Raw genomic sequence first — 72,089 nt, 5'->3', positions numbered from 1 at the left:
CACAAGTGTCGAGTTAAAATGGCCCTCGCCCGGGGTTTTCAGAGTTAATGGGGCAACTGGGCCACCTTTGGGGGATGGGGGGACGTGTCCACAGTCTGCCCCAGGCTGCCCAGGGTTCCTGGAACCTCGGGGGCCACAGGCGCCCCCAGCAGGACGTCGGGCGCTCCCAGGCACGAGGAAATGAGCTCAGAGTCCCCATAAACCGAATTCATTTCACGGGGCCTCGGGTGGCAGTAAATCTGCGCCTCTGCAGAGATGTAAGGGTGTGGAGAAGAGTTAACACAAGCAGAGCCGCTGTGGGGAATCCTGGTGGAAAAGGGTGTCAGGGAGCGGAGCCAGAACCCCTCAGGAGCAGGGCTGCGCTCAGAGCGCCTCGGAGACCCGGGAGCTCAGCCCACCGCCAGGGCTGAGGCATTTGGCCAGGCCGCCTGTAAAGCAGCCCGGAGCACAGCGCCCCCCCTGGAGGAGGTAGAGGCAGCCTCGCTGCGGCTGAACGCGTCCCAAGGTCCCGCCACTCAGGCCCATCCTCCTCCCGCAGAGCCGGCATCAGAAGGTTCTCCGGGGCAGCCAGCTGAGGCAGGTGCTGGGGGGAGGGCCCAGGGCCAACGGCCCTAGAGCCCTCGTCACACTTTCTAGTTTACAAAGTGCATCTTCCACAGACACAATTGTTTTCACTTGCTTTTCATGAGAACCTTCAAATACCAGAGAGACAAGCTAGTCCATGACGTATGTGACCTGCACGGGGTACTCAGCTAATGGGGGCAGCATGACCGAGTCCCAGGCTGCCCCTCTCTCTTCCTTGCCCGGCACATCCCCAGCCCAGCATCCGCTCTGGGAGCAGCCCCCTGGCTGGAAGCCCTTCCCCCAGGGTCCCTTGTCCACAGCAGGAGCTGTGTGGTTGGGCCCCATCGGCTCCTGAGAATTATTCCTTCCCTCAGAGTATGATGGCAAGCTGGCCCCAAGGGCAATGCCCCTCAGACCACCCGGGCCCTCAGAAGAGCCGGCTTTTGACCTTTAATCTCATGACTCCCGAATCCCTACAGCCCCAGAATGGATAAAAGCCCAGCAAGTCCAACCTGTGTCCACGCTGAGATAGTGTATGTTCCTTGAACTCCCCCGCCCTGGGCCTGGATGACCAGATCTCTGCCCTAGCTGATTGCCACAGAGCAGATGTCTGTGCCTTTCTAGAACCATCACTCTGATGAACTCTCTGCAGATCCACTGACTTATCTGGAAGCAGAACCCTTGCCATCTGGACCTCAGCATCCTATAGCCCTCCATCTGCACATCCCAGTCCGGCCCACTCATTTCACTCAAGTCAGCAGAGATCTATAGACCCGCACGGCATACAAGCCACCGTCAGGATCTGTGCTGGGCTCAGGCCAGGAGACCAGCGGTGTGGGCTCTTGATCAGCCTGTCCGGGCCGGTGGGATTCTCGCTTGCTGGGTTTACTGCCAGGATGGGCAGACGTTTCCCAGCCACTCTAGCCAGAGTGAGTATTTCCTTTGGCAAGATGTTCTCACCACGGCTGCGTCAGACAGGCAGCCTCGTTTTCAGGAAGAACAAGAATCACCTGTCAAGCGTGATCCCATCTCACCCTTTTTTAACTCAAAGTGCCAACATGTTTTGGGTTAAAATGACTCATTCTCCTTTTCGAGCAAAAGATCTAGGTGTGGGGAGGTGAGGTCAGAGGCTGCCTGGATCGCTTCGTCCCTGAGTTTCACACATGGCCGCTGCCCCAGAAATGCATATTTCATGCCATGGGACCCTGCCCGTCCTTGACAGTCCAGGCCAGGTGCCCCTGTGGTACCCACTGGCGGAGGTACAGCTTTCCAGGGCCACGGGGGCTCAGCCCCAATCCAAGAACACAGGCTGTCAAAGGGAGCCCACAGTTCATTCCCAGTTAAGTGGGTATTTTTTACCACATGGAAACGCAGATTTTCCGCCCATTTTAACTGCTCCGCAGTCACTACAGGACAAAGAATTGACAGCACTTTTTGCAAGAGAGCTCATACTAGGTATTGTATCAAAGAAATAGCACTGTTGCAAATAAAATGATACATAACTAATTTATACTGTTGGGATGGAGGTCAGTTTCCTCCATGTGAGCTGAGCTGGGATTCCGCGTGAGTTAGTTCTTTGGATGAGGTCTTCCCCAAACCCAAGCTGTTTATTGCTCTCCCAGATTTCGTGTTGCTCACATAGTTAACACGGTCCAGTGCTGGCAGAATCGCCATCTGATGGCGGGGAGGTCCTGTCCAGGCCGAGCACCGTGATAAGCTCTGTGTTTGACCTTGTGACCCCCAGCCCAACCTCCCAGTGGCTGACCAGCGTTCAAGGTGACCCCGTGTCCCAGGACCCACCCCCGGCCTCGCCCTGCCCCTCCCACCACTGCTAGCTGTGGGGTATGTGGTTTCGTGGAGGAATTATTAGAAACCACTGATTTTAAATTGTTTTAGAAAAACCTGAAAATAGGGAAGACTTCTCCGGTCCGTCTCACCTCCTACAAAGTATGAAGTGTGCACAGCAAGCTTCTTTTCACATCAAGTACTCTTTAGATTACATTCTCACTCCCAGCATTCAGTACTTGGTGATGAAAAAGGTACTTCCGATTATGGAATAAAGGAAGTCAAACAAAATCAGGTCTCCCGCTTCCTCAACCCCGCGTTGCACTGATCCCCAGACGCTACATGCTACCCATGGAATGTGTGTTCCGCGCAGCCCGAGTGTCCCCTGCCCGCTGCAACCGGCCGACCGGCTGGTCCTCCTTTACCTTCCACCGCCCTTTACCTGGAGAAGTAACCCGCTGCTCGCTGCCAAAGCTGCTTCACTGCTGGACACCGCCCTGGCCGACAGCAGGGTTAGACACCTGGCCACCCCTCCGCTGCCCGCTGGCCTCCAGCTCCCTCCCGGCTCCTCCAACACAGCACACCCACCAAGGTGTCACCCTGTCCCCTCTGTGCCTTTAAAATCCTAGTCTAACCTCGGGAGGCCCGTCAGGGTCCTGCCCATGCCTCTTGCTCTGAGCTACCACCCAGGGGCCACGTTTCTCTAGACCACCAACTAAGTCCTTCCACTTGTTCTGGCATCATAAGCGAACGTACCCGGTTTAGTGGGAAAGCAATGAATTTTGGAGCCTAGCACACCTGCATTCAAACCCCAGCATGTCAGGCCGACACAGCTGGCCTGTCGGCCACAGGAAGCAGGACTCCCTCTTGGTCACAAGTCCATACTCAGCTGACGGCGCAGTTATCCATCTTTCACTCTTTGCCTCTCACGGTTCTAGGCACTTTCCAGGAATTTTCTATCCAGTGTGCAGAGCGGCCATCGTAGCAGTAGCCAAACACCCTGCCTTTGTTTTATTCTGTTTTTGCACTTTTCCAGCTCATCACCTGTGCCCGTGATCCAGTCCTTCCCCCGCCCCAGCCCACCTCCTGGAAACCACTCCATGTGTTTGGTTTCCGTCTTTGAATAAGTTTTGTGCATGAAGAATTGTCTGGTCGGGCGGCTCCGGATGGCTGTCCCCCTGCCCTCTGGACACCCCGACTGAGCAGTGCCTGCTTCACCTACACCCTACGCACGTGACTGACATTCCTGCGTCCTTGTCCCGGGCCCCAGCTGGTGACGGTTCTTACCAAAGGGCTGGTGAAGGGCGTGCCCCTCTGCTGGTTTCCCTGGTAACCGATGAGCCCACCGGACGTCCATTCCCCTGTAACTGATCGTCTCCCCTGCCCCCGGGAGCGAAGGCTGCCGCCACGTCCTGCCCACCGTCCTCTGCGCACAGTGGGGCGTCACTCCAGGACCCTGCTGCAGACGTGTAAGCCCCCATCCTTTAAACCACTGATGTCTCTGTCGCTGACTCCGGACTCTCTCTTCAGTCTTGAAGCTGGGCAGGCACAGGTGGGCACAGCCCAGAAAGAATATAGAGTAGAACCTGCCTATTTATGTTTCAATTGACCGGCTGGCATTGGGCTGGGCACTCGCTCTGCTTCCTACGTACTTCACTCTAAGTGTTCTGTGACGGGTCTAGTCCACGGCTGATGCCCAGGGTCCCTCCTGCGTCTCCACCGCGTTTACCCCCCGCCAAGCCATGCAGACTTCGCCACCACACATTCTGTTTTCGCTGCACTGGACACTGTTTAAACGTCACTAGGTGCGTCCAGACTGCTGTCAAAGCAGGTATCCAGGCCCACTCTCACCCCATCACCTGTGCACATGGATTTCCTTTCCTATCCATCCTTTACCAGTAATTGGCTTGATGTTGAAAGTCCAATGGGTACACAATGAAGGAGCGATGCAGTTCAATCTGGCATTTCTCTGATTCCATGAGTGTTGTGTTTCTTCATCACCCGCCCTCCCCAGCATTCAGCTTCCTCTCTTCTGAACCGTAGACTCATTTTCTTGGCACATTTTTCTTGAGTTTCCTCCTTTTTTCCTTCTTAATTTTAAGAAGTATCCCACCTACTCTAGTTGGCCAGCCCTTGTCAGTTTTAGATGTTGACGGTGTCTTCTAATCCATCACCCATCCCCTCACCATGCAGTATCTTCCATTGAACAGAAATACAACATTGTAAATCATCAGATCCGTCCCTTTTCCTGATGGGTTGTACTTTTGAAGTACAGTTTAAGAATTCCCTCCCCACCCAAGATTATAAAGACACTCCCACATTTTCCTCAGCTGCCTTTACAGCTGTATCTGTCCCATCTGGGTCTTCAGTCCTTCCAGAGATGACCTTTGTTCGGCCTGAGGCTGCTGTCCAAGGATACTTTTCTCCATAGACTATGTCACCTCTGTGCCATTACCAGATCACTCATCCTCTCCTCACTCGTCCATGCTGTCACACGCTGGGCTCCCAAATTTCTAAACACGTTTCTGAAATCTATTTTCTATCTCTTTTGTCTATAAGTCAGTTCTCCCTCCAGATGCAGAATTTTCCTTACTACCTCTTTCTAGTGTGTCTTAATATCTGACAGTTTAATTCCCCCCTCTTTTTTCTTTTTCAAAATGTCTTGTTTATTCTGGACTTTTATTGTTCCATGAATTTAAAATGGTTTGATTTTTTTAAACAATCATACTAGAATTTTTATTGGAAGAACGTTACAAGGGTAGATTTATTGGGGGGGGGGACAGACTTCACAATGCCAAGTTGCTTCATCCATGAATATGGTATATATCTTGCCTTTGTTCGTATCTGATGTCATGTCCTTTAATAGATTTTTAAAACTTATTTCATAAGTTTCTTAGTCATTTAGTGTAAATTCTTTGATCATTTGTAGCTATGGCTGCTGTTGTGAATGAATTTTCACTTTCCACTTTATTTCTTAGTTGATTGTTGCTGGTTGAAATTTTTTATAGAGTTTGCACAAGTAGAGAAGCTTCTCATGAGACATAACTGAATAGAAAACTCCTCAGCTTTCTTGGGTCACAGGATTGAGCTTTTAACCACGCAGACTAGTGGCGAGCACAGCTTGCCCTGGGAGCAGACCTGACCCAATGCACGAACACGGTGAGCAAGCTGATGACCCTGCAGCCGACAGCATCGCCCCATTGTCACAAACCTGGACTTTGTCCTCAGGGCTGCCTGAGCTACTCCACCTATTCCTGTGTCCTGTTGAGAAAGCGTCTTACCCTCCTGAGCAGTTTCCTCCTCTGTAAATGGGAACACGACTATAACAGGCCCCAGGACGCTGATTTGATGATTAAAGAACATGGTGCACATATAGCGCTCAAGAGTGCCCAGCCTACAGTCAGTTCTCAGTACGGACTAACTTTACTATCACTAGCTGTGAGACCACAGGAAAATTATTCAATCTGTTCGGGCTTCACTTTCTTCATCAAAAAATAAAAATAAAAACCTTGAGTTGCCTTTTCCCACCTACCTCAGAGTCCTGTCACAAACACGAAATAGGAAAATGGAAAAATCACTTTATACACTGTAAAGTGCTATGCCCACCTAAGGTTATGATAGCCGTTGACACCCCTGTTCGCTCCCTTTCCATTTTCTCTTCAGAACCACTTTGTCCATCTTGCTTTTGCGTACATCTGTCCATTGTCAGCAAATAATGATTCAAACACACTGTCTGGGTGTCTGCTATCTGCCCTGCAAGGTGCTAAGTGATTCCAAATTTACAAATGCCCCCTTCCTGCTCATCCTAACAACCCCATGAAGTGTCACAGAGCATGTTTCACATGGACTCTCAGATGACCAGTGGACCAGGACCCAGCCCACTTGATTTTCTTAATAGTCACGAAGAAAATGACTCACCCAGGAACATAGATTTTCCTCCTGAAAACAAAACACAACCAAAAAGCCTTGCCTGAGGAGTTTTGATCCTGTGGCTAAAAGTTCTCAGGACTGACGTCAAACATCTGCTGGAGATCAGACTTGTTGAGAAAATGTATGATTCAAAGGAAGAAGAGGACATTGGGCAGGGAAGAAACGTTGATCATCTCTGCGTGTCAGTGTGGTGGCAGTGACACTATTTACGGTATCTTCTTTAACGATACCTACAACCCTACGCACACGCGCGCGCACACACACACACAAATGTTGTCCATCTGTAACCTCATTTTACAGAAGAAACTCAGAGTCAGACATACTCAGTCATTTTCCTTGAGTCACAGAGCCAGAAATGTATGGTGTGATTTTGCTGCAAAGCCTATAGGACTCCCCAGGTTATACAGTCGTACATGGGAATAGGAGAATTTAACTAAATGGCTTGTATTAGTTTAGAAACCTTCAGAGGCCACTCCAGATAGTTCACCCAGAGAGAGGTCTAACAGAGGGAGTTGTCTGCAGGCATTTTTGAAGAACTGAAAGAACAAGGTGGTGGTACCCAGGCCAGGAAGCCCCTGCTCCCCCTGGGATGGAGTCCATGTCCTGGAAGTGCTGATCTGCCCCTGCTGCCCGCACACTCACCAGCTGGTACGTAACTTCCCTGTCATTGCGTTCCAAGGGGAGAACAGAACCAGAACCCCATGAGCAGACCAATGTGGGGCTCTCGTTTTCAGGCTTCCAGCTCCCACCCTACAGAGGAGACCACAGAAGGACAAGCACGGAGCTGAGCTGCAACAGGACATGCTGGGCACAGTGAATGGTTTATTGAGAGCGCTGTTGCAATCAGAAATTTACTTGGAAAATTCATGAAACTTTGCTCAGGAACAAAGAAAGCAGGGCTTTGAGTTGCATGTGAGTGTGTGTGCGAAGAGACCCAGGTCAGCGTCGTGTTTATCTCTCCCACTGCCTTAGGGAGCATTAAGCACAACTAATGTGATCACTTAGGGCCGGTTGAGCCGAATTCAATGGTAGGAACCCTAACTTTCCATGAAGCTACAAGATAAAAGGATGAATTAAAGTGGGCATTAAATCACCGACTTCTGATATTTCACAGGGTGGAGGAAAAGCTCAGAACCACAGAACCCAGTAAGACACGGCTGTGCCCCTGGAGCAGAGGCCATCGCACAGCTCTGGAGGCCAGAGCCGGAAATGCAGCTCCAGCAGGCCTGGTCCCCTCCATCTCAGCCCTGAAGGAGCATCTGCTCCCAGTGTGTTTCCAGCTCCTGGCCAAGGCCAGGAAGCCCTGGTATCAGCTCTGGTATCAGCTTTGGTATCGGTCCTGGTATCAGCCCTGGTATCGGTTCTGGTATCGGCTCTGGTATCGGCTCCCTGGTACCATCCTTGGTATCAGCCCTGGTATCGGCTCTGATATCGGCCCTGGTACCAGCTCTGGTATCGGCCTTGCTATCAGCTCTGGTATTGGCTCTGGTATCAGCTCCCTGGTATCAGCCTTGGTATTGGCTCTGGTATCAGCTCCCTGGTATCAGCCCTGGTATCAGCTCTGGTATCGGATCTGGTATCGGCTCTGGTATTGGCTCCCTGGTACCATCCCTGATATCAGCTCCCTGGTTTGGGTTCATCACGCCAGGCTCTGCCTCTGTCATCACAGGGCCTTCTCCCTGTGTCCTCACGTGGTCCTCCCTATGTGCGTGTCTGTGTCCAAACCTCCCTCTTTTTCTAAGGACACCAGTGGTATCAGACTAGGGGCCACCCTCCCCCGGTATGACCCAACAGCTCTATTTCCAAATAAGTTTCCACTCTCAATACTGAGGCTTAGAACTTCAACACAGCTTTGGGGGACACAGTTCAACTCCCGGCTCTCAGGAAGCATATGAGACACCATGTGAAAGTTCCTCCGTGGGTACAACATCAGTAAGTCATCCAGGTAATTAGGATGCTCTTTCTGGGGGACTAGCTCCCAATTTCCCAGACATTCTGGGAACATCTAAAATAGATAAGTTTTATGTAACTATAAAATTAAAATTTGTTTATTAATGGAAAACATTGCATAAAGTAACTTCTAGTTTTCTAATGCCTACTTTCTCCAGAAATCACATGGGATGCTTCACATATGTTATTTCATCTTCACCATCACAACTGTCCTCCAAAGAGCTACTAGCACCCCCCTTTCAGAGCAGAAGAAACTGGGGCCCAGGTAGCTGATGAAGGTGACAGGTTAGTAAGCTGAAGAGCTACAGTTCAAGGCCAGGTCTGCCTGACTCTTGAGACAGAGCCTCTCCCTGCCATGTCCACCAGGTCCACTAAGAGCTCCTGTGGCCTCTGCCTGTCATTCCCTTCCTCCCTGCCCACCAGCAGAGGCCCCTAAGTTCCAGGTTGCCCTGCCCCGGGTCCTGAAAGCCTCATGCCTCTCTGTCCAGCCTCCCAGCACCCAGTCTCAGAATCAGGCAGGAATTGTCGCCCCTGCCTTAGTTGATCCACAGATGCCAGGAGCCATACTGCCTGCCTGGCCCCCCCGGTTGCTTGGACACCCTCCCCCAGCAGCACCTTTTGGAAAAGCCACAGGCGACACGGGGGCACAGATCATTAAAATTGTTTTGGATGTTGCCAAACGGAAGAGAACTTAAATATCGTTTGCTGTGGTCAACATCATGGCCCAAGATGTGAGACGGGGGCTAGTAAGAGCCCCCTCTGCCCCCTGAGAGTTTTGTGCCCACTCTTTCTGGCAACCAGAGGCTCTCAAGCCCGTATGTCATGGTGGCGCAGTGTGAAAGTAGCACACGGGTGAGTGGGGAGAGACATGGCTGCCATCGTTAGCGCTACCCCTAAACCCCAATGACCTTCAACATGGAGGGCGTATTTGCCTCCCGAAAGCTTACACATGCACCAGACGAGCTGCTGAGGCCCAGCGACGCCCTTCTGTTTTTCATGCAAAGACTCCAAATATTGGATGACTTTATGGATAACATTTGGAGGTGTTACATTTCTTGGATGAGAACAGGGCAAGAAAACCAACCGATTTCACTTTCTGTTTTTGTTTAAGGAGTTGTCGAAAGATCTACCCCCTTTCCAAGATGCCCTGGCCCTAGATTCAGAAAGTCTCCTTTGTCCTCCTCTCCTGATGAGCGAGGGGTGTGGGAGGTCTTTATGAAATGGCACATGTAAGAGAAGCAAAGAGGAAAGCATCCCAAATGGTGTTTTTAGGCATACCTATGTTAATTTCATAGTTTAGACCGGTAATGATAGAAGTCATTTTTGCAAATTAAAGGTCAGGTAAAGTAAAAATTATGAAAGTACGTTCACAGCATAAACAAGTGAAAGACGCCAAAGACTCCATCGGGGCGGTGGGGGGAAGCTGAGTGTCCTGTGATGGGCACAAGGTGCTTTGACTTGTGAACCTGAGACACGTCAGTCCCCTGCCCGAGAGGCAAACAGAGAATTGCCTTTTTCAGCCTTTGAAATCCAGTGTGAAAGTTGCAAATGTACCCACCTTTCATTTTATTTCAGTAACCTACTCTATTATTGACAGACACCTGGACCATGTGGTGTTTTCTCCCGTGCATAGAATCTAAGATAAAAAGGAAAGTTTGCAATGCGAAGTTTCCTTACCAAATGGTCCCCGTGGGAAAGGGAAAGCCAGGTGTTAGCATCCTGAGGTCTGTTCAGTTGGAAGGAATAGTGGAGAGAGGAGATTGAAAACAGCATCACAAGAAACGTGACCCACCGAGCCCACTGCCCGGTCCTTGCAGCGCCTACTGACAAACTGGTCACTCACCCAGTACCTCTCTCCGCTCTCTAGCAACCTTGGGAACCGGGGTTACAGAGAAGCCAGCATTCAAACCCGTGTCTCCGGCACCCACTCAGGAGACTCCACCTCTATAGCTTTGTGTCCCGATTCTTTATCTGGACATCTGTCACCATCCATCTCCAGGGGCCTTGTCTTCACTCACAAACCATCTGACCAGGCTGCATTTTGAAAAAGCAAAACAAAGCTCAATCCAAAAGATAGAATTCAGGTTTTTAAATTGGGTGTATGTTGCCTGTGTGCAGCCATACGACCAGCTTCTGTTGAGGCCCCTCCTGAAGCCTGGGTTTGGGACTGTGCAGAGAGCCCAGGGGCCGGAGCTCAGAAAGGAGAGCATGCGCAAGGCCAAGGAGGCGGGAGCAGGCCTGGGGGGCGAGGTGTCCCTCTGCCGCCATTGCCTGCAATGCTAGATGCGCAGGCTGGCAGAAAATGCTTATCAAAGAGAACTTCCCCCAATCTGATCATAATTGATGCAATGTTCTGTGTCAAATCACTTCCTGTTTCCTGATTGCAGCTAAGAAAAATGTGATTTAATCAGAGCGTTTGCCACAGTTCAGAGCCCCTGCAGCTGAAACCAGGTGCAGCCCCCCACCCCGCTTCACGGAAACACCAGGGCGGCCCAGGATGCAAGACTCCTCGCTCACAACTTCAGCCACAGCCACGGGAGGAAAAACTGCAGACGCTGCGGGAAGAAATTGAGGACGACTCCACAGGAGACACTCAGCCTTGTCAGAAGTCAGCTCATCAAACCACCAGCTCCTAAGAGACTTTGAGATGCGTTTTCTCTGGATGAAGACGACACAGGGCTGAGCTACGATTCCCACCCAGGGACCTTCTGCTCTGCCCCAGGGTGACCCCCCCACCAGGTCCCACCCATCTCACCATCCTCTCTCAGGAATGTTGACCACAACCCACACTCATTCGGGGGAAGCTGCTTCTTTCACACACACGCTTTTATCCCCATTTCACACCTGAACAAACCAAGAATCAGAGAGAAGGGACCTGCACAAAGTCACGTAGCCTGAAGTCTCGGGGTCCAGCCCCTCCAGCAGTGTCATCGGGGAAAAGGCCCTTCAACCTACAAGCTCCTTCCTAAACCTCGAGTGTCTTCCATTCCTTCTGAAATGTCCCTTGAATACTTCATACGTCTGAGGCATTGTTACAAGTGCTAAAGATACAGAAGTTTTAAAAGATGAGCAAGCTCTCTGCGCTTATGCCACTTATACTGTAATGAATAGAAGTCAATAATAAAACAATACTAGCTGAGGCACATAGGATGGGAAAATAGCGACAGAGGAAACGTGGGAAGTGACGGAGAGCTCTGGGTGCGGAGGACCACCCTCAGAATAGGGGCCCAGTGAAGGCCCCCCACGAGGAGGGACCTGCGAGGATGCCTGGAGGAGGGGCATCTGGAACAAGAGACATGAGCCCACACCAGCCCCCTGAGCGAGAGTGTGCACGGCCAGCAAAGGCCAGGGGGCTGGGCCGTGTGAGGGAGGGCAGCGCGGCGGGCGGTGGCCCAACCTCGGGCATCGGGGACCATGTACTGGGGGGGGGTGCAGGCTTCTCCCTAAGAGGAGTGGGAGCCACTGGAAGGTTTTGAGCGGGAGGTGACAGTACCTGGCTGAGCCCACAGCAGGCCTGTCTACGTACTAAAAGTGCAAGGGCAGCAGGGGGACCCCTGGGGAGGCCGTGGCCACAACCCAGGGGAGAGATGCTGATGGCTGGACCAGGAGGTGAGAGGCAAATTCTGGATGTATCCGAAGGTAGAGTCTGCAGGATTTGCTGATGGACTGGGTATGGGAGTGAGGGGGACAGTCAAGGGTGACACCAGGATTTCTGACTTAAGTGACAGGAAGCATGGGGTGGCCAGGAAGTAAGATGAGGAAGGCGTTAGGAAAACCTCTTCTTCTGCAGACGATACATGGATTTCATCGTCCCTCCATCACATCTGTGCACACTCACAGGACTCACACCAAACTCCTCACCGTTATGTACAAAATAGGAACACCCTTCAAAAGGTCCACATTCTCATTCCCTCAGAAACGATGAAAAGGTGTCTTTTGGCTGAAAAATGACCCATAGTTATTTAATGTTTATATGGTGAACTCATTCCAATGGAAACCACCACGTAATACCAGGAAAACAAACTCTACACGTGGAAAACATCTTGTTTGTCAACCATACACTCTTTTCTCAGTATAATCTAGAAATACAAATTCTTCATTTCTACCAATAGTCATAAATTCTACTGCTTTTTATTCCTGGGTAAACATAAAGAGGGCTGAAAGCCAGCAGTGTGGGTGGAGACGACCAAGTCCCTAAGATCAAAATGTAAGCCTCTCAGTAGACATGGGAAGGCTGGCAGAGCCAGCCGTCACCTTAAAAGTTGCCGTCACCTTTCTCTCCGCTCGTAATCCCGGTCTCATGGGCTGTTTCTCATCAGGACCACGCAGTCACCTTAGAAGTCTGTGGGCCCAAGTCTCTTGTTCTCCCCATTTAGATCCAGCCTGATGCTGCCCCACATGTGTCTTTTTAAAATGCAAACTTGGTAACTACACTCGTCAATCCCTTCCCATTGCCTACGAACCAGAGTCCTGATTTCTGAATGGAGTACAAGTCCTACCGGCTCTCTCCGCACGTGGCTTCGCCTCATTTTCTCTTGCAGACGCTAAGCTGAGCCTCAGTAGACTCTGTCCTCTTTCCTGAACACGACCCAGCAGCTGGTGAACCTCCATGCCCTCCAATTCCTGAAGCACCGTCCCCTGTACTGCTACCCCTTCCCCATCCTTCAAGACCACGTCCTACGATACAATCCTGAGATGCCTCCCAGATTCCCCTTGCGAAGCTGGGTGCCTCACACAGATGTGCTTCCATCACCACCCTTAGCATCATCTCCATCACCTCTGTCTTTGGCCCTGACTCACCTGGAAGCCCCACCTCCTCCAGGCTCCAGCCCGATGCACCTGCAGCCTTTCCATAGAGCAGGTTTCCTGCCCAGAAGCGCAGGACACTTGAATGTCTCTAACTTGTGGTATCAGTAAAATTCAAAGAGCTTGTTACCCTCAGACCTGGAGCCATGATCCAGAATCAGGAAAAAATACATAAAATGTATAAAACAGGCATCTCAAATTAAAGGCTGCAATATAGGCAGGAAGGGGCAGATTGAAATCTTCAGAAAATTAACCAACGAATTAGAACCACGAAGGAGAGCAAAATAAGCAGATGTGAATTATGAGATGAAACCTAAGAGCAGGCGAGCCTCAGAGCCACAGCTTAGAATTCCAGAAGTAAGCAGACTGCACCTGCTCGAGGTTGAGCACATCCTGCTCCGAGGGGGAGACTCAAATCTCAAGCTTAAGGTGGGTCATTAAATATCATGGAAAAGTTATTAAGAACCTTGGAGTTATGTTGACTTCATATATATATATATATATATAAACTATGTCACATTAGCAAGGAGGTCATAGATTCCCTACAAATGAAAAAAATCAGGTCACCATTAACTATGATACAAATAATTTTAAAACTTCAAAGAATATTACTTACAAAAGGTTATATTCAAACTCAAGGCTGACAAAAAGACCTGGCCAGAAAAGCAAAGAAATTATAGGAGTTATGAAAGAAATTTTTTTGAAAACAATCCACTCAGAATAGAATTTAAAACTACAAGTATGAGGTGAACCGAGTATCAAAAAGTGAGAGTAAACAGTGTAACAAGTAAAGCACAAGATTGGCCTAGTCCTTAAAAAGTAGTAGAAACAATACAACCATTAATTAAGGACATATTGACCAACAGCTCTGTCAATGGCCAGGGTCTGAAATGACAGTGTCGTCACTGACTGAAGGATTTATTAGAAAGAAAGTACTAAACATCTCATCTTAGGGACAGGCACAAAGACATTCCTGATGTCGACTGCTCTGAAGAAACACATTATCTCTCCAAGATAAAAGTGCATCGTATATATCAAAATGTAAAAAGAAAACGCTCAAACACTCATTAAAACATACATAAAACCAGAAAGCACAAGTACGACAAAGACGTTTAGAGTGAAAAAGTAACCACACACGAGGGCAGTGCCGAAGAGATACATCTAAACGAAAATGACGAGGGCACGGTTCAAAATTAAGAAATCTGCAAAGAAATATCAAGTAAATATAAACAACAATGTAGGAGAATTAAGACTAGGAGTGATAAACAATAAAGATATGAGAAAATTGCATTGAAAGCAATCCAGAGGATCATTATAATTTCGTAATAGGAGCAACACGCAGTGAAGTTATGTGTTATACAGGCTACAATCTCTACCTCAATGCAACAAAGCTAAAAGACTTTTTGAATGAACCAAAAAAAGGTGAATTTGGAAAGAATTCTAAATAATTTTTAAGTTAAGGAAATAAAGCAAAAATACCACTGCAAACAACTTAGAAATTAATGATGATAAGACTACAGATGAAAATTCATGATCTGTAGCCAGAAGAGATTCAAAGCCTTCCATGCCTGCATTATTGTTCAAAACTGAAATTTAAAAAATGCAATTCAGAACAATAGTATAATACTTTCGTCCTAAAATGGGCCAAAATTATTTTAATAATAATCAAGTTGGGTAAACTGTAAGGAAGTGGTCAGTCTCATATCATACGAGTGGAAATGGACATGAGTGAAACGTTGCAGAAGAGAAATTTGCCAATAAGTAGCCAAAAGCCCTTAACCTGTAAGCTCCCTTTGTGACCCAGCAATTTCACTTTTAAGAATTTACCCGAAGAAGATAAATTATCACGGAAGTATAAAAAGATTTATCTCCAAGAATTTTCATCACAGCATTGTTTATAATAGAAAAATACCGAAATGTACTGGAACAAGCCATAGGAGGAGTCCAGTGGCACGCTCTATCCAGGGAAGGCACACGTCTCCTCACAGCAATGGCGTGCGACACTCCTCACGCTGAGTAGAAGGGACTGGCTGTGTCGTGCAGGTGAGGGGGAAAGGCAGCTGGAAAGCAGGAGGCATGGCGATGCCAGGTTAGTAATAAACAAATTTGCACACAAAAACATATGCCCGTCAAATAATTACCATCCGTTTACTTCCTCAAAACACATATTGCTACAGAGCAGAAGCGAGAGATTTTTCAGTATTTGGATTTCTTTCTTCTAATTTTCTAGCGTGAATATTAGTAATTTGCAATCCTCCTGGTAAAAGTTATTAGACACAAACAGAACATCTTGAGCGAAGGTAGTTACCATTAGTAATCGACATGCACAGTATCCCTCTTCTGTACCCAGCTGAGCTAGTCCCTTTCAGAAACACCCAAGAGACACAATTCTGGGCTGAGAACACACTTGGACAAGTCACTCCTTTAACTGATGAGAAAAGGGGTCTCAGAGAAGGCAAGTGACTCACGAGGCTCACTCGGGTGTTGGAGCAGAACGAGGGTCAGAATCTCCACCGCCGGACTCAGCCCAGTGCCTGGAAAGGGCCCTGCTCTGCGGGAAATGAATTCTATTCTGTGTAACTAAAAAGAAAAAGGGGGAAATTCGGTAGCACTGCTTTTACCAATGTGAAAACCTCTTCTGGTCCTCTCTCCCATTGCCGAATAGGACGCAACGGGAGGAGTGCCGGTATATCACGTCTAACTGGATGCAGCCGTAAAGCCACGGGCGCTGGGCCTGGAGACAAGTGTCTCTGCTGTCCCCAGTTAGCAAGGCGCATTCCATCCTGGCCACACTGTGCAGGCGAGCGGCTATTTCTGTGTTCCAACCCCAGAGGAGCGGGCTACTGAAGCACCGATTACAAATTTGTTTTTAAATCCCACTTGGATGCAAAGGGCAATTTGCTGTCTGGGGTGGGGCTAGCAGTTAGGATGCCTGTCAAGTGGCGGTGGCCCCCCAGCTAGAGGGGAACTGCACTCGCGGCTTGTGGCCGGACATCTCCCACTCGTGGGGTTTTGAAAGTCTTTGTGAAAAGAGAAGGCTTGAAAGGGAAAAGGAAAGACTTCCCGGAACAGCCTTGGTGGGAGCTCCACCAGGACGCGTGTCTCCATGGAGACCAAGGTCAGCTCCGGCGCCAGAGAGGCAGCTGTCTCAGCCTCGTGTTCAGCGGGGACAGGAGCTGCCAGATACCCACACGGAGGACAGAGATGCTGCAAAACCTCCCGTGGGTGTTCTCACTCGCCTGACGCCACAGCGAGGTCTGAGCAAGCTTCATGGAACAGGACGTGACTTAGCTCACGGAGCACAGGTTCCCCAGGTGAGGAGGGAGACGCAGGCCTCTCCTCAGGGAGCCGGGAGGCTCCCGGAAGATCATGGCTACAGAAGCATCTGGCCAAGGGCTGTCGGAGACAGCAAGATCAAAGGCATCCCTGCATTCAACCGTTATTCATCAAATACAGAGATCCAAGGACCAAACTGAGCACTGAGTGGTCTCAACAGGTCACCAGAACCCAAGAGGAGAGTGAGGGGCCTGGACCAGGACTCGGGTTGCCAGAAGCCGAGGGTGACAGGCGGGGGTGACCGGGCACCGCTGCCCGGGGCTGGGCTCTGCCCCCCAGAGGTGAGGGCGTGGGGCGGGACCGGGGCTGGGGCGCGGCCTGGCCTGGGAGGAGAGGTGGCCAAAGGTCCACAGGGAGCCAAAGCGAGCCCCCGACTCCAGGGAGGATGACATGCGGGCGGAGACGCTTCTGGTCCGCGGGGAGCCGCTGGCCACCCAGGCCGCGCTCAGCCCCATCTGTCACGCACATACACGCGCGGGCCTTCATGGATTCATCCGGAAGTCAGCCCCGAGCTCCAGCCCTGCCCCGGCCGCCCGGGCCCGGAGCCGCTGCCGAGAGCCATTCCCTGGCTTCCCGCCCAGCCTCCAGCCACAGCTCCTCACCAGCCCCGCCCAGCCTCCAGCCACAGCTCCTCACCAGCCCAGGGCCTCGGGCTCCATCCGGTCCTCTGCCGTCCGAGCTCCGAAAAGGTTTTGGCTTCGAATATGGCGCGCCCGTGCCTCGTGTAGAGTTTCCATTCCTCAACCTCGTGCCCGCTTCGGGGTCCGCAGGAGCCCCCCTCTCCTCTCGGAGTCTGTCCCTGCTCAGCCCCAGTGCGGCTGGATGCCTCCCTTCCGTGTTCACCGTATCCCTGCACAGACCTCAGCCGTGCGTCTGTCTGCCGCACCCGCTGGGACTTCTCTGCGGGCGGTGTCTGTCTGTGTCCCCAGGCCCTCGCAGGGGCCCCTGCACGACATGCGCGCCCAGCTCACTCTGCAGCCACACCGAGTGCGGTCCAGGCTAAGCCCCACTGCACGGCCACGCGCCACACAGGTAGGCGGGCTCCCCAGGAACGCTTCTGCCCTCAGCGCTCGGCCCCGGGCTGCCTGAACAGCCAGGGCGTGCGGGCTGACCGGGTGAGAAACACACGCCGCAGGGCAGCCACCGCTGCCCGTCCCGCTCCCCTCTCAGCGATTCAGCCGTCAGCTCGGTGCTTCTCACTGGAGGGGCTCAGAAAGGATTCGCTGAGCGAATGAGGAAGGGTGTGTGTGAGTTCCCGGCCTCCGACTAGCGGTCAGACGCACAGGAGGTCAGGAGACGCGGGTCCGGGCTCGGTCCTGCCGCCACAGCCTCTGTGTCCTGAGCTCCGGTCTGACACCTTGGGCCAGTCACTTAGCATTTCCAAGGCTCAGTTTTCTCATCTGGAAGTGGGATAATCACCAACGTACATTTCGTTTTTGTGGTTTTGCATGAATTGTAATATAAGACCACACATGTGAAAAGTCATTATGAGCTCCAGAGCACTTCATTCATTCATTCAACACACGTTTCTTGGGTGCTCATGACGTGGCAGGCACCGATCGAGAAACCGCGGATACAGTAGTTTTCAAAAAGCCCTCCAAACGCCCTTTCCCTCTAAGCTTTTACATAGAGCGAGCCCGGCTCATTGTCCTGTGCTACTTCATGATAAGCACATAAAATGTGCTCATTAAATATTTGCTGAGAAATCAATGTATGCCCGCAACGAATTCCTTTACAATGAATTTATCTTCTCAACAAAAGACTTTCCTTATCTAAAGTCACAAAGAAATCAGTTACTTTATTCACCGAACGTACATTGAGTACCTACTCTTTGTCAAGAACCTCTAGCAGTGGAGGTGAAATGAGAAGCCGGAAGCTTTCCTGCTCCCAGCGACAGCACATCTATTAGGGGAGGTGGACAAGTTGGCAGAAACAACCCCAGGACATAAAATGCTAGAAACACCACAGCAAGGCTGGGGGGGTCAGGGCAGGCTTCCAAGTGGAGATGAGGACCCTTGAGCCAAGTCTCGAAGGATGAATTTGAGTTTTCTTCAGAAATGAGGGCAAGTCAGACCACAGCGCAAGGAAAGGCGCCGAGGAAAGACAACGAGGGCCGTGGCTGAAGATGAGGTCCGGGTATCAGAAATTAGGCTGGAGAAGCCAGCCCTGGGCTGGTACCCACTTTACCCAGGGGGCCATGGGGACACGGGCGGATGCAAGCAAAGGAGGAGCCACGTCAAGTTCATAGATCAGGGAAAACCCCTGCCAACTGTAAGTGGTGTTCTCATTGGTGCGAACGGGGAGACGTGTCTAGAGGCAAAGAGATTAGAAATGAAATACTTTGAAAAGAGCCAGCTGCTTCCATATTGACAAATTCTGAGCTAAACCCAGCTCCTTCCATTTCTTTACCTCTGTGTCCACAAGAAGACATCCTTATTCAGCTCCTCCTCAAGCCTTCAACACGCAACCAACTGTGGACACTGCAAATTATCCTCAGGCCAGAAGACATGACATGGAAAGTGTCTGGGGCTTCCAGAGAGAGGGTGAGGAAAGCGGCGTCCACCCCACACCCTCAGCACTGCCTCCTGTCCCTTGACTCTTGGTCACACCATGGCTGGAACCTGGCTGGGCTCAGCACCCCTCCCCGTGTCCTTGCTGCCGGTTTTTCATGCTCTAAGGTGGTATGAAACAGTGTCTGGTTTAACATAAAATTATAGATCACAGCAATTTTAAAAAGTCCACTGTTTCGGCACAAGCCTTCCCTTGAAGACACTATGACCTCAGTGCTGCACGTCCTGGACAGGTGTGTGACCTCATTCTGAGTGAGAAAACCACAAGACACAGGATAACACGGCGGAACTTCACTCTCACAGCAGGTTTGTTCCAAGAAACTGGATTAGGTGAGTTTCGTGTGACTCCACGTTACTTCCCAAGGTCCACTGGGAGACACGTGGTCCCAGCCTCAGCTCCCGGTCATGCTGCGTGCTGCTGGGGTCCCCTCCCGACAGCTGCGTCCTCCATCCCCTTGGTCTAGGACATGCTCTGTCCCCCTGGTCCGTCCCTCCACACTCAGCACCCAGCCGCCCTGCAGCCTTCCCTGCCACTCCCTCCCACTCCCTACCGTGCTGCTTAGAAGGGCTTCCCCCCAGTGAACTCCCCCCAGTGACCAAGTGTAGGTCTTGGCTTGAATCTGTAGGCCTGCCTGATGTAAAGTCATTTGTAGCACAGGTTCATCCAGTCACCAGTGCCCAGAAAGGAACCACAGAGTTCAAACCTGCAGCTTAGACTCATGTGGAATGGAGACCACGGCCTTGGGCACATTCCTGCAAAGACCTGAGAAACCCCCCATGATTTTCAGGGCTGCTCCGGGGAACCAAATGCTGCAGCCCCTGACCCCTTAATGTGCCCCTGAGAGAGCTCCCGGGTCCATCATCCCCAGGTCATGGTCAGGACACCTGAGACCACACTCTGTTGGGCGATTCCTGAGCTGAATCTCAGGCCTTCCTTCTAGGGCCTGTCAGTGCACTTGAAGGAGACTTCAGAGCCTCTGGGAGATCTGCTGGCCCAGCACCCCCCAGCCAGGCCGGAAGACTGCTCCTGAAACAGCACAAAAGCCAACTCTTAGATTGGTGCAAACAGGGGACGCCATGTACTGAGATTCCCCGAGCAAACCTGAAGGGCCTTCATTTACCATTTGCTCCAAAAGTCTACAGATCAGGAGAATCTGGCTCGGAGAAGTAAAATCCCTGCCCCAAAGCCAAGCACAGATTCAACTGACTTCCACTGCCGGAGAGCTTGGCCGGGTGGGAAGAATTCCCACTCCGCACCGACAGGCCACGAGAGCTTGGGAAGCTCCCCTCTGGCCCTGCTTCACCCTGGAGGAGGTGCGGTGACGGCCTGCTCGTGGCCACAGGAGCAGAGCGCATCGCAGGCTCAAACCTGGACGTGGTACATCACTCCTCCGAGAAGACCAAGCCCACCACACCCATCTGTGTCACCCCTTTCCTGCCCCCCGGGGGTGGCTTCCGTTTGTGGTGGTTGGTTTGGGGCTGCGGCAGGGGTGCCCCCCAGCGAGGACAGGTGCATATATCTGCTTAGCCTGCCTGGTTGAGCAAAGGTACGAAGGAGGCAGGGAGAACCCCAGCGTCCCGGCTCCAGGGCCCCCTGTCACCGGGCACAGGTTCTCACTGAGCCCTGCCCGGTCAGGGCTTTGCCTTCCGCTGTCCAGGGTCCTGAAAGTTAATCCATAGCTGTTCCTCCTGCCTGTGTCTTGTGCATTTCTCTCGTTTCTCCTCATCCATTCCTTCCCCAAACTTGAGTTCACCATAACCACGGCTCCACGTGGGCCTGGCAGCCCAGCGTGACTGAGCCCTCCAATGCGAGGACGGGGATGGACCCAGAGTCAGAAGTGGGGCCAATGCTGCGGGCGGGTGTCTGTCCTTCCCGCCACCTGTGTCCTCCCTGCCCCTCCCTCCAGCGATGAGGCTGGCGGTGAGTGGGATAAACTTGGCAGCGCACTGTGCCTTTCCCAGTGATGACTCTTTTGTTCAAATAACCCCTGCGCAGATAGTTTAACCCCATAGGAAAAGGCTGAAGTTCCCAGAAGGGAGCTCTGTCCTCCGGGATGTGGCTTGGCAGGGCAAATGCTCACTGAGTTTTCATTTTAATTACAGCCCCTCTGCTCCAGCAGAGAGTGGCACAGATGACGGCCACTTATTGGAAAAGCCCCAGCCGGCATCATCGTCCTGCCTTTAATGGCCGGACTCAGGTTTCCTCCACGCAGAGCTCTTTCCAAAACAGGGGCTGGCAATCATGGCAAGATGGGCATCAAACGAGGGACTCGAAAACTAGATCCCACGGTCGCCTGGATTCCCACCCCCTTAACCTCCTTCACTACAGTTCACATATTTTTCTTGAGCACGTCTGTTTGAGAGACGGCGCTCCAAACACTTAGGGGAGGAGGGTAGGCAGGAGGGGAAGGAATAGGCTGCAGGGAGGACCCTGATCTCCAGAAGCTCGTGACCGGGAGGGGAGACGTTGCCCAGAGTAACTGCTGACCACTGACGGGCAGGGCGCTGGACGTGCAGAGGGGACCCCGGCCATCCCTTGGAGCAGAGCTCACTGGACGTCGTCTAAGAGAACGGGTATGGTTTGAAGGGCATCCTGCTGGTCGGAAACCCAGAAAGGTGGGGGCAGGGGAGGGGGCTGGAACCATGACAAGCAAGGATGAGGCAGAGACGGACAAGGTGAGACACGCTCCATGTGTCTGAGGCCGAGGAAAGAGCAGCTGCAGTGGAAGGCACATCTGGAGAGGGCGGAGGCCAGCTTTATTACAAACGGCAGGCTCACCGCTCTGTGTTGAAGGTTCGGGCAGGCGTGTGAAATGAGCAAGACCATTTTAACAAGATTCACCCTCATGGGGAGATTCAGAACAGACTGAGGAACCATCAGGAACCTCACGGGAGACTTCAGGGGCGAAATGCTGAGTCCAGGAGCCAGGGCAATGCTGTGGACACAGCTCGGGAGCCAAGCTGACCGTTCGTGTCCTGGTCACCTACCTGCGAGCGTCACCCCCTAGAGGAGGCACAAAAACAACCACTCAGGTGTCACTGTCAGAGAAGGGCAAAGGGGAAGAGCCTCTGAGAGCAGCTCGCCCAGCAAGGAGAGGCTCACCCAGCAAGCCATCAGTGCAGAAGGCAGAGGAACTGGGCAAAATCGCTCCTCTGCTGAGCTTTCATTGTAGCCTCCTGAAGAATAAACGGAAGGAAAAACCTCACCACGCGAAAAAGGTACCACCGCCTTGTGTATGTTTAAGACGGTGCAAAAACTGGACACTCGTGGCCCTGAAGCTGCACATCTATAAGTTTGTTTTGGGTTTTATTTTTTTACATCTTTATTGGAGTATAATTGCTTTACAATGGTGTCTTAGTGTCTGCTTTATAACAAAGTGAATCAGTTATACATATACATATGTTCCCATATCCCCTCCCTCTTGCATCTCCCTCCCACCCTCCCACCCCACCCCTCTAGGTGGTCACAAAGCACCGACTTGATGTGAGAAAGCACCTGGAGGTTGGAAATGCCGTCTCAGCTGATTTAGTGCCCTCAGCCCCAGGGAAGGCGCCCGGAACCTCTAAGTGCTGAATAAATGGCTGCTGAGGGGATGGGAGTTCACGTTGTGAGTTCCAACTATGATACTAACAGCCACCACTCACCGAGCGTTTACCAGGAGCCAGGCGCGTCATCTGGCTTCCAATCCCTGCAACAACCTAACGGGGCAGATATCATCCCAATCGTACAGACGGGAAAATGAGTCTCCGAGAATTCAATCTCACAGCTGGAAAGGCAGGGGGCTGCCGCTCAGCCCACCTGGTCTGGGCGAAGTCCACGTGCACGACTGTTTACCAGGCAGCTGGCCCAGCACGTTGCTTCACAAAGGGGCCTGGGGCGACGGTGCGGATGACACCATGATGCGGACCTCAGGCCCGGGTCCTCGCCGCGACCGAGCACCGACCCTGTGGCCCTGTTGGCAGCATGGGGAGCCTCGTCCTGACACGGGCCCACGGGTCAGGACCTCGGCTCAGGCCCTTCTCGCCCTACCGTCGGGAGAGGGGTGCCATCCAGGCAGCAGCTCAGGACAAGACCCTGCTTCCTCACTTGCACCCGGCAGACCTGTAACCCTTCCACCTGTGACCCCTCAAATACAATCTCAAGTAAAGGCCTGGGGTTTATCTCCATCCAAAGAGCCCCATGAAATCTTTAACTCCCCTTTCGGAAAGTGACCACGAAGGACTAGCCTGTGGCGTTTGCAGGTGAAGTGCGCTGACCGTGGCACCAAGGGCGGCTGCAGGGCCCCAGAACTCCCCGCACCACCCCCTCCCGCCCTGGGTGTACCTACAGGGAGGCTGCCCTCCCTCCCACCTTGGCTCCAGAGCCCCAGACCCCGCAGGCTGGCCTAGCCCAGGAGGAAGGGCTGCTCCCTCACCTCTGGCTCCCAAAGCCACCAGCGTTCGCAGGGACGGGGGTGCGGAGGAAGGAACACAGGCCCGGGGGCCAGAGCACACTCACCCTCACCCAGCCGGGCTCCACGGGGCACGGGAAGGAGGTGCTGCTGGCCCCCGAGAAGGAGCTGAACCTCTGCCTGTTCCTCAGGTTAGCCTGTGTCTGAGCACGTGATCTCACAGTCCCTCAAAGGCCAGTGGACACGTTCCAGCAGCAACAGGTCCCCTCCAGACACAGGCACAACCTGAACCGCCAGGTCAGGGATGAGCAAACCTCCCAGTCCTTTCCGCGGTACGTGGTCTCGCCTTCCCGCGAGCTCCTCTGGAAGCTCACACACCAGCTCTCCTGCACTGCTCCTTCCCGTCAGCTTCTGGGGGTGGGAAAGCTGGTCCCATGCAAACCAGACATGTCCCCAGGGTCCCACCAACATCTCTCCCCACCCCCGCCTCGCAGGGAGCGAATGCACTGCTCCCCTGAACTTAAAACCTAACTGTGGATGTAAATATGACTAAAATGCAACGCACCCTTCCACTATTTGATGACTCAAGAATGCAGAAACTGTGAAAGATAAGTTATGTCACGTTACTATGGGCCAGAGTATCGCATCACGTGGCGGCAGCCCAATGCCAGGGGCCGTCTGTCACCGCCTGAGGTGTGCACAGATGCTCCCACCATGAAGGCCACAGACCCTTGTGCTGTTGGAATCGGTGGCCGGGCTCCCCTCGCTAGTGGACACCAGGGCTGCCTAGTCTTGGCCCTGGAAGCTGTCCCCACACAGGGCCACAGGGCTCAGCAACTACCAGCTGTTACTCCGCCGGCTCCACGCAGACGGGGACTGCAAGTGGGAGGGTAGAACTGCTGGTCGTGGGTGGACCCGTCCTCAAAGCAGGCCCCGAGCTCTCAGGCCCTGGTGCCCTCATCATTGTGTGTTCATGCAACCCTGCCCACGTGGGTACCTCTGCACACCTATAACAATAGAAGTTCGTATCCTTCTCTAGAGTTGATCCCGAGAGGAGAAATTGGCAAACGTGCACATTCTAAAATACAATATCCTAAATAACGTTTTACCCTCTTATTTTATTGTATATATAGCAAAAGAACTTCCCCTTGGTAATTGATCACAGCCAGACCCTAATGTTCTTAAAGATAAGAGCAATTATAATTATTAGAGAAAATGCAAGTCAAAACTACGGTGAGGTACCACCTCACGCCGGTCAGAATGACCATCTCTAAAACGTCTACAAATAATAAATGCTGCAGAGGGCATGGAGAAAAGGGAGCCCTCCTGCACTGTTGTCCTCAGTAAATTAAAGTGTCCAAATGCTTTGTAACGTGTCGGGATGCTGTGTGTTTTATTTTTTTGTACTGGAAAGTTGTTGTTTACGATGGCAAGATCTATAAAATGAAGCATGTGACCTAAAACAGAAAATCGTCTCAATAAACTTATAAAGGAAGGGATACACAGAAGGCTGATTCTGTATTTGGTCATTGATCTCTTCCCTCAGTTAGGAGGAGATCAGCATGGAGTGGGGTCATGAGCCATGATGACGCAACTGAGAATAGACAGTTACTAAAATACCACATTACAAACCCACCGTGCCCGTGTCCTCTGGGGACATGACGGGGGGAGGGACGGGAGTCAGGGAGGGCCTCTGGGAGCAGCGGGTTCCTGGGCCGAGCACGGGACCCCGCACAGGTGCGCTGGGGGCACGTGCGGAGCACCGGCCCCTTGTCGAGCCCCCCAGTCTAGGGTGGGGTATGAGCTCTGGGGAGTGTGGACACAGAAACCAGGACCCGGGCCACGGGGCCCCCGCACCTGCCCTGGCTGCAGAGGCCCACGGGGCAGAGGCGCAGAGCGGCGCCGAGGACAGAAGAGCAAAATGAAACAGATGCGTCAGGAGGAAAGAACTGTTCGGGCATGAATTTGCCGCGGGGGGCAGGACAGGTTAACAGAAAGCGGCCTCCGGGAGACAAGGGCAGGGATTCCGGCTGCGGGGCAGTGTCAGGGGACGACACAGCAATGAACAATCAAAGGAAAGTCATGGGAGAGGGTCTATATGATAGAGCGTGTAATTAATGTGCAGCCCAATTCCAGTTCTGTGTTATCTCTAGCAGCGTCTAATTTTACCTCCCCTATTAAATTCTAGCTCTTGAGGGCAGGGAATGTGTCTTACCCTGTGTGTGCATTACCATTTCATAGGTCCTGCCTCAGTGATTTACATATGAAAGCTGCTTGATACGTGTTGATGGATTTTATCTGATGACTCAGCAAGGAAACTGAACCAGGGAAGATGGCAGATTCAGAACAGATATAAATAAGGTGTTAGCTGGTGGGAAGGCGTCTACCCTTACCGCTACCTACCTACCTAGCTACCTACGCTACCCTACCGTACAGGGAGATGGCGTCTACCTTATCGCTCACCTGGTGTGTGTCCGCCCTGAATAACACGGAGCAGATGCGGCCCCTGGGCCCGAGGGACCTCCTTCTCCATGGAACGGGGGTTGGAGCTCGTGGACCAGGTCAAGGAGCTGCCAACGAGGGCCTCACGACAGGCGACACCTGGCGAAGACATCATCCCCACAGCACCCAGGGCCCGGGCCCCTTCTGGTCATAAACATCCGTAACCTCAGCTGCCCTGTCTCCTCTGTCCCTGAGAACAACTACGCTGGTCATTCTTATTTCAGTGACGTTTTTGTTGTCATGATGGAGAAAGTGGGAGAGAAAAGAAAAATGAAGCACGTGGTTCACTCATGCATTCACTCATGCATCTGTGCAGACAGGGACTCTGTTTAGCTCACGGCAGATCCAGGTGGTCCACTAAATGGCAGTGTTTGAGGTGCTCTGATCCGGGGCCCCACGAGCCCCCCAACCAAGCCCACACTGGACCTCGTCCCACATTCTGCGTCAGAGCCTTTTTCCTACAGAGACTCTCTGGCGTTCTTTCTCCCAGCCTGGTCCGTAATTAAATATTTTTCTTTTCACTTTCCATTGATTCCCTCTCCTCCTCTACCCCAAAGCTGCAGGTCACAGCAAGGCAGGGAAGAGCCGGGGGCATCCCCGTGTGAGACCCCGACACGCGGCTTCTCGTGGAGCTGGTACTTCACCTGCCTGCGCGGTGCTGACCAGAAGTGCATCCTTTCCCACGCCTTCATTCTGCCTCTTTGGAATACGCTCATTGACAGTTACAGACATGTTCAGGGATTTCTTCACCTTAGCAACCTACACGATTATAAATAAAAGTTAATGATTTCTTCTCTTTCATAAGAAGAAGGTGTACTTTAAAATACTTCTCTGTCATCTATGCTATTAGGATTAAGTTTAATCAGTCAAGAATACACTGACAGGTAACGGGAAGGTAGAGCTGTTCCTTGATATTCTGGGACCTGGGTTTTACATCAGACAACTATTTTTTTCCCTCTTTGTTTACAGGGATAATGATAATATTGATATGCTTTTTTAAGGACATCATCTCTTACTGGTCCATATCAGAAACCACCACATGCAAACTCCCTTCCTTTCTAAGAGCAAACGCAGGACTGGGCACCCAGCAACCTGGGCTGTGGGACTTTGGACAAATAGCTTCCTCTCCCAGGACCCCAATTTTCTCACTTGTAATTTAAAGCAACTGGGCTGGATGGTGTCTATGACTACTTCTAGCACTTTCCACGAGCCTAAGAGCGGTAGGACACCCGGCTGCCCGGTAGCTTACACTCTACCGTGGATGCTAGGATGGCCAGAGTCTCCGTAGGTCAATGTCTTAGAACAGGTGCCAACGAAGATGCAGGAAACACAAAGGTAGGAAACGCTCCCCTTTGTCACCCATTGATACGTTATCACAAAGAGCATATTACAAGGCATCCTGAAGGAGGGCTGGGCTCTTACAGCTCAGGCGGGGGCAGTGGGGGGAGAGAATACCAAACACTGTGAGCCAAACCTCAGAGGTGAGAAGGAAAGAGTCTGTTCAGGAGCCAGCAAGAAGACCCGCCCTTTACTGAGCCCGTCAGGCCAGGAGCTGTAAGCCAGGGACGCACGAATGAAAGAGCCACAGTCATTAGGACGCAAAGGAGAGTTGATACGAGCGACTGGCCGGCCGAGGCGATGCTTGGGTAACCCAGTGACCGCTCGCACATTTCCGAAGCACTCTTCTTTTCTCTCAGTAAACACCAATTCACGACCGGGCAGTGGGTCAGTGCCGGGCCTCCAGAGAGGAGCTAGACAAGGGGATGCAGGTAGACGGGCCCCGGGTCTCGAGAGGACCCTACCGGGGAGGGTCTGAAGTGCCCGAGAGGAAGGCTCCACCTAACTGAGGGACAATGGGGGAGATTTCCAAGCAGAGAGCCACAGGGGCATGCTGTAAAGGCAATTAATCTGAGCTGTGTCGGGGGGCTGGGACGGGTGTCGGGACCCCGGCAGTGACTCCAAAGACGACAGACCCGGTGGAGAAGATGAGAGCAAGGTGGACTGACGCCGGGCTGCAGATGGAAGTAAGCCAGCGGGGCTCGAGAGGTCGAGGCTGTCACCCGGGGTCTGGCAGCTGCTGCGAGGGCGCTGAGGCCCCTCCCCGTCCTCCCTGGTGGCGGTGGGGCGGGCCGTGGGGAGGGTCCTCATTTGACGCATTACCAGATCAAAAGGTGCCGGGGACGCCGACATCGCCCCGACTGACGTCCCTGGACGCGGTGTCTTTTGACGGTGTTAGATTCGACATTGCGAGATTTTTGTCCTTAACGCACAATAAATCCTATTTTCAAGTGCTCCAAAAATACAGTAAACGCATAGAAACCGGCCACCGTTATCTGAGGGGAAAGAGCAAAGCAGAGGGAAGCGAGGCCGTCCTTCCTCCTCTTGGCATTTGTCTGGCTCCAGATGGGATCCCTGAGCATCTATTTTTCAAAAACCCCAGTCCCTGAATTCACCGCCTGCGGCATGGCCTGAGCGTCCCCTGAACGAGAACCACGGCCAAGGGCAGCATCTGCAGGCTCGCTCCGTCCCTGTCACAACAGAGCTGTCAGCCGCATGACAACCGGGCTGGAGAAACACTAACGTCTTAAGACTCCAGACCTGCTGTGGCTTCTTCATAATTGCTTAGCTCTCCATTAAGGACAAAGAGAGCCGTCCATTTCAGGGAAGAGAATCTACAAACTTCCACGTTTCCTCCTTTCAAAAGCATTGTCCTTGTTTTTTTCTTTCATAAATAACAAGTTTAATCAATTATCTTTGCTTTATCTGCAAGGAGATTGTTTCTTTCAGGGTGAACTGTTGTCATATTTTTAAGTGTGTGCTTTTAATTTGTCAGCAAAATGACATCTTCCCCAAGGATCTCCCGATAGTAGGCTTGAATCCTAAAAATTCTCATGCAGAAACCCCAGCTAGGAAGGTTGAGTTGGGGCATGTCAGACGGTGATGGAACGTAGGCTGGTGCAGCTAACCTGCTCTCAACAGGAACAGTGGGCCGGGGACCCACGGCCCCTGCCTCTGGTTCTGTGACTGAATGGGAGGAAAAAACACTTTTTTAATAGAAACCAGAAAGTAATCCAAAACCAACAAATAAAGGGATAAAATGAGGAACTTGTATAGCGTCTGGTGGGGCTTCTTTTTGCATCTTTCCTTGGCCAAAACTTGTGAGAGATGGAATTCATGGTGCTGGCCGGGATCGAATCATTCCATTCCACAACACCATTGGAAGAGAATGACCATCTTTCCTGGATTCTAGGATGCCATCAGTTATAAGATGCCCCGTCTATTCATGAACAGCTTTTCAGGGGAAAAAAAAAGGCTCTGTTGAAAGCAACCATCAATTACCAGCCACATTCAGATTTCAGAAACACTCCCAGGTGAAAACTATGCATCTTAGAATCAAGAAATACGGTATTTTAATTCGAAGGTCATCATCAATTAATCATTTTAAAAGATCTAAGCAAAATGGGCTCATCGGAATAGAGGTCATTCTGCCCCAACAGCGGCAGGGCTGAATGAGAGATGGAAAGCAGAAATATTTGCAGAGACACCAAGGAAAAGAAAGGATTCCAAAGAAGGAAGCTGTGAACAGTTTATATTCACAATATTCATAGAAATATTAAGATTTATCTCTAGCATGTAACTTCCTGTGAACAACCCTGATTATAAAATGTGAAAGCACATAGCAGGCACTCAACAACTGAAAAGATGAAAATGAAAAGCAACAATGAAAAGAAACAATCTCTGTTTTATTCACTGTTTTATCTCCAGCCCCTGCCTCACGTGAAGTGAACACTGAATGGAGATGCATTTGTGCCAAGTGCAGCGCCGGTCTAATCTCCAAGTCTAGTGATTCCACATCCTACGGATTTCAGGGCTGGTCCCTCGCCACCTAATCTGGAACCTCCACATCTTGGCATCCCTGCTTTGCCCCCACCACCTCCCAGCGTCCCCCATGCCCTCCCGTCCACCGCCACCCGCTTCAACTGTGTGCAGAGGCAAGGCTTCTACATTGAACTTGTAGGTCAAGATGGGAGGAACTGGCATCTTAATCGTGTTGCACCTTCCTGTACAATAACATGGATTCTCTCTCCATTTACTTAGTTCTTGGATTTCTTTTATCAGAGTTTTATAGTTTTTCTAGACCTTGTGCATATTTATACCTAAGTACTTATTTATATATATATATATAAATGTAAACGGTGTTTTTTATTTTGAATTCTAATTGCTCACTGATGATATATTAGAAAACAATGAACATTTGTGTGTTAACCTTGCATCCTGCAACTTTGCTACAACTGCTAACTTCTTCCAGGAGTTTTTTGTTGTTGAGTCTTTTGGAATTTTCTATGTGGACAATCATGTCATCTGCAAATAAAGACAATTTTATTTCTTCCTTCCCAGTCTGAATGCCTTGCATTCCCTTTTTTTGTCTATGGCAGTAGCTAGGAATTCAAGTACAATGTCTAATAGGAATGGTGGAAAAGAACATTCCTGCCTTGTTCCCAATTTTAGGAACAAGCATCTGTCTTCTCACTGTTAAGTACAATATGCTAGTTGTCAGGTTTTTTGGTAGATGTTTTTTTATCAAGTTGAGGAAGTTCCCTCTGCTACTGACAATTGTGTCCTCCTAGAATCCATATGTTGAAGTCCTAACCCCTAATACCTTAGGATATACCTGTATTTGAATATAGTTCCTTTGAAGTGTGAATTAAGTTAAAATGAAGTCATTAGGGTGGGCCCTAGTCCAATACGATTGGTTTCCTTACAGGAAGAGGATATTTGGACATAGACACATGCAGAGAAAAGACCATGGAGAACGCAGGGAAGGGATGGGAACCTGCAAGCCAAGGACAGTGGCCTCAGGAGAAACAAGCCCTGCCGACTCTCTGATCCCAAGACATCCAGGCTCCAGAGTCACGAGACGTTCTGTGGTCGAATCACTTAGTCTGAGGTACTTTGTTATGGCAGCCCTAGAAAATGAATACATCTTCTATTCCTAGTCGCTGACATTTTTTATCATGCGTGGATGGTGGATTTTGTCAAATGTTCTTCTGCATCTCACATGATCATGTGACTTTTCTATTCTAGTTTATTGATGTGATGATTACATTAGTTGATTTCTGAATGTTCAACCAGGCTTGCATACCTGGAATAAATCCAACTTGATCATGGTGTATAATTCCTTTTAAACACTGTTGAATCCGATTTGCTAGTAATCTGGTGGGGGTGGGGAGGGATGTTTGCACTTATATTCTTTATGTAGATGCAAGTTTCTGACTAATTTTCCCTTTATCCAAAGAACTTTTTTTTAACTTTTCTGGCAAGGTTGATCTACTGGAGACAAACTCCCTCAATTTTTGTTTATCTGAGAAACTCTTTTATTTTTGACTAATAAATTTACTAGATACAGAATTCCAGGTTGATGAGGGGTGTTTTTTTTTCAGCGTCTTAAATATTTCACTCTGCTCTCTTGCTTGCACAGTGTTTGAAGGAAAGTCCGATGTGATTCTAATCCTTGTTTGGAAGCCACGAGTTTCCAAGAGGAACCGAGGAAGCTGGTCCAGCAGAAACACCAGACCGCCATCAGCTGGAGCTTCCTGACAGCCCCGCTCTGGGGTTATGTAGGGCATAGCTCTCTGGCCTCTTTGATAAGGGCCCTAACCCCATCCATGAGGCTCCACACTCATGACCTAAGCACCCCCAAAGGCCCCACTTCCTAATACCATCACATGGGCTTAGACTTCAACGTCTGAATCTGGGCGGGGGACACAAACTTTCAGCCCATCAGTCTTCCATCCCTATATTGCTGTGAACTCTCCTGGTGTAGCCAAGGTCCAGAAAAGCTACGTATCAAGTTACTACTAAATTATAATCTCAAAATAAGGTCTGAACACACTCTATTCCTCCCAGATCGCTCCCTCATGCCTGGTCTCAGGGGGCCTCCACAGCACCGCAGCACCAGAACCAGGGCTATCATACGCTTTACAGATCCCTAAGAAACCGAGGCCCGAAGGTGACGGGTTTGCCCAAGGTCACTGAGCAGTAACCAGTGGTCCAAATTCCTGCTTTCCAAAGCGTCCCACTCACCACACTAACGCTGCACAAGGAGCGTTTGGTTCACTTTGGGCTTCATCCAAGGAAATGTATGACTAAAAACGCCAGGCGGGCCTCAGCCTCACACTTTTATTTCTCTAACGTGACGCAACTTTTGGCACCCAGTAGGTAACCAGGGCAGTCTGTCTCCCCCACTGTGATGCATTTTTTGGGTCAGGGAAGAAGAGAAGCCGCTCTGTGTTGTTAAATATCCAGATGGTACCGCGCAGCTCATCTCCAACCGCTTCTGCTTTAAACTTGGGGAAATTTTCTTGGCAAAGATACCGTCGATCCTATTGGCAAGCAGAGCGATTTATTCCTTAGTATGTCAAAAGCCCCTCTTTTGACATTAACATCATCATTTTTATTATGGGAAATGGACGTGCTATTAAAAATCACTTGTTTGCTGCCCATTTCCTCAGCTTACACGTCTCCCTTGGGGCCTGGCCGGCCAGAGCCTCATCCTCAAACAGAGGAGATACAAGACGTGGGGTGGGAATGGATACAAGTGTGTGTATCACTGAGTCACTGTGCTGTACACCTGAAACTAACACAACACTGTTAATCAGCTAGACTCCAACATATGAAAACAAAAAACGGAGCCACAACACTTTTAAAATCAGAAGGTAAAAACTGCACTTTTAGACTGAAGAAAATGTTTTCACATATAGTGTGAATCTATTCATCTTTATACCAATGAAGTCATAAAATACAGTTTGGACAATTTTTATTTTGATTGAACGTGAAGCTGCGTCGTTGAGGACAGCATCTCCCTGGTCTGTGATGCTTTCCTGGGATATAACCAGAGGGCTTCCCAAGTCACGCATTTCTGTGGCCCCTCCCCCAGCGCTCAGAGAACCCCGTTTCCTGGTCGGGGAAGGCCCTGCCGCCAGCGCTGAAAAGTGAGCATTTCACTCAAGTCACGCGGGCCTCCTGGGAAGTCATGCTCTCCCCCTCCTGCAATTCCGTTTCAAGGGGCTGAAGGAGAAGAGAGCAGGCAGAGCAAATGGCTATTTCGGAAGGAAAATCCTGATGTAACGAGAGGATGAACTCCGAGTTGCCGTGGAGACCTTTTAAGATTCGCTGCTCTCGGAGCTCTTGGGAAGTTTAGAAGGAGTGCAGTGACAGTGACATGCTCACAGGTGAGGGCAAGGTCTCAGGTGATACCTTCACTGCCAGGCTTCCCACGGGTACAAGAACTCACACAGCTCACATTTCACACCCTGGACGAAGAGACGCTGATGCATGATCGGGGCGCAAGAGCACTGGGGGTTCATTCCTGGCGCCTCGGACAAGTGCCCTGACACCTCGGACAAGTGCCCTGCCTTCAGCATGGGAGCCAAGATCCCACCTTGCAGAGTGCTTGGCACAGTCAGGCCCCCAACACGGGTTCACTAGACTGTAATGAAGCTACAATCGCATCCGATTTATCCAAGAATCCCCCCCAATCTACCACGATACCCAGGAAATCGGTGGGAGCCGTCACCGTGCCCACAGGAGGGAGGTGGCTGCTGCCACCAGTGATACAGAGGAAGAGATGCACAATGGGGTCCTTATTTTTGTCCCCGCAAAGCCACAGACGATCCCGTGGCAGCTCCATTTGCCAGAGGCAAACCCCTCCCGGCATCGCCCCGATGGGAACACCGTCCTCCCCCGCCATCCACGTGCTCCGGGTCGCCTTCCCCAAACCCAGTCACAGAGGGCTCTTCGAAAACTCATACTGGAAGAAGCCCAATTAAAGCACCAGAGCTCCACAGACTCACGCACGGGACGCCCTTGATCGTGAGTGTGTGTGTACGTGTGTCTCTGACGCATTCCCGCAGCAGCCCTAGTAGTCCTGCTGTCAGGACGCTGAAGTCACGTATGCAGCGTCAGGCAGAGCAGCGGCACGGCTGGGACCTGCACACACACGCCTGCCTGGAAGTGTGCACCTGTTCCCTCAGCTCTGAGGCCAGGCGGCGCCCCGCCCTGGCCCTGAGCACTTCCTCTTCGTCAACCCCTTCCTTCTTCCACAACAATAGATTAAAATTATATTTTATGACTTCACAGTGTTATGGCGAATATATTCAGTGTTATTGGTTTCAACGTTTTCTTCCATCTAAAAGTTCATTTTTGAACTTTCGCCCACTGGAAACAAGTACATTCAAGAAAGCAAACCGTCAACTAGAACAACACAAAAATCCTACATACTAGAGCCTGAAATTAACCCATTCTCCGAATTACAAAAGGCAAAAATTCCAGAAATGGACTCGGTGCTTGCCCCACGTGCCCCCAGCTTCTGGGGCCCGGCCACAGCAGCCCCTCGGCCTTTGCGGGGCCGCTGCACCCTGCACGGCGGCCTCCATCAGTCCCTGCCGCGCTTTCCGCGCCGGGACCACTCCTGCATCCACACTCACCGGCTTCCGCTACGGGATGAGGGCATCTCCCTTTCCCGTCCCCCTGGCCACGTCCCACACAGGCGGGCGGTGGCTGATCAGACCTGGGGGAGAAGCCTGAGCTCCTTTCAGGCCTCAGGCCCCGCTGTGACTCTAGCTGAGGGAGGTGACCACCCAGCCACAGCCCCGCCCCAGAGAGCATCTGGGCCTGAGGCTCCCCCTCCCTGGTCTCAGCCCACTGGCCTCACCTTCGGCAGGCCTGTTCTCCTCCCTTCATGGCTAATGAGCTAAACAGGCCGGGAGCATTCTTCTGTATTATCGATCACACTTCGAGCCACAAGTCCCTGGTGCCCAGGCTTCTGCGGCCTCCCGGGGACATTCGGCAAATGTCAAGGAGGGAGTTTCTAATCAGCTCCACCGCTGGCCGCGGGGGGCCTTGCCGCCCAGGTCTCGCTGCGCTCACGTGGAGGGGAGGGAGGTGGGCTCGCTGCTGCGGTCTTCCTTTCTGCCGGGACTCCGTCTCCGAAAGGAGCCCCCAGCCCACCGACAAGCATCGGCTTTGGTGGCCGGCTGCTTAGACAACCAGATTCCGGGAGCCTGGACCACCCCACAGAGAGGAAGCGCGGCTGTGCTTGGCTTTCGGACTTCCACCCTTCGAGGCGGTGCTTTGTCTTTTCCCCCTGCCTTGTTGGACTCTTCACGGCCACCGCCTGTGCCTCCCCCATCTCTGTCCTCCTGCGATCACCCGACCCTCCAAGACCCCGGCCGCCCCTCCGCCACACCTGTGGGAGGGGCCCCTTCCGGGACTAGGGAGGAGCCTCACGCGCCCTCCACACCCCTACCCCTGCACTGCGTGAGCCTGACGGCGCTGCTTCTCTTTCCTGCGTTCCAGGTGGCGGTGCTGGGACTCAGCGCCTCGGAGCAAGAAGCCCACCTGGCCGCCTGGGCTGACCCCTCCTTCCCAGCACAGCCTCACTGTGACCTTGCGTGCGGTGAGTGCCGCTCAAACTCAGGTACGTGGATTTGAACCCACAATGCACCTTTCTGAGCTTTATTCCTGGACCCACGGGCGAACTTTCAGACCCAGCTACTGAGAACGACCCTCCATCCTCCCGACACACACATGAAGTTACGGTCACTCTGGCCGGCAGCTCACTGCATGCAGCAGGTGCCCACACGTAGCTGTTGAGTGACGTCAGCATCCCTCTTCGGGGTTCTCTGGGCCGCTGTGGAGAAGGGGCCCCAACAAGTGTGGGTGCAAAGACCCTCAGACGCCACTTTCCCTCGTGACCCGGGGAGCCGACACCATAGGACTCAAATCTTTGCTCTGACGGGCGCTACCCCGTCCCTATGAACGACCCGAGACGACCACGTGGTAATTCTGCTGATTAAGTCACGCCAATCACTCACGAAGCACCCCCCGTCCCCCAGCTGAACACCGTGTGACCAGGGCCACAGGCAACCTGCACGTCCTGCTTCCTGCACGTCGGCACAGGGGCAGGGAAGGAGGCCCCGAGGGGGGAGATGGGCGCCTCAAGGCCTAGGCTGGAACCTTCCCCCGGGTCCGCCAGAGGAGGCTCTAACCACGGGGCGTGGCCGTAGGGCCGGCTGATCTGGGGACACAGCAGAGGACACCGCGGACATGCGAGCAGGGGGCTGAGATGGAGCCGGGACCAAGCTTCAGTCCCGCCCCTTCCTGCTGCTTTGAGACGCCCGACGCAGCTCAGCACCCACACCTCCCATCCAGGCCGGGCCCCAGCATCTCCTGGACGCCCTCCCCCCACCTCTGCCTCTCACCCAGCCCGGCTCCTCCTCTCTGTTCCACGGTGTTTGTTCTGTAATAATCTCTAAAGGATGGAAATATTATTTTTCTTCCCTTATCTTCACAAAGCAAGAACAAAAACAAAACCCCACACCCCCCACTGGCCCCCTGGAGCCCTCTTACTCTCAGTTTCCGAGATGTTCTGCTCTGAGCTCTCACTGCAGCCTCGTGGAGATGCCACCACAAACGAGCTCGGCATTTGACCCCTCGCTGACCCTGGAGGTCAGACACTCCTGGCCTCACGTCATGACCCGGCCAGCCCAGCGCCGCTCGGAACGCTGCTCTGCGGTCACTGCCTCAAATTCTTGACCGTATCTCTGAATCTGTGTTTTGTGAGTGAAATCAGAGAGACCAGGAGGCCAGGAGGCTGGGACCCGCCTCGCGCCGTCCCCTGGACAGGTTCCTGGCCACCAGCGCCCCAGCCTGGGCCTCCCGGGCCTCGCTGCCCTTGCTCCCCGACTCTCTGTGGGCCCCCTGCACAGTGCGGGGGGCATGTTTGGCCACACCCTCAGGCCACACCCACAATACCCGCATCGGCCAAGGCAGCGCCACCCCCACCCCTGCTGAGCGCGCCCTGGGCAGCCGCGTCCTCTCACCCCCGATCCACGTCACCCCGAGGGTTAAAGACTCTGGGGGTCACATGTCAGCAGTGTGTAGAGGAGGTGGGCACGGAAGGGGAAATGCCTGGCTCGACGTCCCCAGAGCCTGTCCCCACCCGGGTCTCAGGTGTCAGTGTGGACCCTGGGCGTCTGTCAAGGCCCGAAAATATCCTGGTGCCTGGGGCAGCGCCCTCAGCCGGCTGTGTTCCCAGGGGACCCTCGTCCTCTGCCCCCTTCCTGAGTCCCCTTGTGTTGGTCTCTTCCAACTGGCTGGGCGCCCACCAGGGACAAGTCACAAACACGAATCGAATGATTTCATGATTCTACATGTGAGTTAAATTCCCACACATTTGCATTTAAAACTAGCATTGCCCTGTAGAAAGATGAAAGGTAAAATTCATGATAATAATTCAAAATTACGATTTTTCTATACTTAAAACCACGCTAAGTAGCAAATAAAAGCAACACGGCAAGTCGAGGGACAGACCATGGAAGACAAGAGAAGTTATATTTTACTGACTTTAATGCACTCTGTCCGGCTTTTGGAACAAGGGCCACAATTTTATTTTGCACCACGTCCTGCAAATAGCGGAGCCAGCCTTGCCCACCGGCACCCCAATAGTAGCACCCCAAGAATCCTTTAACACTCCGTCCTCCCCGCCCCCAGCTAACAGCAGCCCCCCACCTGCTCCCTCAGTGGCCAAGCACACGGATGCGGCAGGAGGGTCCCGCCTCCGAAGTCCAGACCATTTGCTTGGGCCCCGCCTGGGCTGAGGCCCAGGTCCCGGGGGAGAGCAGCGTCTCCCAGAGTGGAGTTGCTGACGGCAGCGGCAGCTCCAGACGGATGGGGGGTGCCGGCCTGATTAGATTGGCCCGAGCGCTTTCCACATCAAACCAGCTGACCCCTGACAGGAGACAGGTTGATTTATTATCCTGCCAGCGCTGCTGACAACACGCCCAGCAAGCTCGCCTCTGTCTGGTCATTTTTCAAGCTCTCTGCACACGAGTGGCACCTATATCCTCTGACACATTAGTGCAGACGGCCCCGTGGAATGCTAAGGGCTCCCGTCCAGATGCCTCTAACAGGTTCCGATGAAGAATCTAATCGGGGCAACCGAAATCGCCGGCTGAGCGCACCCGGAGGAGAACATGCACCGCTTTACTAAAAAGGACGAGGCGGGTCTGAGCCCAGGAAGCCTCCGCACAAACCGTTAGCGCTGGACGGGCCTGGAGACTCCCGAAGCCCACGGTGGAAGCGCCAGCCCGGTCGCCTGCTGCCCGACGCTCCACCTGCGAGCGAGGCTTGCAGGTCCCATCGGAAGCTCCCACAGCCGTTAAATGCTCCAGCCAAGCCCACTTGGTGTGTTTACAGTAACTGTCCACTCATCCAGATGTCACTAATTCAGCATTTGCATCCACGCAGAGGGCGTGAGAGCGAGTTCACCCGCAGCCTGTGGAGCGAGAAATCGGTAGCACCGCCGAGGTGGCAGAGACAAACATCACCTCCTTAAGGCCGCGGTGCCAACTGCTCGCAGGTGCCGTAGAGCCAGGGGCTTCCAGGAGCCGTCAGGTGCCAGGAGGTCACCTTGTCCACGTGTGGACAAGGCAAGGGTTTCTGTTTGCTAACAGCGCTTGCCCACCCCGAGTTCACACGGGCGCCTGTGTGTTAGGTGACCGTGTTCTGGTCACTGAGCTTCATCCCAACCAAACCCTGGGTGCCACGGCTCCCAAGCCATCAGGACTCGCTAGAGGCCGTGCCACATGGCAGCCCCGTCCCTCAGCCACGTCTCTTCAACTCTTGGGCCTCAAAGTGCCCACCTGTCTAATGGGGGCCTTGAAATCCTCATAAGACCAAGAGAGGACTCACAGTCAACATTTCTGTTTCTTTCACCCCAGCGTCAGCGAAAGCCGATGTAGCCTTCAGAAAGGTAGCAAAACGTGTGTAAGTGATCAGGGTTAGGATCAATATTCATGTTCAGCAAGGTTCTCTAAGTAACAAACCAGGAAACACACGATTCTGAGATGCAGACGGCAGAGCCTGGCAAGATGCAGACCCGCACAAATGCAGACAGTGGCCATGGAGACAGCACTGCACGGCCATGGCCTGCGTGTTCCCAGCGCCGGGGCCTGTCCCCTCCTCAACCGTGAGTACTGTGGGTACATGTGAGCCCCTGTGTCCCCTCAGAACGGAAGCTCCCACCTTCTCAGGAAAGTCTGAGCTCCTGCGAGGTGCGGGTGTGACCACAGATGCAGAGGCGAAGCAGGGTCCCCCCTGTGCAGGGCAGGCGATGTGGCCCCTTCACTGTGGCTCCTTAGCCAGCTGGAGCCGTGCAGTCCCGTGACCACCCACGGGGCCCAAGGGAGCAGCACAGAGAAGGCTGCGCTCCGAGCGTGAAGGTGTCACATGTGCTCTCCAGGAGGTGACGTGAAAGGAGGCGCGAGGCCACGGGGCAGAGTTTCATTGCCCTTCTACGTCTACATAGGCATTTGAAACGAGCACCAATGTCCCCAGCTTTGGGAAGGGAGTAATAAAGCAAGAGGGGAGAAGTCTGTTGCGGAAAGACAGTCATAAAATCCCTTTGTCCTGTACACAGAGCCCTCTGGGACAGAGTGAGGGGCGCTCGGCCGCCGAGAGCCAGCCGGACCGGTTTTCTGCGTGCAGGGGCCGGTGGAAACGGCTGGGAAGTCTGATCACCACGTGGGAATGAGCACAAGACTACAGGGGGGGTTCTGTCAACCCATCCCCGCCGCTCTCCAGTGAGGCCCACATTCGACCAGCCCTGCCCACGCACTCAGCTGCCCAGGGACCGTCAGCCTGCCACCCTCAATCATGAGCAGACGGTCAAGGAATACCAGACGGCCGAGGAATGCTTCTAACAGGGAAGCCAGCGACCAGAACGCTCAAACAGGAACAAAGCAGCTTGCAGGAAGCAGAGACTGTGTAGGAAAAGGAAACAAGAAAAGACTCCATCGTTAGTGTCCACAGAGATGCAACAGAAAACACTGCATCCACGCGGCAAGCTCCGGATGCTCAGAAAGAAACAATTCAGGGGACGAAAGACAATTAGATTATTAGCGATTAAACCACGAGAGCGGATTTCCGGCTTCTACTTATAACGTAGCAGGCTGGACAGAGCACTGCCCTCACCCTTACAACAATAAAAAGCAGACACAGAATGTACAAAAGGCCTTTACCTGACTCCAGTAGAGCTGAAGTCGGAGTGAGAACAGCTCACCCAGACCCTAGGGCAACAGCCTTGACGGGCAGCGTCTTTTTTTTAGGCAGATGCCACAAAAGTCTTTAAGAAGAATTCAGCTGAATTTTGAACAAACTGCTGCAGGACAAGCGTGAGCTAGTGGGAGTGTGGAACCCGGGAAGCCAAAACCAAGAGGGGATTCACACAAACTCCAGGCTCTTTTCCTGTCCTCACCAAGCGGATAGACAGTAAGAGAGAGAAGCTGGCGTACGTGTGAAATACAGGACCAAAAAGATGGACGTTGGATTAAAAGTGAAAATATTCACATTTTGGTGCTTGCCCTGCCCCCCAATCAGCTGTGTGGCCTTAGACAAGTCATTTCCCTCTTAGAGATTGAGTTTCGTCACCTGCAGTTTAAGATGCCAGGTTAGGTTTGTGTTTTTCACACCATCCAGGCAGGAGTGCCTGGGGAGGCGAGGGGTGCAAGACTCCCAGCCAGTGCCAACCTGATTAGCTGAGCATTTCAGCTCTTCTGTAAAGTTCCATGGACAACACTACTGCTAAAATCATAATGGAAAGTACAGACCAGGCAATCCTAAGGCCCTTACCAGGCTGTGAGTTTAAGGGTTGACTGTTTGGCCAGTTCTGGGCACCCACTCCCCATACCTTAGAGGCCCCTGAGATAGAGACCCCAGGCACGGGGTGGGGCTTCCCGAACTACTACCAACAGCCACACCAGTCCCATCCATGCCACGGCTGTAACCTGGCACCAGCACCGTCAGTAACCTGGTGCCTGACACGCTGTTTCTGCCCCATAAATGTTTGATGAAGGAAGACAAGAACTGCCATGAAATAGGGTTCACTCATTCACTCAACAAACTATCCCTGAAACTATTAGGCACCAGACAGTGTGCTAGGTGGGAAAGGTGAGAGAAGATGCAACTCCCGCCCAGACGCAGTCCAGTAAAATGTGAACTTAGAACGCAGTGTGATGAGTTACGGGCTGGAAGCTGCGGAAGTAAGATGGGGTGGCCCCGAGCCTCCACAGCTGGGTGGGGAGACCAAGAAGGAGCAGGGGTGGGGGGAGTGGGCTCTTCTGGACATGGAGCTGGCTGGAGCCGACCTGGAGAGGGAGGCAGGGGGCCCAGGAGGCTTTGGAAGAGCCATTGACAGTTCAGAGGGGCTGGAGACGTGGGCTGAGCCCGCCCACCAGGCGCCTTAAGTGTTGGCCCTGGGGGTGACCTCCCTCTGCAGGGGACGGAGCCATTGGCAGGTCAGACAGCACAGGAACTGGTAACATACATGCTTTTTTAAAGCCCACGCTCGCTTCATGGGGGAGTTTAGATCAGAGATTAGAGTCTGGGTGATCGGGTAAGAGAGGATGGTGGCCCCAGATGGGGTGATGGCAGTGCAGTGGAGGAAAACGGGTGGATTCAAGAGATATTAGGAGAAAAATAATTTAGTCATTAATCACTTATTTTGAGATAAAATGATCTTGGTTGTATGGCCAAAGCTGTGTGTTTGAGAAGCTCGCTATCATCAGCTATTCATCTTTGAAGCCCAAATTAGTATCTCTTTAAATCAGGAGGATACGCCTTGATCTATCATCAGCAGGCAGACAGAAAAAGCAATTCGCAATTGAACTCTGTATTTTTAATGCCGCTTCCTCTCTTTCTTTTAGGCAGAAGATCTATTCTCGCTAAGCTGATTGAAGACCTGGGCCGTGTGTTACACATGAATAATAAACGGGGATGACAGGTGTGTGCCCGGCCTGTGGACACCTGCTGCCCCATGTGCATGCAAATCGTACTTTGGAGCGAGTTTGTGTAACTGATGGAAAAAAGCACAAGGAATTATATGGCTGCTTTAAAACCATTCAGAGACCCTGCTGACACATCAACCCCACATTAGAGCAGAGTGATGCTAAATAGTGAGAAATGTGACATAAAAACGCTCTTTACTCTGGAGGAGAGAGAGCGTCTCTGGAGACAGAAGCCCGGGATTAAAATTCCGGTTCTGAGACTTCCTCAACGTCCTCACCTGTGAAATGGGCACCTCCCAACTCATGGTGTTGTTGGAAAAATAACTTCAGCCGGACGATAGGCACGAAGCCCCTGCTGGCAGAAAAGCTCCCCAGACGCGCGGCCCCTTCCCGTTCTCTGTGGTCCCTGCTGATCACGGTCTCTCTCATCTGCGTCTGGAGCATTTGAGCCACACGCCACACGTGCCACTTCTGAAACCATCTTCCCATCTAGAAGGGAAAGCGGCATGAAATCCAGACCTAAATCAGTTTCATCCTCTATTTGACCGTCAAAGACAGCTTTCCACTCTGAAGCAAACCGCGAGCATCGTTCAGGCAAAACTGGATTCCTGAACCTCACCAACTCTCTGCATGGATGTGCCGGCCGTGGAGCCGAGTCTCGGCTTGCCAAACGCCGTATGGTCCCGCTGACTCCACGGAGGGCTCAGGCCATCCGGGCCTCTGGGGTCATGACGCGGAACGCCAGCTGCCTCAACTGTTCAGGCAACGAGCACGTTGGAAGACGTACACCTTCTATGCCCCCTTCCAAAAGCCCTCTCGGCCGTCAAGGGTGATAACTCTCCAGCGGGATCGTGTGCCAGGCCACAGCTGCCCCGTCCCCCAGGGCATCCACGTGTCTGAGACCTCGAGGGCAGAGCATACAGCTCCACTCTGACTCTCGCCCCTCTCCACCTCCAAAGACAGCGCAGGGCACGCAGCAGCTTAGATGCTTCTCCCAGCAAGGTTCAGCCCAACAAGAACCCTCTCCCCAAGCCCCGGCGGTGCTCAGGCACCAGGTCAGAGCTGGGTCCAGGGCACCGGGAAATGCACGGTAGTATTTTCACACGTTGCTTTAACCTGCACGCCAATCCTGTCAGCTACTTAGCATCGCGGTGCCGCACAGAGCTGGAAACGGAGGCCCCAGATGGCCACACAGCTGCACAGGGAGGGATTCGTACTCAAAGCCGGATCTGCCCAGCTCCCGTGCTAACGTGCCCCCGCACAGGCTGCCTTGCTTTTCCAGGAGGCATGGGTTGCTTTGATCCACCCACCCATCATGGAAGATGCCTGCCAACCACCAATTTACACCTGACTAGGAAACCTGGTCTCCATCCCCAGGGGCTAGAGAAAGGTCTGGTCTGTGGTGGAACAGAGAGGGCGACACTCAGCCCCGGAAGCCCAGCGTCTGGGGAGAAGGAGGCCTGCAGCTGTGACCAGCTCTGCCCCACAGCTCTGGGCCACCTCCAGCAAACCCTTCCACCCCTTTCGCCGGGTCCCCGCTGATCTCCAGGAAGGAGATCTGGTGACTATCTCACACCTTTTGGGGCTTCTGGTCCCATTGCTTTTGACACTGAGAGGAGGGGGATTATAGCTCTGTCAGGGGCAGGGCGCCAAGCAAGGAATCAGTGGACCCACCATCCGCTCCCAAGACACAAGGCCGTGCCTACCACCCCCCACGCCTGTCCCCAGGGCGGGACACACCAGGGACACATAGGGCCTGGTGCACAGAACCAGCTGGAAACAGCAACAGAAGCACGCTTGGTGTCGCCACAGTGCAGCCAAGTGTCTGCTCTCCCCACGCCGTCCCTCCTCACGCTCTGCTTGTGTCTCTCTGCCCGTGTGGAGTCCACGTGGATGCACGTAAGTCAGTCTTAACTAACTTCAGGTGAAATTCCGTGAGGCGTCCCGGGAGCTCAGAGTCTAGTGTACGGCACTTCCCATGCCCTCCATCCGCCCGTTTTCCATGCTCCCAAGAAAGGGGGCTGTGAGGGGAAACCAGCCTGGCCCCGCTGGACCTCTGTCTGAGGCCCCCAGGCTGTCCTCTGCCTGTTACTCCTTGAGTCCCAGACATAGCAGGTTTCCGCACACGTCTCTGATGTCATATGATTAAATCAGGTGGCAGCACGGAGGCTGGGGTCACGCTGTGTTTTTCTGTAACAGCCAGTGCCATGACCTCTTATTTTTAAAAGAGCACACATCCCTGTTCTAGAATAAGCGTAATCACTTATACTTTGCAGAAATCGGAAGGTTTGGAGGCTTTCCAAACACGCTGTCTTTGGATCCAGGTAAGTTCTAAACCCCCTTCTCATCTCCTACTCAGGACAAGTCGTCCAGAGAAACCCGTCTTCACTGTCACGCCTCCTCCGTTCACCGCCAGGCTGCCATTCCCCCAGCCCGGCGCCCCCACACACCGGCTGCCCCACGCACCGGTCCTGCACCTGTCCCGGCTCCGCAGATGCTGAGGCAGAATCACCCTTGCTGGCCTGCATCAAGATACCAGCATGAAATCTCCCATTTTCTTGGTCCCTCACACGGACGTCTGCCTGGCCGAGCCTTGGGCTCTCTGCCCTGTTCTGCACACTGTCATCGCCCCATCACCACGGGACCTCTGCAGACCTGTCCGGATGCCCCTGAAACCTTGCCCTGCGCTGGGCCCATCACTGCATCATCGCAGAGTCCCCGCGGACGAAAGATCCTTCTGCCACCACTGCAGCTGAGCTACAAACCGCTGCCCCTTGCTCCTTCGCTTCCAGGCCCAGACTGACCCTCGCGGCCACTGAGGATAAGGAAGGCTGCGCGGGCTGTGGCGGGGTTCATCTGCATCGCGGTGCAGCAGCTCTTGCGGCTTAAGTTCCCCCTGCACTCCTCTTTCTAAGCCAGCTCTCCCCACAACGCTCACACACCACAGAGACTGAAAAAGAACTTACTGAAGCCAGATCGATATAAGAAACAAGAAGTAGCATAGCATCCATCTGTACGAGTCCGCTGAACGTGGAAAGACAATGCTAAAAGGAAGTGGGACGGAAAATCGCTCACTGTGTGCAGGGCAGCAGACAGGGCACTGGGCTTCATTGTCACAACAACCGTCATTTCACAAGTCTGTACACCAAGACTGAGAACTTCAGCAAATGTTCAACACAGAATGTGGGTGCATAAAGTGGCTTTCTAACCTCATTTCATGTGACGCCTCCCCCACCAAAAGCCTTTGTGCCTTCACTGCACCTCTTCTGTGAGGTTCTCCTTGCCAAAGCTGGGCTTGGTCCCAAGTGAAAATGGACAAGAGTCATCGAGGCAGAGCTGAGTAGTTTCCCAAAGGCACAGGTGCACCTCAAAGGTACCAAAGACCCAGGAAGGATATGCATGATATTTATTACCCAAGGTCAAGTGGCTTAGGGCTCAAATTCTGAACTGAAGCTACTCTTTCTTCACTATTTTTCCTGATGGTGGCCTTAAACGGCACCTTTTTAGTTATTTCAAAATATTTACATTTCCAATCTATTTGTAAACTTACTGAACTATGAACATGTTTCAACTTTAAATCGTGCACATGCTTCCCATTAACCACGAGCGTGTTTATTTCATTTCTACCTGATCTCATTGGTTAACACTCAGGAAGTATTTGACCATGGAAATTCACTTAGAGAATGTCTACTTACACTGTCTGGGCTGCCCAATTAGTCCCACTACTAGCTGAGATCTAGCAGCTGGTGTAGAAGAATCCTCCCTCAGGGTACAAGTTCAAAAGCTGCATAATTATTTTTAAAAGCATTGAAAGAACCAGAGATCAATAAAGGCAACTGAAATTTAAAGGGGTCAAGACTCTAGAGAGGAGAAAAACAACTTAAGGTGATCTGGACTTTCAACCCAGATGTCTCCTCCACAGTAGGCATAGAGGCTAAAGAGGAAACAGTAGCCTGAAAATGATGGAAGGTTTACTGAGTTGGAGAGATAAAATTTGGAGTTCAGGACTACCAGCCAGATCTGGAAGACCAAAGATCACAGAAATAAAGGGAACATGGAGAAGTGAGTGTGATTTTCAGCATGCAATTTCCTCTTGAAGCACTTTTCTGACCCTTAAACCGAGCATGCATTAATTAGCCAAGAAACAAAACAGAAAGCATCTGCTAAGATGCTAAAATGTTACGTAGAGATTTCAGAAAACACACAGAGTGGAGGAGACAAAATTTAGAGTGTAGATCCCACACAGGGGGAGGCAGTATCTGATAGATGTTCCAAGCTTTCAGTCGAGACACAAAAAATCTGTTCTTGAAATAAGATCCATGAGACACTGTGCAGATGCTCATACATGGGTCTTGGACACCCAGAAAGACGAGAGAGGAAAAATGGAGTGGAAGCAATATTCGAAGAAGTACTGACCCAACATTTTTCCAAAACAAATGAAAGATACAGATCTATGGATTCAAAAATATGGATGAACTCTCTGAAAGATTAAAAAACAAGCAAACAGGCAAATTCTATAAAACATTTAAAGAAGAGTTAACACCTATTCTTCTCAAACTATTCTAAAAAATTGGAGAGGAAGGAACACTTTTGAAGTCATTCTACAAAGCCAGCATCACCATGATACCAAAACCAGACAAAGACATCACAAAAAAAGAAAATTACAGGCCAGTACCACTGATGAAAGTAGATGCAAAAATCCTCAACACAATATTAGCAAACTGAATTTAACAATACATTAAAAGGATCACACATCATGATCAAGTGTGATTTATCCCAAGGATGCAAGGAATATTCAGTATCTACAGATCAATCAATCTGATACTCCACATTAACAAACCAAAAAATAAAACTCATATGGTCATCTCAATAGCTGCAGAAAAAGCTTTTGACAAAATTCAACACCTATTTATGACAAAAGACTCTCAACAAAGTGGCAAAGAGGGAACAATACTCAACATAATAAAGACCATATATAACAAGCATACAGGCAACCTCATACTCAATGGGGAAAAGCTGAAAGCATTACCTTTAAGATCAAAGAAAGACAAGGATGCCCACTCTCACCACTGTTATTCAACATAATATTGGAAGGCCTAGCCAAGCAATCAGACAAGAAAAGGAAATAAAAGGAATCCAAATTGGATAGGAAGAAGTAAAACAGTCACTGTTTGCAGATGACACATAGAAAATCCTAAAGACACCACCAGAAATCTACTAGAGCTCATCAATGAATTCAGTACAGTTGCAGGATACAAAATTAATATATAGAAATCTGTTGCATTTCTATACACTAACAAACTATGAGAAAAGGAAATGAAGAAAACAGCCCCATTTACAATTGCATCAAAAAGAATAAAATAGGAATGCATAGGAATAAATCTAACTAAGGAGGTGAAAGACCTGTACTCAGAAAATTATAAGACACTGATGAAAGAAATTGAAAACAACACAAACAGATGGAAAATATACCATGTTCATGGATTGGAAGACTTAATATTGTTAAAATGACCGTACTCCCCAAGGCAATCTACAGATTCAATGCAGTCCCTATCAAAATACCAATGGCATTTTTCACAGAACTAGAACAAATAATTCTAAAATGTGTATGGAAACACAAGAAAGCCTGAATAGCCAAGATAATCTTAAGAAAGAACAGCAAACCTGGGGGTATCATGCTCCTTGAATTGAGACTATACTACAATGCTACAGTAATCAAAACAGCATGGTAATGGCACAAAAACAGACACATAGATCAATGGAGCAGAACAGAGAACCCAGAAATACACCCATGTTTATATGGTTAATTAATTGAGAACAAAGACGGCAAGAATATACAATGAGGAAAAGACAAGGCTGTTCAATAAGAAGTGTTCAGATAAGTGGAGAACCACATGCAAAAGAATCAAATTGGACTACTTTCTCACACCATATACAAAAATAAACTCAAAATAGATCAAAGACTTCAATGGAAGACCTGAAACCATAAAACTCCTAGAAGAAAACATAGACATGCTCTTTGACATTGGTCTTAGAAATATTATTTTGGATCTGTCTCCTCAGGCAAGGAAAACAAAAGCAAAAATAAATAAATGAGACTACCTCAGACTAAAAAGCTTTTGCACAGAGAAGGAAACTATCAACAAAATGAAAAGGCAGCCTACTGAATGGGAGAAGATATTTGTAACTGATATATCCAATGGGGTTAATATCCAAAATATGCAAAGAACTCATAAAACTCAACATCAAAAATAATCAGATTAAAATATGGGCAGAGGACCCGAATAGACATTTTTCCAAAGGAGACATACAGAAGCCCAACAGACACATAAAACAATGCCCAACATCACTAATCGTCAGCAAAAGGCAAGTCAAAACCACAATGAGATACGACCTTACACCTGTCAGAATGGCTGTCATCAAAAAGACCACAAATAACAAGGCAAGGATGTGGAGAAAAGGAAACCCTTGTGCACTGTTGGTGGGAATGTAAATTGGTACAGCCACTGTGGAGAACAGTATACAGGTTCATCAAAAAATTAGAAGTAGAACTACCAAATGATCCAGCAATTCCTGGGTATTTACCCCCAAAAAACCAAAAATACTAATCTGAAAAACTCTATTCACTCCAATGTTCAATGAAGCATTATTTACAACAGCCAAGATATGGAAGCAACCTAAGTGTCCATTGATAGATGAATGGATGAAGAAGATGTGGCATATATATATATATCTATATATATATAATATATATATAATGAAATATTACTAATATTATATATTATTATTCATATATATAATTAAATATTACTCAGCCATAAGGAAAACATGAAATCTTGTCATTTGTGACAACATGGATGTACCTAGAGGGTATTATGCTAAGTGAAATGAGTCAGACAGAGAAAGACAAATACCATATGATCTCAGTTATGTGTGTGATCTAAAATACAAAACAAACAAAACAAAATGAAAACAGACTCTTAGATACAGAGAACAAACAGGTGGTTGCCAGAAAGGAAAGGGATGGGGAGAATGAAACAGATGAAGGGGATTAAGAGGATCAAACCCCCAGTTATATTATACATAAGCCATAGGGATGTAACATACAGCTTAAGGAATATGGTCAATAATGTTGTAATAACTTTGCAGGAGAGAGATGATTGCTAGACTTGTGGTGATCATTTTGTAATGTATGCAAATGTTACATCACTATGTAGGACACCTGAAACTAACATAATATTGTAAGTCAACTATATTAAATTTAAAAAACAAAATAAAAGGGCTTCCCTGGTGGCGCAGCGGTTGAGAGTCAGCCTGCCGATGCAGGGGACATGGGTTCGTGCCCCGGTCCAGGAAGATCCCACATGCCGTGGAGCGGCTAGGCCCGTGAGCCATGGCCACTGGGCCTGCGCGTCCGGAGCCTGTGCTCCGCAACGGGAGAGGCCACAACAGTGAGAGACCCACGTACCGCAAAAAACAAAATAAAAAATACAAGTAGTAGTTTTCCATTGCTGTATAACAAATCAGCACAAACTCAGAAGCACAGAACCTCACACACTTACTACCTCAGAGTTCTGTAGGACACAAGTCCAAGCAGGGCTCGGCTGGGTTCTCTGTTCAGTTCTCACAAGGTGCCAACCAAGGCTGTGGTTCTCAGCTGGAGTTTGGGTTCCTCATCCCAGCTTTCGTACGTTGTGGCCAGAATTCACTCCCCTGCAGTTATGTGATAGAGGTCTCGTTTTCTCTGTAGCCGCTGGTTGGAGACCCCTCTAAGCTACAGGCACCTGTATCTGTAAACCGTCCACAGCGTGGCTGTGTGTTCTCCCTCCCAGGCCAGCTGGAAAAACTCAGCTTTTTAAGAGATGGCCTGATTAGGCCAGACCCAAGCAGGACAGCCTCTCTCTTGAGTAACTCATTGTGAACGAATTTGGGGCCCTGATTACATCTGCAAAATCCCTTTATATATAACATACCATAATCCCAGAAGTGCTATCTGGCCATATGCATGAAGAAGGGGGGATTATAGAAGGGTGAGAATAATCCACCTACCACAACAACTATTCACGTCAAAGTAAAACTGCTAAGAAAAGAAAAAGAGAAAATTCTTATAAGTGGTCAGTAGAAAAAAAGAAGCCTGTCCTTCAAAGGAGCAACAGTAAGACTGACAGATGTCTCTACAACATAAACAAGAGAAGATAGAAGAAAATTACATGAAAGTTTTAAAATGCTGAAAAAAAATCAACTGGAACTGAATACATACCAAAAATAGCCTTTAAATATTGAGTAAGATGAATGTACTTTTAGACAAACAAGAATTGAGAATTCATCATGAATAGAACAATACTAAAAGAAATAAACTAAAAGGAGTTTTCAACAGAAGAAAAATGACGCCAGAAAGAAGCATATAAAGGCAGGAAAGAATGAAAAGCGCTAGAAAGGTAAATATGTGGTTAACTCTAACTGAATATGGAATATCACTAATACAAAGATTAAAAATTTTATAGGACTTAAATTACATGAAGAATTGAAACATATGATAACAACTGCACAACAAATGGGAGTCAAACTATCGCAATGTCCTTGATACTTCAAAAAGCAGTGAAAGTAATATTTTAACTTATACACTAATTAATCAAGGATGCATGTTATAATCTTTACTGTAATCACTCAAAGAAAAATAAAACATGTATAGCTAAAGAATTAACAGTCACTGTAAAACTAAAAATACATACTGTTAATTAATTAAAAACAAAGCTAGAAAGGAGAAAAACAAAACAAAGAACAGATATGCAAATAGGAAAAAATAGTAAGATGATAGATTTTAAACACAAGAATATAATTAATTATGTTACATGAAAATGTAAACAATATAAATAAAAGACAAAGGTTTTCTAACCTGTGTTTTAAAATCCAAATACATGCTGCTTATAAGAAATATGTTTTAAACATAAAAATACAGAAAGTTTGAAGTAAAAGAATTGAAGAAGGTATACATTGAAAACACTAACCAAAAATATCTGTCATAGCACAACTTATATCAGATAAAGTAGACTTTAAGGCAATGTGTATTTTTAGAGATAGAGACATTTCAAAATAAAAAAAGTAAAATTTAATAGGAAGATTAAATCCTAAATTTGTATGCACCTAATAACACAATTTAAAACATACAATTCAAAAGCTGAAAATTGACTAAAAAGAAAAATTGTAGCAAGAAATCTCTTAATAAGTTCTCTTAATAGAAGTTAAAATGAACAAAAAAAAATCAGTAACAATATAAAAAATGTGAAAAACACAATTTAAAAAAATGGACCTAACTTTTCAAATTTGAGTGGAATATTTACAAAAATTGTTTATATTATGAGCCAAAAAAGCAAGTCTAAATACATCTTAAATGATTTAATATATTCTCTAATCACAAGAGGATCAAACAAGAAATTAATAACAAAAGCATAACTAAAAAATTTCCAGATGTTTTACAAATTAAGCAATATATATCTAAATAAATCATAAGAAAAGTTACAAAGGAGATGAAAATGTTTTTTTTTTTCTTTTTTTGCAATATGTGGGCCTCTCACTGTTGTGGCCTCTCCCACTGTGGAGCACAGGCTCCGGACGCACAGGCTCAGCGGCCATGGCTCACGGGTCCAGCCACTCCGCGGCATGTGGGATCCTCCTGGCCCAGGGCACGAACTCGTGTTCCCTGCATCGGCAGGCAGACTCTCAACCACTGCACCACCAGGGAAGCCCGAAAATGTATTTTTAACTAAATGGTAATGAAGGTACGACACATCAAAGCTCTGGTGTACAGCTGACAGACTGTTAGAGGAAAGTTACAGGTATAAATGCACATATTAGGGAAGAAGCATTTGTTGGAAATAAAGGGGTCAGATAGCCATTGCAAGAAGCTATTTAAAAGAAAAACTATAAATCATACCAAAAGTAGTAGAAAAGAAGATATAATAAAGAATAGAAAAATTGTAATAGAAAGAATTTTTTAAAAGCTGGAAGTTAACTGTTTGAAAAGGCAAATAAGATCGAAGAATCCCTAGCAAGACTGATACTGACAAAAAGAGCAGGCATACACTACCACATGAGGAATAAAAATTCAGACATCACACAGGTGAAATCTTCTCTTATTTCACGACCTTGGATTAAGCAGCAGTTTCTTAAATATGACACCACGAGCAACAAAAGCAAAAGCTGATAATTTGGACTTCACCAAAATTCAAATCTTTTGGGCATCAAAGGACACTATCAGAAAGTGAAAAGACAACCCACAGAACGTGAGAACATATTTGCAAGTCATGTATCTGCCAAGGTTCTAGTGTTTGGAATATATAAAGGCCTCATCCCAAGTGAGTCAACAAACTGAAGACAAACCACCTAAAGGAAAAATAGGCAAAGGACTGGAGAAGGCATTTCTCCAAAGAATGTGCAATAAGCACGTGCAAAGATGCTCAACAGCCCGAGTAGAGAAGTGAACACGGAAACCACAATGACATATCCCTTCACACCCACTAGGACGGCCGCGCCCAAAAATCAGAAGATAACAACGGCGAGCGAGGACGTGTAGATATAACCCTGACACCCTGCTGGTGTGAATGTAGAATGGAGCAGCCACTGTGGAGATCAACTCGGCATTTCCTCAAAAAGGTAAACATCGAATCACCACATGACTCAGTAATTTCTCCCCCAGGTATTTACCCAAGAGAAATGAAAATGTGCCCGTACACAAATGTTAACAGCGGCATAGCACAATAGCCAAAAAGTGGAAACAGCCCGAATGTCCATCAATTGATAAATGGATAAACAAATTGTGGTAAATACATACAATGGAATATTATTCAGACACAAAAAGAGATGAAGTACTAACATATGCTACAAAATGGGTGAACCTTAAAAACATTCTGCTGGGTGAAAGAAGACAGACACAAAATGCCACACATTGTATGATTCTAGTGATGCAAAACGTCCACAATAGGCAAATCTTACCACAGAAAGATTAGTGGTTGCAGGGACTGGGGGAGGGGAAATAAAGAGCCGTTGTCTGATGGATACAAGGTTTCGTTTTGGGTGATGAAATGTTCTGAAATTAGATAGTAACAATGATTGCACAACTTGTAAATATACTAAAAAACATTGAATTAGATACTTTAAAGTGGTTAGGATGGCAAATTTTATATTATGTGAATTTTACCACAAAAAATTAATAACTACATAAATAAAAAAATATATTAAGTTTGTGGATTGAAGACAGTATTTTAAAGGTACTAATTCTCCCCAAATCAATCTATAAATGCAACATAATTCCAATCAACAGTCTCACAGGGATTTCTGTGTGTGTGGAAATTGACAAATGTATTCTATGTGGAAATGCAAATGGCAGAGAATATCAAGGACAATCTTGAAGAAGGAAAACATTGAAGACTTTACAGGCCTGGGTTTCAGACCTAATCTAAAGGTACAATAACTAATGTAATATAGTACTGGTGCAAGAGATCGACAAGGATAGATATTTTATTTTTAAAAAAATCTTTAACATGTAAATATTTTAGAAGAGGGAAGCCTAATTTTCACTGGGGAAGAATAAATGCCTCCTTCAAAAATATCTCCCTTCCACTGACAGGTGAGCCGTGATCATCATGATGTAGATAACTGTTGAGGCCGAGTTTGGGTATGAGGGCTACTCATTTATTATTTAATCTTTCTACTTTTGTACATGTTTACATTTTTCACAATAAAAGGTTTTTTTAAAGTGTATCGATTATTTTAGAAGTAAAAATGAAAAACCTCCCTCCCTAGTAATTAAAATTTAAAAGTCTCAAGGAATAAGGATCTGTAGAACCAACCTTTAACATTTTCATGTGAAACCTCATGGAAGAAAATAAATATGAAAAACCCACCAAAGCCAAATCCACTTGGGAGCCATCTGATCCCTCCAAGTCCGTACTCAGTCTGTCTGGGGAGGCATTTCTGGAAACATATGGCCCGTCCTCCCACTGAGCTCTGATTGCTGGGTGCGGATGGCTAGACACACAGGCAAGAAAGACTCAGAAAACAGAGTGACACCATCCCAGGTGGCACTGCAAACTGTTAGCACCACGGGCCCGAGACCCCCGGGGCCTCCTGGGGTTGCTGGCCGGCGGCTGTGAGTAGAGCCTTGGACGGGATCTGCGGACCTCCGCTCCTGCCCTTGCAAATTCTGGTGGCTTGACAGTGAAGGAAGGAACGGCAGTGTGTGGTCGGCCATCAGGCTCAGGTGAATGTCATCACTGCTTTAGGCAGCAGAGGGAAAATCAGCTAAAGCTGAAACGTGAACAAGGTACAGCAGTAACTAGACAGAAGGAAATGATGACCCCGTGTGTTGGCTGTTTGCCTCCTGGTGGGAGGAGGCCAGTCGGCAGTCTGTGTGGACACAGGGGGACACGGCAGTCAGCAGGCTCGCAGCCTTCCTGGGCCACCTCTCTCCAGCCCTTTTCACCCTCAGGAAAGAGGTGAGTTTTCTGAGTTACACTGTGGCAGAGATGAACCCTGCAGGCCGAGTGGCCGGTTTCCCTCTTCCCAGCTGAAAGAGAGCACTGCCACTCTCGTCACTGACGATCATTCCTTGAGGTCGTGGTGGCCAGCATCTGCCCGAAGGGACCACCCTGGACAGACGCTGCCTCTCCTGGTGACTGCCAGGGACCTCACACAGCTGTCGGGCCGCCTGAGAGCCTGAAGCAAGGGCCTCGTTTCTGAACTATTAGCTTCACTGTTTTGTTCTGCTTTCAGATCAGAAGAGATGCCAGGAGCCAGCCCATCTTCAGATGCAATAAAATAAGACCAAGCCCGTGATCTCCTCTCGCCATTTGACACGGAATTGGACCCGTTCGCCTGAAGCGTAAATGTGATTTGTTATTGATGCGTGTCAAAAATACACCCCTGGGCTTCCCTGGTGGCGCAGTGGTTGAGAGTCCGCCTGCCGATGCAGGGGACATGGGTTTGTGCCCCGGTCCGGGAAGATCCCACATGCCGCGGAGCGGCTGGGCCCGTGAGCCATGGCCGCTGAGCCTGCGCATCTGGAGCCTGTGCTCCGCAACGGGAGAGGCTGCAACAGAGACAGGCCCGCGTACAGCAAAATAAAATACACCCCTGCTGTTCTGGGGAGACATTTTGTCGATTGCATAAACCGCAACTTTGACTTAGAAAGTGCCGTGAGTGTGCAAACTTCACGAACAAGGCTTCCAGATGCTCGTTGACATAACAACCTTTTACTGCACCCTGCTGTGTGCGGGTGACAGAAGTTTCCGGAGCGCATTCCCCGCCGCCCCTAGGAGCTCAGAGCCCCTCGGGAGGAGCAGAGGCACACAGGTCAGTTCAGGGCGGGGACTGTCTCAAGGGCGCTGCGAAGGGACAATTATCGGGTTCTGTTTCCAGCCTCCTTGCAAATGAGTTCAGTCTTTTACCAAGTTCCTCTGGGAAAGCTGGTCTCGATGACAACCTATCGCTCTGTCTTTACCAGGGAAAAACGGGTTTTGTGCACTTCCCCCAACGTGTAACATTCTGACTCCACGGTGACTTCAAATATCCCTGAGGGCATAACACCACAGACTAACAAAAACGAGTGGACCCGGAATATCTCAGTCACTCCCTTAACTTAGCGGGATGTGGGGGCCTGCGGATAGCCCTCCCCCATGCCATGCACACACACGTGACACATGCGCACACGTGTCCCTGACTACAGATCTGCAACGCAAGTGCATTCCCACCGTACCGCTGGAGAACCAACACAGGCTCAGACCGGGAGGAGCGGTTTTAAAATGAAAACCTAACTGTAAAACTCGTCGACTTTTATGGACAAAAGCTCAGCAGTGTCTGGACTTGCACACAGATGATGCTAACAAAGGGGGGAAGCACACACTTTGGGGTCTGGCTGAACGTGTGGTTCTGGGTACAGTCGGCAGACTCTGCATCCGGGGAACTCGCTCAAGGAGCCAGTGGTTCTCGAAACATGAGCTTACTGCTGGTCCCCATTAAAAAGCTAAAGTCCCAGAAATATCTTGGAATAAGTAGACTACACAAGAATAAGGAACTCAAAGACTTTGAGGGATGTGGATTTATCATGAACCACGAGGTCACTGCCTTGTACGCTCTTTTCTCCTTTTATTTTGCATAAGATGCATTGGTTGTGGTTACCTTTACACTTTTGTCCTGAGTTGAAGATATTACAGGGGGATCTGAGCTAGGAGAAGAATAGGCATCCCCAGATCAGGTAGTGCGGATGCCGAAACAGCTGAGGGCAAGGCTGCACACGGCTGTCTGAAGGGTAGTTGAAATGCATAAGGCAATTATAAAATGTATAAGTTCTTGCACATACAAAAAGGTGAACTTTGATGGATGTTTTCTGTTCCTTTTTTTTTTTTTTTTGCTTTGCTTTTATATATATATGTGTATGTATGTATTTATATTTGGCTGTGTTGGGTCTTCGTTGCTGCCCACAGGCTTTCTCTAGTTGCGACAAGTGGGGGCTACTCTTCGTTGTGGTGCGTGGGCTTCTCATTGCAGTGACTTCTCTTGTTGCAGAGCACGGGCTCTAGGCGCACAGGCTTCAGTAGCTGTGGCTCGCGGGCTCTAGAGCACAGGCTCAGTAGTTGTGGCACACAGGCTTAGTTGCTCCGTGGCATGTGGGATCTTCCTGGACCAGGGATCGAACCCGTGTCCCCTGCATTGGCAGGTGGATTCTTAACCACTGCGCCACCAGGGAAGCCCCTTTTTTTGCTTTTCAACATCCAATCTTCTCTCCTTTGGGTAATATTTCACATTTAATATATTAATGCCCAATTAATGTATATTGATTATATAATTGTGTAAAATGTGCACAATTATAGAATTGTATAATAATTATGTAAAAATAGAATTGGGCATTAATATACATAGGTATGCCCACCTCCCTCCAGGCGGGGGAGAGCCACCTGCCCCATCCCTGGCAGCCAGGTTTCGAGCAGTGACCTAGGCTCATAGATTGGATATTCCTTCTTGGCCCTATGAACCTGGAGAGAAGGATACTCGGGATCTATTCAGTGCAGCAAACAGCATCCCAGTCTGACTGATCCAGCCATTAGATCTCCAGATGCCCCTTGGAATCTGCTAGTTCACAAGCCTCCTGGGGGTTTTGTGGGTCCCCTATCACTTTAATGAATTTCCTCTTTAAGTTATACAGAGTTGATTTTTATTTCTTGGAATCAAGAACCTTTGGGTAACAGACCTTTGAAGAACCTTCACAAAAGTTCGGGAGTCCATCACATCACCTGCTTGCTCTGCACCCTTGTATCAGTCACCCAGCCTCTCTCGGCCACAGGTCTCCTGGTTGCAACATAATAAACGATGCATTCACATCTGTGGTTCCCTGCTGTCACTAAAATAGTGGAAACTTGTATTCCAAGCTGACAGACTGTAGACTGTACAATAAAATTTTCAAAGATATAATTTAAAGAAGGAAACACACAGCACAATGGCTGCTGATAGAGAATCATCCCTGGGCTTTCCCTTAGTTCTGACATCAGTATAAACATTGTCTGTGTCACCAGGTCCTACGAGGCTCACCTGGAATCATGAGATGCTCTTTATGGCTGGACAATGCCATAAAGGTCGGGCTCAGAAGTGGGGAGCACACGGTGATGTTGTCACAGACGTGGGTTTGTTTTTAAAAATACAACAGTAATAAAAAAAACAATAGTAATTCCTGACATTTGTGCAATGCTTTCAGTTGTCAAAACCATTTCACAGCCACCCATTATCTCATTGGAGTCTCACAGGAGCCCTGTGGATCACTACCCCCGCTTCACAGCCGAGAAACCAAGACTCCCAGAGGTTAACTCACTTGCCCGGGGTCACCTGACTTGTCACTGGCCAGGAGGGGCAAGACCTAAATCCTCTGAGTCATATGTGGCACCCTTCCTGCCACGCCAGGCCCCTCCCCCTCCTTTGTGGGTCCCGAGCACGAGATGGGGCATCCTTCCTACCCTGCTTTGTGTTCACTCCCAAGATACAGGCCATCACGATTCTCATTGTTTTCCTTTCAGAATAAAGTCCGGCCCTTTTTCAACAATGCTTTCCTTAATCAACCTGGATTACAAAAGGAACCAAAGCTAATATTTCCTTTCTGGTTTAATACATCTATTTTATCCATTTTTAAAGAGAGATTAGCTTGTAGAAATGGCATGTAAATCCACAAAATACATAGTCACCTTCCTTTGGATTCCAGACAAATAACGTGAGAATAATCCTGACGAGAGTGTGTTTGCAGAACCAGAAAGCGCTGCGAAGATAAATAAATAAGGGACCCAGCGCCCCTGCAGCACTCACTCAACTCCCTTCCCCATTCACGGATGTGAATTTATGGCTTTCCTTCCCAGGTCAAAGGTAAAAGAATTCACCAGTGGAGCCTATAATTAGTATGAGTGGTTAATTCTGAGGGCTTCACTGCACACTCTCGATGACATCTCGAAGCATTAAGGGTGGCCATTATGAGGAAGTGCGCTCACCAGTGAGTGAATACTGGAATTAGCAATAAAACACTTGAATCCCCGTTTCACTTACAATGTGGCCTGAGAAGAATAGGACAGATTCTGTGGAAGGGCAGCCACTGCAAGTTCTTACACAACGTGAGAACATCGGGGCTTTGTGGGAAATACACGCCTAACTCCTCTTTCAGGAAATCAATGCATCAATTACCCCAAAGAGAGAAATTAAGGACACATTGTTCATACAACAAGGAATTTCATTATAAAAAATTCCAATAACAAGTTACTAATTTCCCAATTTAAATAAAACAAAAACCACTCTGATTTTTATCCATCTCTTAAGGAATTCAGAATTTGTACAAAGAAGGATACACCTAGATTTTCAGGAGACAAGCACATGGTCAAAATATAGATTATACCATGAATATATACATTCGTTTACTTTTAACTTAATTGTGTGCAGTGACAAAACTTTTATTTTTCAAGGGTTGAACATTTAGCCACACAAATTTGGCCTCAATGCTTAGCTTAAAAAAAAATGTAATAAGAAATTCAAAATAGTCTCTGATCCAACCCTAAATGCCATCAATGTCTCCAGCCAACAATTGAATCAATGTCCAGAGGTGGGTTATATTTTTTGTACATAAAATATGAGATTTAGCAAAGAATTATTTTATTCACTCATCCATCATATGTCCTTGAACATCATGAATAACTATGTTAGGTGCTAAGAATACAACTTTGCCTCGAGAATGATTCTGTGATCGGAATTTTGAAATGGTTTGGTCCAATGTATCAGTTGGAAGGATCACTCTGGCAGCGGGATAATGGATGGGCTGGAAAGCAGAGGTGAGGTTGCTGATTGGAAGGCAGTATAACTAACCCGTAAATAAATAATGAAGCCTTTAACTGAAGGAATGTCGGTGGATTTAGCGAGAAAAGGGTGGATTCAAGAGATTTCGAGCATCTGGAATTAACAAGACTCCTGGTTTATTTTGGAAGTGAAGGAAGATAATATTCTGCACTTAGATGATGCTGGCATTGAGGGAGGCCTTGCTGCCCGAGTGGACAGGGGTGGCATTCTTCAAGGAGGAGGAGACAGAAAGACGAGTGGGTTTGAGGAGAAGTGGTGGGTTCAGTTCTGGACGTGCTAGGTTTTAGTTGCCTCGGAACACGATGGAATAGTGAAGATCTTCAGTCTAATGCAATAAGTAGCTTCATCTTCTATCTGAGAAAAGGGAAATCACAGAGGTAGAGTCACTTGCCTAAGGCACAAAAATAAGCATGAAATTAAGTGAAGCCCAACACTCAAGAGACCTGGATTCCATCCTTTCTGCCCTAGAACAGAGGTGTCCAGCCGAAGCCCTTGAGCTGTGTCCCACGCACAGAGGTGGTTTCTCAAACCACATGGTGTTTCCTAAGGGACCCAACATTTTAAAAAATAGTTATTTGACAAAAAGAAAATGTTTCTGTGTCTTGAAAAATTAGAACACCTGGCACTGTCCTTTCCTTACGGCACCAATCAGCTGGAGGCAAGGAGCCCGTGTGGATTGCCAGCGCCTTCTCCAAAAATCCGCACCTGCCTGGTCCCTTTCATCCTGGGAGCGGGCAGTGTCCTCAGGTCTACCCCATGCTGGCTTACTTTTACGTTTTCTTGTCATCTTGCTTTGTGTTGTTTCTTGTGTAGACGTAATTGACAGCAGAGGATTAATGTCCTGAGAATCTATACGCTGGAGACGTTCAAAAATAGAGCAATTTTAAAGGACTTTAAATAATTACTTGTATCCATTTTTTTAATGGGAAAATTGAGTTTAAAATGTGCTATAATGTGAATGGTGACTGACCGATCAGGGCTGAAAATAACCCACTAGCAATGTACCCAGAGGCCCAATCCATGTGTGATGGTTAATTTTTTGCCAACTTGACTGGGCCACAGGGAGCCCAGATATCTGGTTTAACATTATTTTGGGGTGTTCTGTGAGGGTGTTTCCGGAAAACATTAGCATTTGACTCTGCAGACTGAGTAAAGATCCGCCCTCACCAATGTGGGTGGTGACATGCAGCCCGTTGAGGGCGTGAATCGAACACAGCGTTGGAAGAAGGTTGAATTCTCTGTCTGTCTGGCTGCTTGAGCGGAGGCTCGTCCTCCCCCGACCCCGGGTTAGGAGTTACAGCATCGGCGCTCCTGGGTCTGCGGCTCGAGAGCAGCTAATCGTAAGGCTTCTCGGCTTCCGTCTTGTGAGCCAATTCCTTACAGTAAATCTCCTCTCCAGATACACAGGGCACACAGAAGCACACTCCTCTGGTTCCGTTTCTCTGGAGAACCCTGACGAATGCTCCACGTGGCACGGGCAAGGTGATACGGGGCGTGCGGCTGCACGGCACAGGCCGGGAACCCGGGGAGCTGGAGACGCGCGCTGTGATCGCAGCCAACCCGACTCCAGGCTACACCCCGACTCGTAGCACAGCTGAGTGTCAGGACACAGAGCTCCGGCTCTCCCCTGAGGAAGACTGTGACCACGCCCCCCCCCATCTGCGATGCTGCCCTCGGAGAAGCCCAGAGTCCTGGGGTGCGAGGTCCACCGGGCCGCCCCCTCCAAGCCCCCACTCCACCCCACAGGCTGGTCATCCTCTCCGAGCAAATCTCAACCACAGAAGAGTCTTTACTTTTCACTAACTCCTCCCATCCTTAAATAACCCAAGAGCACGTGAGAAGATTAAAGACGGCAGAAGAGGAAAAATGCCCGCTGGGCATGCGTGAACCTTGAAGTCCTTCCCAAGCATCCTCCAGCCTCTGCTCTTCACGTGGAATTGGAGCCCAAGGCCCCCCACGTGCTCCTCGGGGTCAGGCAGGTGGAGCAAAGAGCATATGCGCTCGGAAATCCGACAAATCTGGTATCAACGGTAAGCCCTACAGCCTTCTAGCTCTGTGATTCAGAGAAAGGTATTTCGTCTCTCTGAACCTCAGATTGCTTGTCTGAATCATTTAGCCTTCATAAAAAGCTATAGAAAACGTACTGACATCTAGAACACGGCCAAGCTGGCTGAGGAGACCAGGAGGCCACAAGTGTGAGAATAAAGAAAACATAAAGACGGGAAAAGCCTGGCCCCGGAGGACATGGCCCAGCGGCTGTAGCCCCATGCAGCGCGCGCCCCTGTCCTCCGCTGAGAAAGGCCACCTGGTTTCTTTACGCTGCTGTCACCGGGGCGCCACACGCGGCTGGACACTTCCCTAACTGGTACAGCAAGACCTAGACTGCAAGGTTGTTCTGAGATTTGGAAATCATCCGCTTAAATCGCATTACGTCCTTAACAAGTATTTTATCACAGATTTTAGTATCTTTGTTAAAACTGACAAGTAAAATTCCATCTGTGACCTTTGATAACGTCCCGTAAAAACAGCAGTTTTATTACGGGTCAATTATGGCCAAAGTTAGCATTTGCTTATGTTATTTCTCCCCCATTAGCTAGAAAGGCTCCAAAATTTGAGTGGATGTACTTATGATACTATGGGCAACCTGCACTCCAAGAAATGATCAGAGTAAAATGGAAAAGTTAGTGATCCTACAAAATTATCTGAGGAAAACATACGAAACACATAGGAAAGGATTTCGAAGGAAACATATATATATATAAAACTATATATAATATAAGAATAATCAGATAATAGAGACCTATATTCACAGATCAAATATGAAATGAAGTTTCTTAGCGGATAGGTGTATCTTGCCCCTGAAACTCAGTCATAAGAAGTAAACTCTTTCAAATTAAAAGTAAAATACAGGGACTTCCCTGGTGGTCCAGTGGTTAAGACTCTGCACTCCCAACGCAGGGGGCCCGGGTTTGATCCCCGGTCAGGGAACTAGATCCCGCATGCCGCAACTGAAGACCCGGCACAGCCACATAAATAAATAAATAAATTTTTTAAAAAAGTAAAATACAAACAAAAAACAATTTCTCTGAAAATGAAGATGAAATTCCTTCTTCACAATTTTTAAAAAGCTCATAAAAGCCTACTTATTTATATTGCTGATCTTATCACCTCTCTTAATATAATATTAAACAACTGGAAATTCTGCCAACGGTAGAAACCTTAACAATGTTAAAGCGATAACATTACAAACACAAAAATCAGAAGGGAAAGGAGGGAACTCGGCAAGAATTGTAGAAGTGTTATAACCCTCTCATCTTTCATAGCCAGAAGTTGATGATATCTAAAACTAAAACGCAGAGTTAAAAACATAAGAATTCCATTCTCTTATTCAATGTTTCATAATATTTTTCTTAGCCTTAGAATAATATTTTAGGATATTAAACAATGTTTTTGGCTCTAATTTCTGTTCTCATCTATGTTACTTGATTGTTTTTATAATGTGTGTTATTATTTACATAAAAATAGTAAAGTCATTAGAAATTTTAAACAGGAAATGAACACTTCTGTATTAGTCTGGGTTCTCCAGAGGAACAGAACCAACAGGAGATGTAAATATACACAGAGACTTACTTACTATACGGAACTGACTAAGTGATTATGGAGGTTGAGAAGTCCAAGTTCTGCTGTTGGCAAGCCAGGAGACCCAATGGTACAAGTTCCAGCCCAAATCCAAAGGTCTAAGAACTAGGAGGGCTGATGGTGTAAGTTCCAGTCCAAGCCTGAGCCCAGAGAAAGGAGGAAGCCAATGTCCCAGTCGGTGCAGTCAGGCAGAGAGGACAGATTCTCCCTTCTTCCTCCTTTCGGTTCTACCCAGGCTCTCAGTGGACTGGACGAGGCCCGCACACTGGGGAGGGCCATCTGCCCTATTCAGCCCACTGGTCTATGTCAGCCTCGTCCAGAAACACTTGCAGACACACCCAGAATAACGTCTGAGTAAACGTCTCGGCACCCGTGGCCACAGCACCACTCTCTACTCTGCATCTTAGCAAATTACAAGCGGTGGCCTTGAGGCTGCCCCTCAGCAGAAGGACCCTGTCCAGACCCCAGGAGGACCAGCACGAGGAAACTCCCGGGTGTGCAGGGGCCGAGCAACCCACTTGCTTTCAGAACTGGCGCTGTTCCCGTCGTCTTCCCCGCCACTGCTGTCTTCCCTTCCTAGGAGCTGGAGCTCTGCATTCTAAGGACCAGGGCTACATCTTTATCCTCAGTTGAGTTTAGGAGCTTGGAGGAGGGGCTGGTCTCCATGTTAAGACTGGATTGTCCAAGAATCATCTCTCACCCTGTATCTCAGTCCAGCTGGTCACTTCCCAGGAGCCACACTCACTCTGACCTGGGGAAATAAGGATAATGACCCAAGCTAGACTCTCCTAACCGCCTGTGAGGGCAGCTGGGACTCTCGGCTGGTCCTACCGCCTCCCCTCTCCCTGCTCTACGGTGGGGACAAGCTCGTCTATAGATCAGCTCACATCACATAAACCACTTCTACTGAACCCCTGCAGTGGTTCCCACCACTAGCAGCAACAACTACCGTGAAGTTCCAAAGCCACACTGGCAGTGCAGGCCAGGTGTAACGTGATCCCCTCCCACCTCTGCAGCTACTGCCCACCCACGCCTTCTCAGCCCACACAACTGTCACCCAAACATGCCGTGTTCCAGCCCTGACTTTGCTCGGCCTGGACGCCCCTTGCCTCAGTTCTTCCCCGATGGAAATTCTCGCCATGCATCAGAGAGCGACTCAATGGTCACTCCTCTTGGAATCTCTGGTTTCCCAATCAGAATGGACACCCCCCTTTCCCACACGACCAGATGTCTCCATGCCTTGAGCGCAATGCTTCCTTTACCTGCGTGTATCCAGGGCCCCCGAAGGTGCAGGGCGGTGTCGTGTTTGCCTGTGCAGCTCCCCAGCACTGCCTGTAGTTCAGACTAGGTGATCCAAGAATTCTGATTTGCTGAACTCACTTCTCAAGGGAAGAGTTTTATCTCGTGTATCAGCAGCTACATAAAGTCTCCAGAAATCTGGGTTGTGGTCTTCCTGTCACCTTAATCAGGAGACTTTAGACATAGCTTTTACCAGTTTATTTTTAAGGTAATTATAAATAAGGATGCTCCTGTCAATATATTTCGTAAGTATGAGAAAAAAATCGACTGGATGTAGCATAATAGACTTCAAATCCTCAAAACCTCTTAACAAAGCAGCATCTACAATATCCAAGGACAACGTGCAATTCCTTTTTATTCTAACAAAAAGAACGCGTTCCCTGATCTGGGGCGGGGGAAGGTTGGGATGAGACACCTCGGCATCTTGCTTCACTCGCGAGCATCTGACTGAGGACAGGCACAGACTCTCCAGCAGCAGGAGGAAGCCCGGCTCTGCAGAGGCCCAGCGACGTCTCCTCCTCGACCCTCTCACACGTCGCTGTGCAGAGACGGAGCCGGGCCCTAATTGCAGCCGCATCAATCAAAGGGGTTTAGAATTGCAGCACGGCCTTCTCCGGCTGGAGTTAATTAAAACGCTGGCGTTTCCCAGACTGTCGTTAAATGGCTGCTTAGGAAGACGTGCATATACATCCAGGGGGCAAATACAGGCTGTCAGGCTCCTCAACAAAATACCCCCCGGACCTTGCTGGTTCTTCCACCAAATACCACCAATCAGTGACTCTTACCCTCCTCTGCAATGCCCTGTGAAGTGCCCAGCATTCATCTGAAATGGGCTTAACTCATCCGTATCCTAAGAAACCATGCTTTTGGACAGTCACGTTCTTTGCAATCCAATGAACAAGGAAACCGTGCCTAAGCCACACTTAATAGAGCTTCTGAAGCACAGGGCAGTGGAGGTGAGGACGCAGCCCGCTCCTCCCAGAGGGAGAGGCCCAGACGTGACACTGGAGAGGGTGCCGGCCCCTGCCCTGCCCACCTGGGAGAGCGCAGAGGCTGGGGGCGGGCAGGGGGAGCAGACTGAGGCTCAGATGCCACCAACCCTCAGGGTTCCCACCAAGATTTACCAGCTTTCCTGGAATGAATGTTTCTCCATTGGCTCTAGGCCCTCGGGGCAATGCCCAGAGACTTAAACTGGTTTTGATCAAGTTCACCAAACGTTGCTTTGCTGGGCGGAGCCTGCCCAGCGCCTTACTTGGACCCTTAACCAAATCCTTCACTAAGGGGCTCCTTAAACTTCAGTGTTTGGAACGATGGTTCAGGAAGAAAACGAGGCAGCTCCCACCATACGTGTGCACCTGGCCTTGGCTACACCTGACTTCGGATTAGTCTGGAGTAGACAGGGCAGGAGAACAGCCAACACAGGGTGAGAACGCGTGAGGCTTCCTCTCTGCCTCCCGGGCTCCCCAGCCGTCTCCTCCAGAGACACGCCGTGTGGCAGGAGAGGACGGTCCCTATGGGAAGGTCATCCAGGCCAGCATGGGGAGGGGGTCACTAGGACGGGAGCAGAGGTTCAGGCCAGGACACCGCTCGGAAGCCGGCTCCATCCTGCAGCCCATGGGGCGGGTGGGCAGAATGAGGCCATAGCGGTAGGGCTGGGGGCGGGGGGGCAAGGAGGAGGTCCTGGCATGGGCAGCGAGGGTCCGTCCCTCCAGGCATATGGGCCGGATCGTCAGCCAGCATAAAGCCCCAGCTGCCCCAACCTGCGGGACGAGGGAGAGGAATTCCAAATCCCTATTTCTCGGTGTCCTATATGTGCCTTTTCTTCAAACAATTTCCCTAAGGAATGATCTCATCCTGTCTCATTCCTTCTCATACTCTTCCACCCTTGCAAACTCTTCATTCATGGCCCCTGGCCGAGCTTTGCAGGCGAAGTGCCCAGTCAAAGGGCTGAATCATGGCACCTGACCAAACCACTGGACCAGGGCCGGCTGCCCTCTGTTCCAAAGGTGCACGTATTCCTCCCAGATGAGGCGGGGCCGCCTGTGCCTCGATGGCAGGGACCTGTCCCGAGGGTGAGTTCGCCACCAGAGGCCCCGTAGCCGAAGGAAAATCTTCCCTAGCTCACTGGGACTCGGCCACACTCTGACATCAGAGGAGGTACCTGGGCGTCAGGAAAACCTGAGCGTGCACCCTTCCAGTCAGCCTTGAAGTGGACTTCCAGCCCGTCGGAACACCTCCAGGATCTCAGACAAGGCGGCTGAACAGGAACTCACATAATGGTGACAACAGTCTGAGCCTTCTGAGGGGATGACCTAGAAGCCTTCCCATCGCCCAGGCCCACCACTGTCCCTTCATGGGCAAGTCGGTTCTACGTGCAGGCGGATGACCTTAACTCCAACTGCAGGCTCCTCCCCTGAATCAGACTCATCCCAACTTCCCTTCCACCTGCCCTGCCCTCACATTCCTTCCCACGTGACTCCAAAAGCACCCATTTCACAGAACCCTCTGTGATAAACCAAAGGGAGCTCGGCACCCCTCCACCAACATTCTGTGCAGGAATAAGAAAGCACCCTGACCCGGCTCTGCGGGCATCTCCCCTGCCCAGGCAGACACAGAAGCTGTCCTGGAGGCAGGGGTCAGGGCAGGATACCCACACTGGGGGGGACAGCCGGGGGACCACAGGGGCAGGGAACCATCTGGACGACTGCAAGCAGATGCTCACAGGGTACGTTAGGACCAGGAGGATAAGGCGAGGGTTTTCTCCTCCCTTCTAGCTGTCTATAGTTCTGTATTGTGGTCCTATTATTTTGCAATGAAAATAATAACCAATTGATTTAAGTAAAAATAAAAAAAAGAAAGTGCCTGAGACCCGCCTGTTGCCTGGCGGCCACGGGGTCATCAGTCCCTCCGCGGTGCCTGAGACCCGCCTGTTGCCTGGCGGCCACGGGGTCATCCGTCCCTCCGCGGTGCCTGAGACCCGCCTGTTGCCTGGCAGCCACGGGGTCATCCGTCCCTCCGCGGTGCCTGAGACCCGCCTGTTGCCTGGCGGCCACGGGGTCATCCGTCCCTCCGTGCCTCACCAGCAGCCCCAACTATGGCCAAAGCTCACCCTGCAACGGGGCTCCCTCTGATTTCATTCCTTCATAAATCCAGCATCTTACATCTAAGTCCCACACGACTCCCCAGCTCTCTTCGTGCCCATTCACCAACCACCAAGAGAAGAATCGCCTTGACTGCCAGCACGAGACTCAGAACCGAGGAGAAGCACCGTGTCTGTCACGTGACTCAGCTCAAACCCTGAGAAATCATTCCAGTTTCTAACCCTGATTTTATTTCTTTGGGGGTCGGCTGGCTTCTCCTTGCCTGGATCTGTGGGCCGACGCTAATGCGTACATGTATTCGATTAAGGACAGGATTTACTTCTCTGTTGGAGATAAAAGCTTAAGGCTTCAAACCTCATCCCTGAAGGTGTTCTGTCCTCAATTTCCCATAAGCTCTTCCCATGAACCCCATCATCTCACAACCTCTCTGCAGAAAGAAGGCATTTGGACTCCTATGAAATGTAAAGGGCTAAGAACATAAATTTATATCTTCTCCCTCCTGTGACCTCACCTCCAAAATGTTAAAGGAATCAAGAGGTGTAAATCCTCAGAGGCAAATGGGAAAGGGGACAAGCAATTTCAGCTGACATTTGACAGGCAGGCAGCGTGAGGAGTGGGCCGGCGCGGGGTGGGGGGCAGAGCCACACAACGAGGCACCTGCAGAGGACGCTGGCGAGGGCCCAGCTCCGCCTGCAGGGGCTGGGAGATGCGCGAGACTCCCACAGGACAGCAAGCACCAAACCCACGTGAGAGCCAAACCCACCACCTGACCCCAGGGCAGCAGCTTGATACTGACCATTGGCTAGGAGCCCAGGTTCTCACTTTCTGCAGCACTGGAATGGGAACGCATGGCAAAAAGTGGGTGTAGGATGTACAGGCCAGGGGTGCGGGGTGCAGGGCTGGCGCTGGAGAGATGGCAGTCTGTACACAGAAGAGCTAGGCATCCGGACCTCCCACACACACCCCCGGGCAGGTCATCACACAGTCCTCTGGAGAAAGGCAGCGTGCTCGGGGGAAGAGAAAGTCACCACCTACGGATGTGGAGCGGTCCCCTGACGAAATGACCGGCCCAAGAACATTCAGCCTTTCATGATGGGATGACCATCCCCCACACACACACCCAGAGCTCCGGGACATCAGTAGGTGGGTAAATAGATGGATGGACGGATGGGTGGATGGACAGACAGACAGACAGACATAGGTACACAGATACATAGGTACGTATGTACATACACGATAGATACGTAGATGACAGACAGAGAAAGAGGAGGTAGATGGATAGATAAATACACGGCCTACTAGACGTTAAGAAAACACAACACTCTTCTCTAACACAAAAGACAGAAAAAGAAAAAGCATAAGGAAGAGGACGCAATGTAGAGAACAGAACAAAACTTCAAAAACATCTTAAAATACGGCCTTCAGTATTACAAAACAAGGTTAGGAACACTTGAGAACAGAAAAAATCCTAGAAATTAAAAAGTGATAGCAAAATTCAAAATTTTAATACATGATTGAAAGATAAAATTGAAGAAATCTCTCAGAAAGTAAGACAGAAAGATGCAATTATGTGAAAACACATTAGAGGCGTAAGCGGTTAATTGAAGAGATTAAATACGGAACCAAGGGATTTCCCAAAAAGGTGATAGAGAAATCAAGCAGAAGTTATTATGGAAAAATTAATTCTAGAAAATCTCACATATTGAAAAAATATAAATCATGAGAGAGAATGGTCCAGCTGAGTGTCCAGCACAAGGATTGGAAAGTCTACAATAAAATTAATTCATTGATTAATTAATTATCAGAACATCAAGAAATAAAGAAAAAAAATCTTAGGAATTTCAGAGAAAATGGGAAACCCCGTTTCTCATCTCATTTTTATCACAGCCAAAAGAATGAGAATAAGAATGAGATGGGATTTCTTAACAACAATTTTGGATTAAAAAACTCAAAAATAGTTCATACTTTTTAAAGGCAAGCACTTAATTAAAAATTCTAAGGAAATTCTCTACAGGCCCAAGCTACCAACCCAGGGTGCATGCTAATCACAGTACTTTGAGATGTAGAAAAAGGTAAAAGGTTGACCTTCCACGGACCATTTCTCTGGAAGCCGCTGGAGAGTGTGAACCAGTAAGACAAGGGAATACATCAAGGAAGAGCTTAGGGAAACAGATCCAGTCCGGGAGGGCAGGGAAGAGAAGTCCGAGGGTAACAAGAAGTGGTACCAAAGACAGAAGGCTCCGGGAAAGGGCCGGAGAGAGCAGAGGCCTTGGGAATTTTACACTGGCTCATCTGGAAAGAAGAAGGGGATATTTGTTTAGAAAATTAAACAAGGGGGAAATTATGCAATTGTTAAATCAAGGAAAAACAAAACTCTATAACAGAAAGAATATGATCATGGTACACTACTTGGTACTACAGAGTGCAATACTTATACAGTTAAATAATATGATAAATTATACGATAAAGCATCTGCAAAAAGTAAGGATATTCATCTGAAAGATTACAAGTAGAAAAAATGATGTAATCATAGTGCACGTCTTGGTTCTACAGAGAGCAACGTTTACCCAGTTTAATGATATAAACACTGATTTAACTAAAAATAGTGACAGGACAATATTGGAAGTGAGGGAGCTGGGAAGGAGAGGTAAACCAGAGCTAAGTCCTCACACATAAGAAAAAGAGGTGAATAAACAAGGTCTAAACTTGATGAACTAGCTACGGCAACACAAGCACACCATTCAGGAAAATTAGGAAATCTCCCACAGCGTTGCAAGTTGTCTATTCTGGGGAGCAGAACTGTGGAAGGGGGTTTGGGACCAGTGCCATTGTTCTCGTGCTGCTGTTTGCTTTTTCAGATTGTGTGTATGTATTATTTTTACTAAACATTCAATTTAAGAAGAGGCAGGGCAGGACTTCCCTGGTGGCACGGTGGTTAAGAATCTGCCTGCCAATGCAGGGGTCACGGGTTCGAGCCCTGGTCCGGGAAGATCCCACATGCCGCAGAGCAACTAAGTCCACACGCCACAACTACTGAGCCTGCCCTCGAGAGCTCGCGAGCCACAACTACTGAGCCCACGTGCCACAACTATTGAAGCCTACGCGCCTAGAGCCCGTGCTCCGCAAGAGAAGCCACCACAGTGAGAAGCCCGCGCACCGCAACGAAGGGTAGCCCCCGCTCGCCACAACTAGAGAAAGCCTGTGTGCAGCAACAAAGACTCAATGCAGCCAAAAATAAATGAATAAATTTATTTCAAAAAAAAAAAAAAAAAAGGAAGAGGCAGGGCATGTTGGAATACCTCTCACGCCAAGGCCATGGTCAGGGCCGGACGAGCGGATTCCTTACATTTGTTTGCAGCTTTTCAGTTTACAAATGCTTTCTTATGTATTGTTATTTAGTTTCACAACAATCCTGCAAGGTGGATATAATTTTCTTATTTATAGAAAAGGCAATGAGTCCAGAACACGGGAATAAAGTGTCCAGGGGTGTGGAGCAGAGCTCCCATCCTGAGCTTGGAACACTGTGATCCATTCCACTAGAGCCACAGTACTGGGCGAGGAAACATTTGCTTTTCCAAAAACCATGTGCTGGGGGGGAGGGATAAATTAGAAGTTTGGGATTAACAAATACACGCTACTGGGAATTCCCTGGCCATCCAGTGGTTGGGACTCCAAGCTCTCACTGCTGAGGGCCCACGTTCAATCCCTGGTCGGGAAACTAAAATCCTGTAAGTTGTGTGGCGCAGCTGGAAAAAAAAAATTTTTTTAATTGTTAAAAAAAAAAGAAAAGTACACACTACTCTGTATAAAATAGGTAATCAGGGCTTCCCTGGTGGCGCAGTGGTTGAGAGTCTGCCTGCCGATGCAGGGGACCCGGGTTCGTGCCCCGGTCCGGGAGGATCCCACATGCCGTGGAGCGGCTGGGCCCGTGAGCCACGGCCGCTGAGCCTGAGCCTCTGGAGCCTGTGCTCCGCAACGGGAGAGGCCACAACAGTGAGAGGCCCGTGTACCGCAAAAAAAAAAAAAAAAAAAAAAAAAATGTGTGTTGTTTCAAGCTGCTAAATTTGTGATAACAGAAAATAAATACAATGTTAAATATGAATATAAATTTGAATAAATTAATTTTATTTATTAAAAAAAGCAGGTGCTAAGAGAATTTCTGGCGTTGTGACAGTTGAGGCTGCCATAGTGCATGCCACTGGGCCTTAATCCATTTCCCAGAAATAGGGAACTTCATCATTTTCCCTCTGAAGCCGCCCACTCTCCTGAGACCACCCTCAACTCATGGCCAGCAGGGGAGAGGGGAGGGTCCCCAGGAGCCCACGTCCACCCCAAGTGATCTTGTCCCTCAGATCAGCAGATCCCTTTTCTTTCCTGATTCTCAAATGAATTCCACTTTCCTTCATAGGTTTGTGTCTACGCCGCCCTTTCTCAGGCTCCCCTTGCCTCTCCAACATTCATAGGTTTAACACAGCTAAATGCACACCCTGTTCCCCAAAACTGCCTTGGTTTTCACTGCCCCCCCATCGCCCATGCCAACCCGACGCCTTCACCCCAGGCCTGAGTGACCAGGTCGTGGCCATTTTGTGCCCAGAAAATTCCACCTCAGCTTCACGGAGCTTCAAAGGCATTGTTCCCGGCACGGCGAGAAAGCAGACAGACGGGGGCTGAGAGTCAGCGGGGACCAGGTGTCCTCGGCGGGGAGACGTGGCCTCATAAAAGCCACAGCGAGCAATTAGTGGCAGCCAGGGTCTTTAGGAAATTTTTATAGCTCCAGTGCACTTGAGTGACTGCATTGGAAAAGTGGTCATTCCGTGGGGATTAATGAACACTTTTCTGTCAGAGGACAAGGTGCACTCTTGAAGAAAAGAATGACAAAAGGAACTCAATTCCCAATGGTTTTGACTTAACCATCCTTTCCTTTCCGCACGTTGAGAAGGAAATGTGGGAAAATCGTCACCTGCCAAGAAGAACACTCTGATTTATTTTCCTCCA

Source organism: Lagenorhynchus albirostris, chromosome 13 (genome assembly GCF_949774975.1).
Source record: "Lagenorhynchus albirostris chromosome 13, mLagAlb1.1, whole genome shotgun sequence".
Lineage (NCBI taxonomy): Eukaryota > Metazoa > Chordata > Mammalia > Artiodactyla > Delphinidae > Lagenorhynchus > Lagenorhynchus albirostris.
Note: the sequence above shows the minus strand (reverse complement) of the source record.